Below are 72,089 nucleotides of genomic sequence, written 5' to 3' on the forward strand. Positions count from 1 at the left end.
TGAGCCCACAAGCTCTCATCAATTGAAGGCAAATGCTGTAAGGACCCAAATGTAAGTGAACACCAGACAACACTTCCCACACGGGGGAAAGAGGCTGTATCACTCCATTTTCATACTGCTATGAAGAAACACTCGAGACTGAGTCATTTATAAAGAAAAAGATGTTTAATGGAATCCCATTCTGCATGGCCGGGGAGGCCTCACAATCATGGCGGAAGGTGAAGGAGGAGCAAAGTCACGTCTTACATGGCAGCAGGCAAGAGAGCATGGGCAGGGGAACTGCCCTTCATAAAACCATCAGATCTTGTGAGATTATTCACTATCATGAGAACAGCGTGGGCAAGCCCCACTCCCAGGATTCAATTACCTCCCCCTGGGTCCCTCCCACGACAAGTGGGGATTATGGGAGCTGCAAGTCAAGATGAGATTTGGTGAGGACACGGCCAAACCATATCAAAAGCCTTGGTTCGAAAGTGGAGACTCATGTAGGGCTCCCCAGAGTCCACACCTATGGTAAAAATTGGAAAACTGCACTTGAAATTGGTTGAGCATTTATGAAAATGCTGCTACGGATTTTAGTGGTCAGTTATGCCCCATTAGTCAATGTACTTTGTTAAGCTCTTGGTCAAGAAAAATTATGAGGAAAGGTCTTATGCATGAAGCTTGATATCCACTTCTCAAGCAATGGCTTCTCTGGTCCATAATCACTGTTTTTAAGACAAGTTTGAAGGATCCTATGGGGAGACAGAAACCACTTCAGTTATTGGAGCAGAGAGCATTCAGTATGAAGAAGTGTGAACTATCAACACAATTGTTAACTGGTAGAGAAAAAGAGAGCCCTGAGGTGCTGTGTAGGTAGCAATTGCAAGAAGCAGCTCTCACCCTCAGGGCAGCAGGACAAAGGGAAGTGTTGGAAATTATTGATGCTTAGTCACAGAGAGAAGAGACCGTGCAGGTCTGAAGTGGAGGTGCTCCCTGGTCTAGTCAGTATTTCCGAGCTCAGAGCAGGGGCTCTGGGAGGGGGTCCCTGTGACTACAGCTGGGATCGTGGGAACGAGTGTGTAATAAAGGTGGTTTTGGAAGGATAAGCTCCACACTGGAGCCAGTTCCTGCTCAGAGGAAGCAGTGCGACCAGCATGATGGTCACAGAAGCAGAGGCCACCAACAAGCCCCAGGAAGCAAACACGAAGGACCCAGAGCCTTCTTCCTCCTCCAGCTTGTGGGCCCATCTGGTGCCCTGCACTGCATGCGGCTTGCAGGTCCCAGCTTTGGCATCCTAGATCCCAAGACGGAAGGGAGATTGCGGAAGTGACAGCAAGTTAACAGAATCCCCAAACACACGAATGTGTTTTCCTTTGATTAAATCATAAGGGTCAGCCACTTTCACACTTTGAAACCTATGACTACATATTGACAAAATGACTGATGATATATGTGCTGTATTAGCATTCCTTGATGTGTGTGTGTTTTTGTTTGTTTGTTTTGTTTTGTTTTTGTTTTGAGACAGAGTTTTGCTCTCGTTGCCCAGGCTGGAGTGCAATGGCACAATCTCTGCTCACTGCAACCTCCACCTCCTGAGTTCAAGTGATTCTCCTGCCTCAGCCTCCCAAGTAGCTGGGATTACATGCATCACCACGCCTGGCTAATTTTTTATATTTAGTAGAGATGGGGTTTCGCTGTGTTTGTCAGGCTGGTCTCGAACCCCTGACCTCAGGTGATCCAGCCACCTCAGCCTCCCAAAGTGCTGGGATTACAGGTATGAGCCACTATAACTGGCCATGTTAAATTAAACAAATGTAATACTCTTTTCATGTTAATTGCAGTTTAACTGTGTTTTAATTCATGGGTGCAGCTTTGGTCTATGGACTAGAAAGGTTTATAAGGAGGTTAGCATTGATGATGCAAAAATGGGTGCAGAGGAATTTTCCATCATTCATGGTAAGCATTTGATTTTATAAGATGCTTGTCATGCGAAGACATTCCCGATATTCCTTAATACAAATTGCTGAAATTGTGAAATGCGGTAGTCATTTGCATGCAAATCAGGTACAGGAAACCAGAGACTATTGTGATGTGGGAAAATTTCAGATAAGTGGGGTTCAGGAAGGAGTAGAGGAGGAGAAACCGAGGGCAAGAGGATGCTGGCGGGGTCATCATGTTCCAGGGCTGGGCGGCCTGGGGTGCAGAGCAAATTGAGGGAGTGCTGGAGACGCTGATTGATGAGCAGGAGTAATGCTGTTCAGGCAGCTGCTTGGAGCAGAAAACGTGGGGTTCACAGTGCTCACCTGCAGGGAATGAGTAATAGAGAAACAGCAAAGGCAAATCATCCTTTACCGAAAACAACAACGAAACAAAGCAGAGAGTTCAAGGTGGTAACCGGAGGATACAGCAGAGCCAACGATCTCTTCTACCTCCAAAAATAAAACATCAGACCCAACCACCTCTTCCACCTCTAAAATAAAACAGGATCCAGACTACAGGAAAGAAGGAGGAAGACAAAGTGAAACAGAAGAGGTTAAAATTGTAGGAAAAGGGCAAAATGGAAACAAGCAAACAAACACTGTGTCGGTGTAGAAAAGCAGGGAGCGATGTGTAGGCAACACGTGGAGGAATTATGTTTAAAGAAGTGTAAAAAAAATGGAAACTTATAGTAGTAAGTGGATGTATAAAAGAAATCACAGGGAAACAAAAATCCCTTTAATACCATCATCATTTAAAATCCGTCACATGGGCCAGTCACAGTGGCTCATGCCTGTAATCCCAGAATTTGGGAGGCCAAGGCGGGTGGATCACTTGAGGTCAGGAGTTTGAGACCAGCCTGGCCAACATGGTGAAACCCCGTCTCTACTAAAAAATACAAAAATTAGCCAGGCATGGTGCTGCGCAACTGTAATCCCAGCTACTTGGGAGACTGAGGCGGGAGAATCATAAACCCGGGAGTTGGAGGCTGCAGGAAGCTGCGATCGCACCATTGTACTCCAGCTCGGGGGACAGACCAAGCCTCTGTCTCAAAAAAATAAAATAAATCCATCACATGGATACGAGGTTTCCATGTCAAGTCTCTGGAGACTCCTAGACTTAGAAAAATGATATTGATAATTTCATCATGAGAACCGAATGTAATTTGTGCAGCATTTTAAAAGAAAGATTTCTTAGCATCTAGCTGCTCTCAAAGTTAGTGTGGCCTAATTTTATTATCTTTATCAAACTAACATTTGTTTGCAATCTTTCTTAATTATTTCGCATTTAGCTTTTTAGGGGTAACCCTTTTTTCCCCCATGCAGACACAGAGCGGCATTTGAGTGACGTTGATGTTTGTAGTTCTAGTAAAGGAGGCTCCCAGGCCTGCAGGCAGGTTCCGACGGCCTCATCAGCGCGGCTACTCTATTCCCTGGAAGGTCCTTGAGCTGGATGATCTGTAGTCAGAAATAAGTCACTTTTATAGGATTCGAATGCAGCTTGAAGTAATCCTGACTCCAAAATGCTTCCCTCTTTGCTTGTCTGTGACCAGCATTACATGGATGAGAAACGGGACTTACCGGCAAGGAGACTGCGTACATGCTGGAGTTATTCCTCCCTACTTCTCACTTAACTCATATCCACCCAGCAAAGCACTCTCCCTCAGACGCACAGTCAAAGCGGCAGCAAGCCCCATTTCCTAGACACTCAAGAGCTGTTCTCTGTGCTGCAGCTGGGGCTGGCTTCAGACCCCTTGGGCGGCTCTCAGGTAACCTACAGTGCAATGAGAGAGTCCATCTCCCCCTCCCCCTCCCCTGCAGAAGGCCACGTTGCCATCTTGACCGTTTTTCGCATCATCAATGCTAACCTCCTTACCAACCTTTCTAGCCCATAGACCAAAGCTGCACCCCTTCGTTAAAACACAGTTAAACTCCGACTAACCTAAAAAGAGGATTCCATTTGTTTAACATCAGGGAGCACTAATATAGCAAATATATCTGGTAGCCATACACCCAAAGTCTGGGGGCTCCTGGGATTTTCACCCCCACTGAACAAGAACAGAGCCCGATCTTTTCCAGGGGCTGACATTAAGCATTACTCTTTCATCATCATCATCATCATTATTATTATTATTATTATTATTTTGTAAAGGAGGTTGTGGGAGCTCTACTTCAGCTGCTCAGGAAGAAGGACGCAATGCTGACTTGACCTTCTGCAGCCGTGAGGGGGGATGGATGCTCTCCTCGTGCTGGAGGGTGCCTGGAAGCCCCGTCCCATGGATCTGAAGAGCCCTCCTCCCCTCCCCTCCCCTCCCCTCCCCTCCCCTCCCCTCCCCCCCCCGTCCCCCTCCCCTCCCCTCCGGAGCTGTTTAGGCAGCTTCAGAGAGAGAGAGAGGAGTAATCGTTTTCATTATCTTCTGCATATCAACTCTTTTTTATTTTCTGAAATGCTTACGAATTTTTTCCTTTCATATTTATCACCTTATACTTTGGTAGCAGTATTTTGGAAAACTGTTAACGCCTGTCATTGTTTGGAAATTTCAGAGAACTCTGACATTGCCTTCTTGTATTGGTAACAGCAGTGCGGCCCCAAGCTGCCTGGCTTTGGGAGACAGAGGAGCCACGCTTGTAAATGCTTTGAAAGTGAGAAACTTACAGAAACCTAGAAAAAGGATTTCTGACCTCAGTATCTGAATGGTTCCTGGAGTTCTTTGCAGATGAGGTAATGTTTTGGTTAACTCACAGGTCAGACCTACTGTCCTTAGGTAACTTGCCTGAGAGGTTTTTAACTGAAGGCCTGTGTTAGCACAAATAATATTTCCTGATGACAAGCGAGACCTTGATCTGGTCTTAAAGAACGCATTTTCTAACTTTCCCTGGGACTTTTTTGAATTGGCCGGCCACATATACCAGGGTTCTCAGAGGATTTTTTCCCCCTTTCTCTCTGTCTCTTTCTGGGTTTTTCCTATTACTAATTATACAGGCAAGAAGGTAATGATTTCTGGTGTTCTTTCCTTTAAACCTCTACTTGGAGATCAGCAGCCCAGAAGCATAGATAAATAGGTCAGTTATTACTGACGTCACAGGGAACTCCTGGCTCAGATTAACCACCCAGAGATGGAAGCCTGAGCATATGCAACGGGGTTATTAAACGTAAAGTGCGGTCAGTTCATTTAACAACAAATTCCAGCAACAGATGATAGATAAAAATAGATCCTGAAGGATCTATATAGATCTAAATAGATGATCCATGAATCACGTAGTTAGGGAATAAGAGGACTCCAGTGTTTACCAGCGAATATAATTGGGTAGGCAGATTCATATAATTGGGTAGGCAGATTCAGACCCTCCACTTATCAGTGGATCCCAGCCCTAATTCCAGGAGGCCTCACCTCACTATGGGGTCTTCTGTTTCCGTAACCTAACTGGTTAAGCCAGGAAAGCTGTGAAATACCTTAGTTACTTGGTGAAAAGCCATAATTACCAGATTATTATCACATTCTCAAAAAGCCTTGCTGTGGGCTGGGCAGGTGCGGTGGCTCACGCTTGTAATCCCAGCACTTTGGGAAGCCAAAGTGGGCTTGGGGCCAGGAGTTCAAGACCAGCCCAGCCAACATGTGGAAACCCCATCTCTACTAAAAATACAAAAAATTAGCCGAGCATGGTGGTGCATGCTTTGTAGTCCCAGCTACTTGGGAAGCTGAAGCACAAGAATGGCTTGAACCCGGGAGATGGAGGCTGCAGTGAGGTGAGATGGGGCCACCGCACCCCACCCTGGGCAACAGAGCGAGACTCTGTCTCAAAACAAAGGAAAAAAAAGAAAAAACTTTGCTGTGTTTCATGTTTTAAAAATTTTATTTTCCATAGTCTCCAATTCCCAGACATTTCCTGAGACTCCTCTTCATTCAAGAAAGGTGGCAAAAGTCATAAATGAGAACAAACCCATCCTTCTCACTCAGGGGAATTTCCTGGCAAAATGGAGCCTGGCACGTCAGTGTCTGGGGTTAATTACTATCACTGCTGTTCTGGGACTGAGTCACAGCTTCCTCCAAGGCTTAGGGTGCCCCAGACACAAGCTAGTTTTCTAAAACTTTTCAAGGCATTCCAGCCCTCCTTCATTCCAGCCCCTGGTGTTATTCACTCACCTAATTCATCACATGCGCATTGTGTACAAAGGCACTCCCGGACTCACTGAGGATACACATTGTTGTTAACCTCAAGGGACATTCTTCAAGGAATTAACCAAATTAGGAGATAGTTACCTGCAGGGGTCAGACAGGGAGCTGAGGGCAGCGCCCGCCCGCCCAGGGGACAAGGTCCTGAAGGCCTGGTTTGTAGCTTCTGTTCTGTGCTTATCATTGTGCCTGGCACATTAATCTCTTCATAAACTCGTGTCACTTAAATGAATGATTGAGTCAGAGCACAGGGCAGAGAGCTGTTTTGGAGGCCACTTATCTTCATGGCATAGTTACCCAGACATGAGACCAAAGGTGTTACCCAGACATGAGACCAAAGGTCTCATATATATATACATATATATATGTATGTGTATATATATATTTATTGTATTTTTCCCCAAAATTATTCCTTTATATTATTTTTACAATTATAAACATATATTTGCAATCTGAAATGCTGAGTTTCTTTTTCACACCAGGAGTAAATATCCAAATTTTCTTTTCTTTGTTTCTTTCTTTTTTTTTTTTTTTTTTTTTTTTCTGAGACAGGGTCCTCACTCTGTCACCCTACTGAGGTGCAGTGGTGAGATCACGGCTCACTGTAGCCTTGAACTCCCCAGGCTCAAGCGATCCTCCTACCTCAGCCTACCAAGTAGCTGGGACCACAGACACCCACCACCATGTGTGACTAATATTTATTTCATTTATTTGTTTTTGAGATGGAGTCTTGCTCTGTCACCCAGGCTGGAGTACAGTGGCAAGATCTCAGTTCACCACAACCTCTACCTCCTGGGTTCAAGCGATTCTCCTGCCTCAGCCTGCTGAGTAGCTGGGACTATAGGTGCACACCACCACGCCTGGCTAATTTTTTGTATTTTTAGTAGAGATGGGGCTTCACTATGTTGGCCAGGCTGGTCTCGAACTTCTGACCGCCTGATCCACCCACCACAGCCTACCAGAGTGCTGGGATTACAGGGGTGAGCCACCACACCCGGCCGACTAGCTTGCTTTATTTCTTTTTCTTGTAGAGATAGTGTTTTGCCATGTTGCCCAGGCTGGAACTCCTGGGCTCAAGTGGTTCTCCCACTTTGGCTTCCCAAAGCCTCACAAAGTCCTGGGATTATAGGTGTGAGCCACTGTGCCCAGAAAAAATTTCCTTTTTACTTCTGTACCCAGAGCTGACCTTACTTAAGCTGTAGAAGATAAAAAAACAAAATCACTACAGTATTAGTGGCCTCAATTGGAGCAGTTATTTCGAACTAATTGAAATCAGAAAAAAATTTTCTTTTTAATTCTGTACCCAGAGATGGCCTTACTGGAGCTGTGGAAGATTAAAGAAAATCACTACAGTATTAGTAGTCTCAATTGAAGTAGTTATTTTGAACTAATTGATATGTATGTATTTAATTTGTAATTTAGAAAAATACTAATAATTCTGTCTCTTAATATACATTGGGAGTAGACTCTTAATGAATTGTTAGTAACACCCTTCACCCCCATCCCCTACACCCCTGTCTTATGTACAAGTTAAATTAAAGGGGTTGATAAATTCACTTTTCTGTCATTTTATTCAGCTCTAAATGCTCTGGTTATTTCAGAGCTCCCGGCTTAAGGAATTAGGATTCTCATCAAATACATAAACAAATGAGTATTTCTTTCCAAGATCAAAGCCAACCTTTGTTTTGACGACTGCTTTATATAAAAAAAAATGGTGGTGTTGATTTTTGTACACATTGTCCCTTTTGTTTATTGTCTAACATCATAAAAATATTGCTGCAAAAACAGCAGACATGGGTGGAACTCTGTTGTCTTCACATTTCTCCAGGAAGTTTTTTTCTGAATGTGCTGTGCACTGTCCCAGGCTCAGCTGATACAATTAGAAAGAACTGCCCCCACCCACTCTCCCTGCACCCATCCATCCCTCAGCCACTCTCCCTGCACCCATCCATCCCTCACCCACTCTCCCTGCACCCATCCATCCCTCAGCCACTCTCCCTGCACCCATCCATCCCTCACCCACTCTCCCTGCACCCATCCATCCCTCAGCCACTCTCCCTGCACCCATCCATCCCTCACCCACTCTCCCTGCACCCATCCATCCCTCAATCCTTCTTTATCACAGACTCTGACCAGAGAGGAATGTTTTGCTTTCATCCTGATGCACGCTGTCCTCAGGAATGTTTAGCAAGAGGAGGGGGAAAAAAAAGTTTCATTCAAGGCCAGATGATCTCAGAGGTCATTTCCCACAAATGACCAGACCTTGACTTTAGCTTTCTCTTTCCTTATGCTGGTCTTCTTTGATAGCCTCTGAATGTCCTCACGAGCTAATGAACCATTTTAGTGAATTTTGACATCAATAAGACAACCTCTCAACTTCTAAGCCCTCCTCTCTCGGCCTGTTGTCCTCTTGCCTCAGGATGAGGCTACTGACAAATGGAACTGATTGCACCTGTGTTTTCTGGACACAGTATCAATCCACATGGTGCTTTTTGCGGGGGGTTGGGTGGGGTTCATAATATGAGCCAAGGTTCAAAAATGGAGGATTTTACATACACGTCTAGATTTCTATCTTTTCTTGAAAACCCTGGAAATCTAGGAAGACTAGATCAAAATTTACTTGATTGGAACAACTGGCCAGAGTTGAGTTCTCACTACACTTTGCCACAGTCTCCAGCACTTCCTACAGCCCTGCACTGAGGCAGATTACCACTTGCCAGTCACTGGGACGCTTCTGCACCTGTGTTTATCACTCCCAAGCGTCACTTCTCAGAACATAACCTTCTTGGCCCATGTCAGCATTTGAGTTTGCAACCTCGACTCAACATCATATTTTCTTCATAAAATGGTAGCTTTGTCAGAGACATTTGAACTAGAGCAACTCCATCTTAAACAGGGGCTGGATAAAATAAGGCTGAGACCTACTGGGTTGCACTCCAGGAGGTTATGCATTCTAAGTCACAGGATAAGGTAGGAGGTCAGCACAAGATACAGGTCACAATAAACCTGATAAAGCCTGATAAAACAGGTTGCAGTAAAGAAGCTGGCCCAAACCCACCAAAACCATAATGGCGGTGAGCGTGACCTCTGGTCATCCTCACGGCTCATTGTATGCTAATTATAATGTATTAGCATACTAAAAGACACTCCCATCAGCACCATGACAGTTTACAAATGCCATGGCAATGTCAGAAAGTTACTGTGCATGGTCTAAAAAGGGGAGGAGCCCTCAGTTCCGGAAATTGCCCACCCCTTCCCTGGAAAATGCATGAATAATCCACCTCTTGTTTAGCATATGAGCAAGAAACAGCAAGTATCCTTAGACAAGCAGCCCATGCCGCTGCTCCGCCTACGGAGTAGCCATTCTTTTATTCCTTGATTTTCTTAATAAACTTGCTTTCACTTTACTCTGTAGACTTGTCCTGAATTCTTTCTTGTGCAAGATCCAAGAACCCTCTCTTGGGGTCTGGATCAGGACCCCTTTCATGTAACAGCTTTGAGGGTTTTTGTAGAGATAATCCAACTAAATTGCATTACCTTTTCTTAACCTGTGCCACAGTAAGATAAGATTCTTTGCCCTGTCCTTTACCAGTAGCCACCTGGTATCATTGGCGTCACCTTTAACACCTAACAGGGGACCTTACCCATAAACATCATTCCGTCTACATTTTATAAAGCATTCTTCAAATGCATGAACTTATTTAGATCTCAGAACTTATTTAGACAATTCAGAAAGGCAAGTTTATCATCTCTAGTTTATAGATGGGAAACTCAAGTTTAACGACAGTAAGTTGCCCAAAGTCACACAGTGAGCGAGAGATTTGAGAGGAGGAGATCTGAACCCAGAAGACCTGGGACTGAGTGCCCCAAACTCGATCCCAGGTCTTCTGGCTTCAAACCTCACCCTCTTTCTACAATAAGATGTTGATTCCTTGATAAATTCTGGTCCAAACAGTTTAAGATCTGTATGTATTATTGTCAAGAAAAATAGGCACTGGCCGGGTTTTGTGGCTCAAGCCTGTAATCCAGCACATTGGGAGGCCAAGGTAGGTGGATCACATGAGGCCAAGAGTTCAAGAGCAGCCTGGCCAACATGGTGAAACCCTGTCTCTACTAAAAATATAAAATGTAGCCGGACACGGTGGTGCATGTCTATAATCCCAGCTACTTGGGAGGCTGAGGCATGAAAATCGCTTGAACCCGTGAGACAGAGGTTAGGTTGCAGTGAGCTGAGATTGAGATTGCACCACTGCTCTTCAGCCTAGGCAACAGAGCGAGACCTTGTCTCAAAAAAAAAAAAAAAAAAAAGAAAGAAAAAGAAAGAAAAAGAAAAGAAGACTAGGTACCTAACCAGCCTTCTAGAAGTATCCAGCTAGATGTTTTTAAAGACAAAGATTATGAGTATTTAATAACAAGGCGAAAAGAAAAATGACTATAGAGAGTGGCTTCTGGGTTTAGAGGGTCTTTGCAATCATTCATCAGAGAACCGACAGCATTCATTCCACTGTTACCATATATACTTCTGACTTCGTGCATATTTTCACGGTAACAGAGTGGTATGAATGCTGTCACTTCCTTGATAAATCATCACATGGCAAGTCATGATTTGATGGTGGGAGATAAGGAGTGTGCTGACTTTTTGATGTTCATGTTGGTATTACAATAGAAATTTTCCTTTCCATATAGATTTCTGGATAGCTCTATATTTGGTTGCTAACTGGTGGTGAAAGCAAACTGATGATAGTGTTACTACCTTTCTTTAGCCAGTTTAAAATGATGACAACAAGCTAGACTTGGGAGGGCTTAACCTGCATGTGTATTTAGCTGAGACCTGTTTTGGTTACCCACATCTTTATATCTGTGTGAAGGTATGAGGTTTCCAAGCAAAAGGTGGCTGCAGTTAATTTGCTGTTAACTGCCTGTCACTTTCTGTGCCTCAGTGGCCTGTCAAGGTCCTAAGGAGAAGGAGGGCTGCTTTTCCGGAGTGGAGGGCTCTGATTTCCAGCCCTCCAGCAGCCCGCCCTCCACCACTCCCCGCATGGGAGCAGATCTGATGTGCATCCACCCCGCCGTCTCGGGCATGGCTTCAGCTGTTTCTGTGTCAACGATTTCCTCCCAGGGTCTCTGCTGCACGGCATTACTTCTCAATTACATGTGGTCGAGACATTTTCCCTTCTTTTTGACATTTCTGAAATGCCATTTGATACGTTAACTGACGCTGTTCTTTTGGCTGGAGCAATTTATAAAAGGTGTGTTTCTTTCCACTTCTGCTTTCTCCCAGGACTACCGCTTACACACTGGAGAGCTTTCTCTGGTCATGTGAGACTGCTCTCTGTGACACTGTGAAAAAGCAATGGTGATACTCTCAAGGTTGTTCTGTAGAATAGGATGTATAAATATATTGATGAGTTTCAAATATTTTAAAAAAGCATATTTTGTAAAATCATGTACCATAAAGGAGAAAAAAGCAATTCATGTGATGTCCCGAAACCACCAAATGCATGACCTAATTCATTTCTGGACAATGGTTTTGAATAGAATCATGAGGAAGGAATAGCTTGATCAGTGCTTTCATATGTCCTCCCGGAAACTGAATTTATATCAACCCATTCTCTTGCAGGAGAGAGCAAGTCGTCTCTGAACTTTCTTTTTGATTTACAGCTCAATACGAAAAAAAAAAAACTTTTTGCAGGAATCCTTTCTTGGCTTGAAGACACTTGGGTATATTCAATCTGATCATGAGTCTCTGTCCACAGGGAAACGTGTTCTTATGACCCATATTCCAGCCCTTACCCCCCTGTTTTCTGTGGGAACATCACAGCCCCTAAAAATGTCAAATTGTGTAAGGAACTGCAGTAAGAAATTTGAAAATGAAGGGAAGAGTTAGTTGAAAGCCACATCCACAAGTATTTACATCGAGGTTCAATGTTAAGAAATTCCCTCACTGGGACTTTTTATAATTGCAGTGAATTAGATAAAAATAGATTTCAGTTTAAAAAATGGACTGTTGACTTTCTTCATCAGTGAAACTACATTTAACATGATGGACTAGAAAAGAAAATCCTAAAAGGGGAAATATAAATTGGCTGATTTGTTGTTGTAACCTGACATTCTAAAGACAGAGAAAAATGAAGTCAACTTGCCTGTAGACAGCTGGAGGTGTGGTTTTCAGCTGTTGTTTAACCTTCTCATGGTTTATCACTGTATGTGGACTGTTTACCCTTTTCTCTCTTTCTGCTTTTCTCTTAGGCATTTATCTGATTTCTTGCTTTCCTATCAGCCCCTCCCTGCCTTTTCTGTCACTTAGCCCTTCCCCTCAAAGCCCTCAGTATTGATGTGGGATTGAGGAGACCGGATCAGAGATAGTATCAGAGAGGGTGGAATCTGTTTCTGGTGGAGGAAAGGTTGCATCAGCCACTCCCCTCTGCTCCCGTAGGCCATTCCTAGCGAAGCCTGTCTGTCTCACTGTGAATCCAAAACAGAGGTGCTCAGAGGAAATTTACTCCTTCAGTAATATATACACTAAAAGATTCAGCCATATGCCAGGTAGAGCAAGTTAAAAAAAAAAATGTTGACTGGTCTAGCCTCTGCAGTTGTGATATGTACAGATATTATTGACGGATTCATATATAAACCTCTGAGTTCCCCTGTAGAAAAAGCTGCTTTGGGCTGGGTGCGGTGGCTCATGCCTGTAGTCCCAGCGCTTTGGGAGGCCAAGGCAGGTGGATCACTTGAGGCCAGGAGTTTGAGGTCAGCCTGACCAACATGGTGAAACCCCATCTCTACTGAAGAAATAAAAATTAGCCAGGCATGGTGACATGTACCTATAGTCCCAGCTATGTGGGAGGCTGAGGCAGGAGAATCGCTGGAACCCGGGAGGTGGAGGTTGCAGTGAGTCGAGATCACGCCATTGCACTCCAGCCTGGGCAACAAGAGTGAAACTCCGTCTCAAAAAAGAAAAAGAAAAAGAAAAAAAATGTTGGCGTGTGCAGTCTAGGAAGGAACATGCTATTCCACCTCCTGTTTGCCTCACTCCTTGCTTATCTCAGCTCTGCTACCACTTTTCTGTCATTATTATTGTTACCGTTAATTTTGGGAGGTAGTACGATAGCTCTCCAGCCAACCTGTCTTGCTCCTATCCTGGCTGCATCCTTTCCTGGCAATGTGATGTTGGGTGAATCACCTGGTAAATCTGTTATTTCATAAATGCTTATTATTAGCACTGGTTCCTCCTCTAAGTTCTCTATTAGTCTCCCTTTCCTGCCCCTGCTTATCATTCTTGTGCTACATTCGTCTTATCTTCCTGCTGGTGGCTAAGGCATCTTATCCTTTGACTAACTGTCCTGGGGTGGGCCCCCCCACAAGCTGACTGTGTGGCCAGAGCTTTGCTTATTCCCTTAAGGGCACTGACATCCACGCGCTGCTGTCCTCTTTTGAGTTTCCTGTCACCCTGGCTGGAGCGTGGCTCCTCAGGGAATAGAGCATCTCCCACGTTTGTCTCCATTGCCAGTATCTAGGGCCTAATGCAGAGTATTACAAGGAAGGAAAAAAATGGATGAATCAATGAATGAGTAAATTATACATTTGCTTTAAGCCACAAATAATGCACATTTGGAAAGTGTTTGAGGCAAAATGTTTCTGAAGCTGCCTATGTGTCTCATAAATTATCTTTTTCTGATGACTAATATGGCAGTTTACTTGACTGGCCATAGATATTATATTATTTTATTTTACTATTTTTTTCCTTTTTTTCCTTTATTGAGACGGAGTCTCGCTCTGTCGCCCAGGTTGCAGTGCAGTGGCACGATCTCAGCTCACTGCAACCTCCACCTCCTGGGTTTGAGCGATTCTCCTGCCTCAGCCTCCTGAGTAGCTGGGACTACAGGCACCCACCACCATGCCCAGCTAAGTTTTTGTGTTTTTAGTAGAGATGGAGTTTTGCCATGTTGGCCTGGCTGGTGTCGAACTACTGACCTCAGGTGATCCACCTGCCTCAACCTCTCAAAGTGCTGGGATTATAGAGGTGAGCCACCATGCCTGGCTGACTGGCCATAGATTTTTAAAAAGAAGTTGCAGAGGTCTAGAGTCCCAATGGGAAGATTGGTGGCGTTTTTCTAACCTTCTTCATCTCGAGATAGCAGAATCTGATGATTGCAATTTATATGTTCCTGTGTTTTGTGGAAGGCAACCTATGCATTTAATCAGAAGTGGATTTTCCATGGAACTGAAGCAGCTGTGGGGCCTCCCTCAAGAGTTCACATGGTCATACGATGTATGTATTTCTCAAAAGTGATGTAACCACACTGGTTAAGGTCGCAGTTTCTTTTCACTTTGACTTATCCACACTGCAGCTGGTGGTGGAAGCTACAGGGAACTTTTGGGGCCTCAGAGGAAGTTAAGTTGGGATTATGCCGTTTTAGTAGCAATTGAGAAAGTCATTTTGGAATGTTTCAATAAAGTGAGAAATTCCACACTTCTAAATTTGTGAGTTTAGATGATACCATTTTTAGGCATCCTTAAAGTTACATGCAGGCCAGGTGTGGAGGCTTATGCCTATAATATCAGAACTTCGGCGGGAGGCCAAGGTGGGAGGATTGCTTTAGCCCAGGAGTTCGAGACCACCCTGGGCAATGTAGGGAGACTCCATCTCTACAAATTAATTAAAAAATTAGCTGGGTGTGGTGGCATACGCCTGTGGTCCCAGCTGCTAGGGAGACAGACAGGAGGATCGCTTAAGTGCAGGAGGGTGAGGCTGCAATGAGCTGTGATCATGCCACTGCATTCCAGCCTGGGCAACAGAGTAAGACTCAGTCTCAAAAATAAAATAAAATAAAATAAAAGTTATTTACAAAAGAACTGAGAGAAAAATCAGATAAAAATCAATAAAACATGAAACAGAAGCAATAGGAATAATGACATCTGTAGAAGTTATTCTCATGCTGAGAAGTAAATTGTACAAGAATGTTTAGGATCATAAAGTAGCAATTTACTGAAAAAAAAGATAAGTTTCAAATAGGAAGATTAAACAGTAATTTACAACTAGTTATTCCACACAAATAATGAGATGCCCTGACATTTTTAAAGTTAATGTGTGAAAGAAGTTGATGGCGGTTTTCCCAAATTCGACCAGGAACCTCAAAAATTTATCTGATATTATCAACAAGGAGTTGCAAAACTGAAAGTCACTTCTCTAAGCTATGAAAAACTAGTTTTGGATGACAGCTACTGTGGGAAAAACGGAATAATCTCTCTGCTATCTCTAGAAAAGGATGTTACAGAATCATTGATACAAAGAAGCACTCAAAGAACAGGTCACTAAAAAATATAAAATAAAAAACACGTCACTCAAAAAACAGGAAAGTTGTGTTTGAAATATGCCAGGCAGTGACTTAATCAAGTATTATGTAATTCTTCTGGAATGTGTGATGCTTATGGTATTTGTCATCTTATAACATTCATAATTTATTGTGATTTCTCTTTTCCCAAAAATGAGGACTTTAATATTTGTATTTTGGATTCTTGTTAATAAAATGAGATCCTTAAGGTACGTAAGCATCAGGCTCCACAAACCCTAGATCTCCTCCTGGAATCAGTTTACATGCTCTCTCGTTCAGATTTTTTTTTTTTTTTTTTTTGATGGAGTCTTTCTCAGTCACCTAGGCTGGAGTGCAGCGGCACCATTTCGGCTCGCTGTCACCTCTGCCCCCAGGATTCAAGTGATTCTCCTGCCTCAGTGTTCTGAGTAGCTAGGGCTACAAGAGCACACCACCGTGCCCAGCTAATTTTTTGTACTTTTAGTAGAGATGGGGTTTTGTCATATTGGCCAGGCTGGTCTCAAGTTTCTCACCTCATGATCTGCCCACCTTGGCCTCCCAAAGTGCTGGGATTACAGGCATGAGCCACCGCACTCAGCTTCTATTTCAGATTTCTGATGGCTGTACTCTCATTGCACTATTATCCATGAACTGAGAGACTTTATATCACCCCTCCAGTCTCTAGTTAGTCAACTGTTAATTATTTTTGTAAGCCTGTGTGAAAAACTTCCATTTCTTTTTTAAAGAAGATTTCCATTTGTATTAATGTTGACTAAACTTCTTTTGGAAGACTGCAGTGATCAAGGCAGAGAAACGCTGAGGTAACATATGAAAATTGGGTTGGCACATATTTAAAATAATGCATCTAAATTATGGGAACTCGAATATTGACTCATCTGGGTAGCAAATAACACTGTCAAAGAATTCAAGTCACAGAATAGGCTACCATTCCAACTATCTGCCTACTTTGCAGGAAGGAGTCCTAGATTAGAAGGACTTTGAAGATTTTTGTAAACAGCAATTTGCATTGGCAAGGGATATAAATTTGGGTGGAAGTGTCCAGCTTTAAAATTATTTTATAGGCAATTATCTCTCCTGGTAGGGTTAGAGTACAGACTCCTAAAGAATGTGGTGGCTGTTGTTATGAAAGTTTAGTTCTAATTTTTGAAGGAAACGAACCAATACTCTCTGTATGACCAATACTGCTTTAGCAGTGAAAGTAGTTTGTTTCCAAAGAGGAGAATATTTGTTCAGGCACTTGCTTAATGCATAGTTAAGTAATATAAATATTGTTTCTATTCAGAAGGACAACTTGAGCTAGACTTGCCTACAACTTTTTCCCCCATCATTCCCAAATTTCTGTGGTGTGCCCCGTATTGCTCTTTCTTGTTCTTGAATTACTTTCTTTACTTGTCATCCAGAAAAAACTCTGTCTTCTGATTTTCCTTCTACCTACCTTTCTTTGCATTTTCAACATCTAAACATTAAACATTAGCACACTTGGGGCCTTTTCACTCCTCAGAGTTCTAAATACCATATAATGATAATCTCTCACTTTTTGTCTCTATCCAAGTCTTATGCAGTGAACTCCAGATTTGTACATACAGTTACCGTCTCATCCTTTCCACCATATGGATGTTTTAACTTCACATGTCAAAAGCCAAACTCCTGACTTAATCTTTCCCGACCTGCTCCTCTGGCAGGTGTATCCACCTGTGTCAGTCATCTCCATCACCCCAGTGGCTCAGGCAAACATCTTGGATGCATTCTTGACTCTCCAACTTATTTAGATTCCATATCTTATTTAAGTGCAAACCCAACTGATTTCACTCTCAACATCCCATCATTTTCCCTGCTACTACTACCCTTGTCTAAGATGTGACCACCTTTCCCTGCATAATTGCAACAGCCTCTTGCCCTTCAGCCTTCAACCATTGCGTTGTGAATTAGCTACCTGTTACCATGTAACAAATTGCTCCAACCTTAGTGATTTCCAGAGTAATATAAATGCTGAGAACAACAAACATTTATTATCTCACAGTTTCTGTGGGTCAGGAGTCTAAGTTCACATTAGCTGAGTACCTGTAGCTCAGGGTCCCTCAGGAGGTCACAGCGAGGTTGTCCTCCAGGGCTGCAGTCTCATCTGAAGGTGCGACTGGGAGAATTTGCTTCAAAGCTCACTCACATGGTTGTTGCTGGACTCTGGGCCTCACAGGTTGATGGACTGAGGGTCTCTGTTTCTCACTGGCTGTTGGTCAGAGGCCTTCCTAGTTCCACGACAGCTGTCTGCCCTCAGAATGAGTAAGCAAGAGAGTGGGAAACTGCACCCAAGTTGGAAGTCACAGTCTTCATGTACCCTAATCCCAGAAGTGGCCTTCCAGCACTTCTGCAGTATTATATGTGTTAAGAAGAAGTCCATAAGTCTAGTGCACACTTAAGGAAAGGGTATTACACCTGGGCATGAGCACCAAGACACGGGGGCTCTGGGGGTCGTCTTGGAGGCTAAGGTGTGTTCTCCACAGTTCAGCCATTATATCACAGTAAAGTGGGAAGGTTGCTTCTAGCTCCAAATCCTTCAAGGATGTCCCATTTTGCTCAGAGCTTGTATTGCCTAGGAGCCCTGCACCATCTGTCCCCACCCTGTGCACCCTCATTACCTCTCTGATTTGATCTCCTATTACACACCCCTTTTTAAATATTTTATATATATATACACACACATATATATGTATATGTATGCTTATTCTATAAGCTTTTTCTTTTTTTTTTTGAAACGGTCTCCTTCTGTCGCCCAGGCTGGAGTGTAGTGGTGTGATCTTCTTGGCTTACTGCAACCTCCACCTCCTGGGTTCAAGTGATTCTTCTGCCTCAGCCTCCCAAGTAGCTGGGATTATGGGTGCTCGCCACCATGCATGGCTAATTTTTGCATTTTTAGTAGAGATGGGGTTTCAGCATGTTGGCTGGGCTGATCTTGAACTCCTGACCTCAAGTAATCCACCCACCTCAGCCTCCCAAAGTGCTGGGATAACAGGCTTGAGCCATCCTCCCGGCCCTCTTTAAATATTTCTTCCTCAGGGTCTTTGCCTCTACCTGGAATGTTCTCCCCTTGAAGACCCCTCCAGGTCTTTGTAGGCATCCCCTTCCCCTGTCTGGCCCTGCTATCCAGCTCTGTGCTTTATCTAGAGCCATGACACAGGAGGTGGCCTGAGACATGACATGGCTGCCTCATGCCCAGCTTGTTGAGTCCCATGTGACCTCCCTGCAGGTGGGGACATTTGTCTGCATTGTTTTCTGCTTGCTCAGGACCTGGCATGAAAGAGGCACTAGACACATCTTTGCTCTTCTCGCATTTTTTCATGATTAGGCATATTCTGTTTTGGCTGCTTGTAGAGATCTTCAATTAGGTTCAATTTGCTAAATATGTAAACCTATAAATTTTAGGATGCTTTTATCCAGAGCTGTTTCATTTCATCATCTTTCCAACCCTGGGAAGTAATGGTTTTTATTATTATTATGATTATTATTATTCCTTCTTTACCTTTGAGGAAGCTCAGGCCCAGACAGCTTCACAGTCAGGACCCAGCAAAGCCAAGCTGATGCTTGGATCTTTGATTGAAACTGTGCTCATTCACCTTTTTATACTGCCCTTTAGAAAGGGTCAGTGATGGCCAGGCGTGGCAGCTCATGCCTGCAATATAAGCACTTTGGGAGGCCGAGGCAGGAGGATTGCTTGAGCCTAGGAGTTTGAGACCAGTCTGGGCAACATGGCGAAACCCTGTCTTTACAAAACAATACAAAAAGTAGCCAGTCATCGTGGTGCACATGCCTGTGGTCCCAGCTACTCTGGAGGCTGAGGCAGGAGGATTGCTTGAGCCTGGGAGATTGAGACTGCAGTGAGCCATGACCACACTCTGCACTCCAGCCTGGGCAACAGTGAGATACCTTGTGAAAGAAAAGAAAAGAGGAGAAGAGAAGAGAAGAGAAGATAAAAGAAAGAAGAAAAAAAGAGAGATGATCAATGAGATGGTAGCACTTTGACACACTTTTTCTACGCACTTTTTTAACTGAAGATAATTATCTAGGAAACTAGGAAGAAACAGCAAAATTAAATAAAATAATTGTAAAATTGAATGAGAGTTAGCTCATGAAGAATCAAAAGCACTTAACCAAGGCACAGTGTAAAGATGGCTGAAGTAGGCCCGGCACGGTGGCTCACGCCTGTTATCCCAGCATTTTGGAAGGCTGAGGTGGGTGCATCATTTGAGGTCAGGAATTCAAGACCAGTCTGTCTGACATGATGAAACCCCATCCCTACTAAAAATATAAAAATTAGCTAGGTGTGGTGGTGGGCGCCTGTAGTCCCAGGTACTCAGGAGGCTGAGGTTGGAGAATTCCTGGAACCCGAGAAGGGGAGGCTGCAGTGAGTTGAGATCATGTTACTGAACTTCAGCCTCGGTGACAGAGTGAGACTCCGTCTCAAACAAACAAACTAAAATACCCACTGAACTAAAAGTCAGGATACGTGGTTTAAGGGCTAACTGTTCTTATATAAAATATACAACTTTGGAAATTATATTCACCCTTGCTGAGCCTTGGGTTTCTTATCTATAAAATGGGTTTTAAAATATCTACTTCAATGGCAGGGTATGGTGGCTCACGCCTGTAATCTCAGTACTTTGGGAGGTCCAGGTGGGATGACCGATTGAAGTGTTTGAAATCAGCCTGGGCAAAATTGCAAGACCTCATCTGTACTAAAAATAAAAACATGAGGGGAGTATGGAGGCACATGTCTGTAGTCAGCTATTCTAGAGGCTGAGGGAGGAGGATTGCTTGGGCCCAGGATTTGGAGTCTGTAGTGAGCTATGATAGCACCACTGCATTCCAGCCTGGGCCACAGATTGAGACCCTGACTCAAAAACAAACAAACAAAAACAAAAACCACGAAAAAAATGTGTTCTATGCTCGTTCTGTGGGTGATGGGATTTTTTGTGTCCCAAACCTCAGTATCGTGTAATGTAACCGTGTAACAAATCTGCACATATTCCCCTGTATCTAAAATAAAAGTTGAAGAAAAAACAAAAAAAATCTACTTTATAAAAGTGATTATGTGAGAACATACTGTGAAAAAAAAACATTTCAAATTATATCCCTATATGAGGGTAAGGCATCACTGCCATAACTTTGAAAAATAGTATGTTTTAACTAGAAACACTGAACCTCCAAACAATCTAAAATTTAAATGAATGTATTTTAAATCCATCTATGTGAAATGTATAAAATTTATAATAGTCACGTAATGACCAAGTTATATAGAGACTTATTAGATCAACCAATACGTATGGAGTTCTCATTATATTCTTAACAATATGTCAGTTTCTATGTTGAGAATCAAAGGAATATACACTCCCAGTCTGGGTGTAGTGGCTCACAGGTGTAACCCCAGCACTTTGGGAGGCCCACATGGGTGGATCACTTGAGCCCAGAAGTTTGGGACCAGCCTGGGCAACACAGTGAGACCCTATTTCTACAAAAAGTACAAAAAGTAGCCAGGCATGGCGGCACAGGCCTGTGGTATATAGGTGTATCTATGTAGCTGGGACTACATAGGAAGCTGAGGTGGGAAGATCTCTTGAATCTGGGAGGTTGAGGCTGCAGGGGGCCACGATTATGCCACTGCACTCCAGCCTGAGTGACAGATCAAGATCCTGTCTCAAAACAAAACAAAACAACAACTACCCTACCAGATCCTTTCCATAAGAAAATTAACAAATGACTACACATGCACTTATACATTCAAAATAGTTTAAGTAATGAAACATGATATGAGAAAGTATACATTTTCCCCTTGATTTATTAATGCTGTCAACATTGAATACATGTCCGTTATAATTAGTCTCAATTTCTAAAATGGGATCATTAGCTCTTGCGTGTGCTCTTACATTTGTGAGCCCAGCACCACACTTTCAGTTCGATGTACTGCTGGGACACAGGATTCAGGTGCATTGCTACCAAGTGGGATCTTGATTTAGACGTCATGACTTGGCAGTCAACTCCCTTTATCCCTTTAACAGGACAGGGTAAAAGTTCAGTCTGTTTCAACTCTATTAGATTTCCTCTTAATTAGTTTATTTTCACACACAAAAAATAGTTATGAAGGATAGTGCACAGTTTGCATAACTTTAAAAGTTATGTATCAGGTTTGGTGCAAAGGTACCAAAAATTGTGGTTGGTTTTAACCTCAATTACTTTTGCACCAACCCAATGAAATGTTTGCTCCCATGACCCAATGAAGAGTTAGGGCATCATCTTATTAGGACATCACTCAGAAGGCTGGCCACTGTCTGGGCATCATAATCCTGAAAGAAATGGTCATGTAACATCTATTGTTTTGGAATTAATTGACAGCAATGCATAAAGGTGTGTGGTTGATTTGTTCTATTGTTTTTCATTTGAGAACGTATTAAGCCATCCAAGGAATATGTTGAAACAGATTGGACTTTTTTTTTTTTTTTTTTTTTGATTTGGCAACCTATATTGTCAATCATTATAAGCACAAGTACATTCCAGAGACCATCAATACCTTCTGTGGGGTTCTCCACACACTTTCCAGGGGATGTTGGCTCAGGGATGGGCCATTAGGGGTCCTTCATCGAGAACAAAGGTGATCTCACAGAACCTTTTCTAAAAATTCTCTCACGGAAAGTCCCTTTTCTGTTTACGCCTCTTGATTCCTCTTTAGCCTTTTTTGTTTCACAGCAAAACAGAAGTAGAAAGAAATGCTCTCACGACGGCAGTGCCACGTCGCTTCACAGGCCTTTTGTGATGACAGCTCCCTGGCCACTAGTTAGCTTCTAAGTGTTTAGGTTGGTGCAAAAGTCATTGAAAGTAATTGTGGTTTTTGCCATTTAAAGTAATTGTTGCCATTTAAAGTAATGGCAAAAACCACAATTACTTTTGCACCAACTTAATATTTAAAAGGCAGAACACAAGTTTCTGGTAGTGTTAAATAATTAATAACACTTCACAGTAAATATTTTTTTCCTGTATTTCCTAGCACTGGATGAGTGTCCAGTCTCTGAGTCAGCTTTTACTGACAGTTCAAGCTTAGTAGAAAATAACTTCTAAAGAACATGGAAACCAAATAGCATATGATTCCTAAGCAGAAATGAAGGGATTTTAATAAAAGCAGTTGATGTTCAGAGATCACTGGGGCCCAGTGTGATCCAGAATGAAAGAGGAGTTGGAGTCGTGGATGTAAGGATGGGAGAGAAAGCAAGGATCTAGAGAGAATGGGAGACAGTGAAGGATGGCAGAACAAGTGCATGCCAGGGAGGGTGAGCATCCTGAGATACTCTGGGCAAGGGTGCTTTAGGGGCACAGTAGCTGCCAGGCTAGTACGGGGACTTGATGGGAAGCAGGAACACCAGTTGGGGGTCCCTACTGCAGTGTGCCACATAAGAGGTGATGGAAGCTTGTCCTCAGGTGGCACAGACGGGGCCATGAGAAGCTGTTAGATTCAAGATATATTGATATATTCTATATATCTTTCTATTGATGTGTATATATATACACACACATATCAATATCTATATATATATCTTATTCTGTTGATATATATACAGAACAATATCTATATATCTCATTCTATTGATATATATCAATAGAATATATCTATAATATCTAATATAGAATATCTCATTATATTGATACATATTGATATATTAATATACTGACATATATAGATATATTCTGATGACTGTTTTTGTTGTTGTTGTTTGCTTGAGGCATGGTATCACTCTGTGGCTTAGGCTGGAGTGCAGTGGCACAACCTTGGCTCACTGCAACCTCTGCCTTCCAGGCTCAAGTGGTTCTCCCACCTCAGCCTCCAGAGTAGCTGGGGTTACAGGCGTCCGCCACGGTGCCTGGCTAATTTTTGTAATTTTAGTAGAGATGGGGTTTTACCATGTTGGTCGGGCTGGTTTCGAACTCTTAGCCTCAGGTGATCTGCCTGCCTTGGTCTCCCAAAGTGTTAGGATTACAGGCGTGAACCACCACACCCTGCCTGTGATGACTGTTGGTAGGACATGCTAATGAAGGTAAGTGGAGGAGAAGAAAAAGAGATGACTTTATTTTCTGACCTGAGTAATGAGGTAAAAGGCTTAGCTATTTCCTGAGATGGGAAAGGCTGAAGATGTGGCAGCATTTGGGCAGGATATCAAAAGTTAAATGAGGACCAGGTGACGCTTTCACTCTACTAGATATCCAAGAAAAGGTGACTTGAGGGCATTTGGATATAAGTAGGTAAGACATGTTGAGTGTTGGCTGACGTAAGGCTTCATGTGACAATGGACCCAAACTCAGACCAAATTTTGGGGCTAGGAGTAATATATTCAGTCCTCACATTATGTACAGTCAGACAAGAATTATTAATTTCTTGCCATGTCCGAAACACTGTCTTAAGCACCATGGGAGTAAATTAGGCAGCCCTAGAAATCAGCCTGGAGGAAGACACAGATGGAAACAATTCTGATACCAGGTATGCTAAGATATGTTTATAACAATAAAGCCAGCTCTACTGGTATCGGGGGACAGAGAGAGTGAGGTCTTTTGATTTGAAAACACCCCTTGAGGTAAGATTAGGAATAAACCTAAAGGATTGCGTAGACTAAAGGATAAGGCTTTTTAAACAAACAAATTCCTTTAGCAACAGTGCACTTGAGGAGGTGCTTGTGGAACGACAGGCAGGCTGATCGGGCAAGGACGTCGCGTGCAGAAGGTTTGGAGTGGCAGAGAGGGCAGGAGAGGCAGACCAGAGGTCTGATAAGGACTTCGGCTTTAATTCTGAAATAATGAGGAACCCACGAAGCCTTATCACCGGGGGATTTCCATGCTCAGGTTGTTGTTTTAGGAAACTGAAGAGAAAAGATGGACCACCATGAGGAAGACGCTAGAAATATTGGCCTCATCTTTCCACCTGGACAGTTACTAGCAAACACTGTGGTTCAGAAACTGATTCTAAATTTCTATGTGGTTCTTGATGGCCCAGAAAGAGGAAAAATAGAAAATAACAGAGGAGTTTCTGACTGAGTTATTATACAACAAAGCCTAGGAGGTTGAGGGGATTGAAAGGAAGAAGTGGCTGACTCTGCCACGTTGGGGTTAGGGAGATAGGGAAGAAATCTCACCAAAGAGGAGACTGCAGTTATCTGAGTCAGGTGGTCTGGAAGGAGGATATTCTCAAGAGTCCAGGAGAACACAAGTCAAAGTTGTAATCATCCATCTCTCCTATATTGGGTTCATACCAGTAGATAAAGTATGATAATATCACAACAATTTAGGTCAGAGGTTCTCTGAAATGAACCATTCCCCAGAGGACTTAAAAAAAAAGGAATGGCTGGGAGTGGTTTCTCACGCCTGTAATCCCAGCACTTTGGGAGGCTGAGGTGGGTGGATCACGAAGTCAAGAGATCAAGACCATCCTGGCCAACATGGTGAAACCCCGTCTCTACTAAAACTACAAAAATTAGCTGGGTGTGGTGGCGGGCACCTGTAATCCTGGCTACTCAGGAGGCTGAGGCAGAAGAATTCCTTGAACCCGGGAGGTGGAGGTTGCAGTGAGTCGAGACCATGCCACTGCACTCCAGCCTGGCGACAGACCGAGACTCCATCTCACCAAAAAAAAAAAAAAAAAAAGGAAAAGAAAAAAAGAAACATAATTTTCTCAACATAATTTTCTCAATTTTTTAAGCTTATTGACAAAAATGTATTAGCCCTAACACTCACTTATCTTTGCAATGACTTTGTAGTTTTCTGCTCTCTTTTCTTTTTCTTTCTTTTATTATTTGAGCCCAAGCATTGAATACACAGTTACTTTTAGACACAAATAGATTCAATTTTGTAGTGACAGCTGTGTTTCTAAATTGCCAGTCTTCGTTTCTCTTCAGATTCTTTATCTGTAAAATTAGCAAAGTGGCAATCTTCTGTTATGGACCCTGTGGGGATTGAAGTGATTAGGTGACCACATACCTTTAAAATAGAAATTGTTTTGAGAACATTAGAGCCTCAGAGCCTTATAGCTTTGGCCAAAATGGCCACAATAGGGTAATTTCCTTATTACTAATCTTTAATGAACCTAATTCTCTTAGGCAAGATTAGGAGGGAAAAAAAAGGGGGAGAAAAGTGAGAACAGGCAACAGGCTGCAGTGATTTCTTCTCTGACTTAGTATTTACAAAAAGCCCATGAAGAAAATACCACTGGAATTTAGCGAAAGAACAGATGCTCACAGAGTGGTCAGGAATGCCTGCAAGTCACACAGCAAATTAGTGATGCGGGGACAGGGCGGGAGGGAAAGGGGGAGGTGGTGGAAGGCGGAGGAGGAAGGGGGACTCTGAAATCAATTCAAATCACGGTTAAAAACACCATCTTTACATAGTTTCCTAGAACCAAGCCAGTCCTATCATCAACATGAGGCATCCCTTAGATCCTTTTACAAAAATCGGTATTAGTTTAAATATCTCTCTCATATCTGAAGGTATATATGATTTACCTTGAAATTCAGATATCTAACAAGATTTCACCTATTGGGAGTTCCACAATGACTTCTGAACATGCGAGTTGCAGGTAAATTATTCTTCTGGGTTCAGGCTGACTTTCTCGCTATCTCTTAAAATCTGTGTTGCTACGAACAAACAATCATCTAAGGAATTTATGAGTCGTGAGCTATGATGTCGTTAAAACCGAATCACAGAGAAAGCATGGAAGAATCAGGCCCTGCGTGCAGTAGATGGAGTCTTAGGTACCCGAAGGGGACTCGCCTGCCAAGGCATAGTGTTTATATACGAAAACATTCCTATGGTAAGGGACGGAGTAAACATGAGAAAACGATCCAGCCGGGTGTTATTCTTGAAGCTCTTCACTTCCAGAGGGAGGGTTTAGACTCTCTATTTCTCCACAACTTTTGATCACCAAAATGTGTATTCAGCTTTCTCAATTTTGTTTGGAAAGAAATGAATGAACAACAGCGAAAGCAACATCGGAGGAAATACTTGCCAGTGTACCGAGCAATTCCCTTGGCTTGTTTTTAACCAAATACAGCAGAGGGGCAGAAACACCATGACCTCTACACACTCAACCTCTCCAGGAAATCTTGGAGCCAGTGACGCGGCACCAGCCTCACTGCACGTCTTCGTTCTTTTTGGTGTTTTCTAAACTATGAGTTCCTTTAAAAAAAAAAAACAACAAAACAACGTTTTCAAATTCTATGCATTGTTTTTGTCAATGAGGGTTCCCGAAGGAAGCAAAATTCATGCAGGGTGACTCAAATGAGAAGCTCTTGGTGGAGACAACTCAGAGTTAACTCTCAGCAGAGTGAGGCCGCAGCACACCTGAAAACATAGTTGCCATGTGCTGTCTGGATCTAAAAGACCCTTCATAATTGTACATTTTAAGTATTTTTAAAGTTTTTTTCTACAGATAGTTTATAGACATGAGAATAAAGGCGTAATGAAAAGTAAACTTTTCATTAGAGAAAAGGTTCCTGGTGGTCCTCAGAGATATATTTGTGGTGAGCAGATTTCTAAACAGCTGCCGATAACACCCGTCCCTGATATTCACACCACCCTTGGGTGCCCTGGCTTCTGGAGAAGGGGCTGGACTTAGTGGCTTGGTTCTCCCTGGCAGAACTCAGAAGAAGTGAGGGGGTCTCATTTCGATGATTAGGTTACAAAACGTGACTGCCGAGGTAGCAGGCTCCACTGCCCTCCAGAGTTGGTGCTTCATGAAGCAAGCTGCCATGTGGAGAAAGCCCCTGTGGAGAGGCAGGGACCTGAGGGCGGCCTCCAACCGACAGCCTGTGAGCAGCTGTGTCTGGCCAACAACCCTGTGGCTTGGAAGTGACCCCTTCCTGACTGAGCTATGTGGTGACCACAGTCCAGCTGCTGCTGGCTGCAGCCTGTGGAAGGTTCTGGCTGAGCTGTGCCAGATCCCAGACCCAAAGAAGCTGAGATCGTAAATGTATGCTGTTCTAAGCCACTATGTTCTGGGGTAGTTTGTTATACAGTGATGGATAATCAATCACTCAGTCTTACTGAGGCATGCTTCACATACAACAAAGTTCAAACATTTCATGTATATAATTTTTTTTCAAAGGTATAGGTATAGGTAGAATAATAAACGTTAAGAATCAACTCATAAAACACTTCCATCACCCCCCAAAATTTCCTCCTACTTTTTTTCTCGGCCCCTGGTAACTATCACTCAACGATTCTTGGGCTGAAGAAAATTAATCTAGAGTATCATCTCCTGAAAGTGCACTATCTGTGATTTCACTTACACTTCCATTCTGACTTCACTGGAGTCTAGAGAACTCATCTCCGTCTCTTTGCTTCCATCTTCTGATTAGTATGTGTGGATGGTTTTCCTCTGTCAGTTTTCTGATTTGTCATTAATAAAAAATAGAAAATAAAAAGTTCTGATTTCTCAACGCTGGTCAGTGAGAACTACAATATTTCACAAAGATGCTGCTGCCAGTCTTTTTCCGAACCTTCTCAGAAGATTGTGCAATCCTTTGGAAACTGGAAGAAGAAAACTGGAAACTATTACTTGTTTGGCATTTGCATCACCTCCTAGGCTTTCCATATCGCCTCGATCTCTTATTATTTTAATATTTTTTAGCATTATTAGGAATAATCACTGAGTAAGGATAAGTAATAATGATATAATCCCTCAGATTAAAAAATAATGAAACATTTTAAGACAGGGGAAAAGTAAGACCTCAAAGATTCCGTAATGTATCTTGATTTTATAACAGAATTCAATGGACTTATATGACAATTAGAAGATTAAATACATTTTAAAAATTGGTTATAAAAATGGTAATTTTTAATAACAGAATCCAATGGACTTATATGACAATGAAAAGATTAAATGTTTTATTGTGCTACAAAAACGGCCTTTTTTTTTTTTTTTTGAAACACGGTCTCACCCTGTTGCCCAGGTCGGAGTGCAATGGCACGATCATGGCTCACTGCAGTCCTGACCACTGGGTTTAAGCGATCCTTTCACCTCCACTTCTTGAGTAGCTGGGACCACTGGTGAGTGCCACCAGGCCTGGTTCGTGTTTAAAGTATTTATAGAGACAGGGTTTCACTCTGTGGCCCAAGTGGGTCTTGAACTCCTGGGCTCAAACGATGTGCCTGCCTTGGCCTCCCAAAGTGCTAGGATTATAGGCATGAGCCACTGCACCTGGCCAAAAAAAAAAAGTGTATTCTTTTTCTTTGCCTTTTGGAAGACCTTTAAGAATAAATAAAAATCATGAGATATCATTCAAACTACTTAAAAACTGTCCTAATACACTGGACCTGGCTCCAGGTCTCCTGCTGGTGGATGTGATAAGGACACAATGAGACCCCAGAGACCTGGAAGTGGGGAGCCACAGCACCCCGGGACTGAGGGCAACATAAAGACGAGCGTTAGTGAAGGAGCCCAGCCAGAGGCAGCACCCTGAAAAAGGCCACCGGGATCAAGGCACCCAGGAAGAACCCCGTTATCGCCGTGAGGTGGTGCCCAAGTAGGGAGCGCACAGAGGAGGAAAACCTGAAGTCGCTCCGACCTCCCAGACATCTCTGCTGTCTTCACTCAGCCAAACTCAATCAGCCGCCACCTTCCAGGGCTAAGCAGGCAGAGTATGGGGCTGCGCGTTGATGGTGGAGAATAACCTGCACGTGCTTCTGCCCATTTCCTTTAAATGTCATGTAGCTCAAGCGTTTCCATTTTAGCACATGTGGACACAGGTCATTCTTTTAAGCTGCTCTAAACAATGAACCATGGATGTCCCACATGGGGGAAGAGCTCATGCAGCAGCTGATATTCCCTTTGTGCCTGGAAGGATTTTAGCACGTGTTGCTGCCTGTGAAGCAGAAATCGCACCGGAAAATGTAATGGACCAAATAAGGGTAGAAGTTGAGACAAGGTGGGCTGTGTGGGCAGAGGCAGGCTGCCTAACCGGGCAGAGGACGCGAGGCTTAAAGAGTGATGTGGGCTTAGTCTCGCCGGCTCACGCCTGTAATCCCAGCATGTTGGGAGGCCAGGGCAGATGGATCATTTGAAGTCAGGAGTTCAAGACCAGCCTGGACAACATGGTGAAACCCCATCTCTATAAAAAATACAAATATCAGCCAGGCATGGTGGCACACGCCTGTAGTCCCAGCTACTTGGGAGGCTGGCACAGAAGAATCGCTTGTAGTCCCAGCTACTCAGGAGGGAGGTGGAGGCTCAGTGAGCAGAGACTGCTCCATTGCACTCCAGCCTGGGCGACAGAGTGAGACTCCATCTCAAAAAAAAGAAGGCCGGGCGCGGTGGCTCACGTCTGTAATCCCAGCACTTTGGGAGGCCGAGGCTGGTGGATCACGAGGTCAGGAGATGGAGACCATCCTGGCTAACACAGTGAAACTCCGTCTCTACTAAAAATACAAAAATTAGCCGGTCGTGCTGGCGGGCGCCTATAGTCCCAGCTGCAGCTTGGGTGACAGGTGGTGGTGGGCGCCTGTAGTCCCAGCTACTCGGGAGGCTGAGGCAGGACAATGGCGTGAACCTGAAAGGCGGAGCTTGCAGTGAGCTGAGATCCGGCCACTGCATTCCAGCCTGGGCGACAGAGCGAGACTCTATCTCAAAAAAAAAAAAAAAGAAAAAAGAAAAAAAAAATGAAATAAAATAAAAAATGAAAATTGTGACGTGATGTGGCCCAGGCTGTAGAAAACATCGTCTGCCTCTTCCGAAATCTTAATTTTTTTAACCAGGAGAAAGGCTCATTACCACAAGCTTCCTTTTTAGCACAAAATAGGTGTTTAATAAATGACCTTGTTGATGAAGAGGATTAATGAACCAAATCTGCATTTGTTTTGCTTAATTAGGTATATTTATTTAGGCATGTATTAATAGCAAAGCATTTTGGAGATCTGAGGCAATGATCTGGACAATTTTAAGACAGAAAGCCTGATATTTAACAAGCAGTTATTTTAGGTGTAAATAATCAATGATGTTAAGTAGATTCAATTAAATAATTGTTCAAATCTATTTTGCCTCCTTAGACAAAGGGTAGACATAAACTATACCACGTGGCATATTCTTTTTGTTCAAAATGGTAATCAGTCTGTCTTTGAAAGATCGACTTGACCTAAAATTTTAATTCAATGTGTCTTCATATAAAATTACTAATTTTTTAATCCACAGAATTATTTTCAGCAGCATTGATTGCAATAGTTTTGCAATTATGCTTTTCTTTAGATAATAACCCAATGACTTCTTCTGTCTTTGACTTTATGCATAATAGGAGAATTGTTATAAGAGAATTAAACCTGAGAGTACTTCCATTATTGGAAGAATTTTTCTCCTGTCAGTTTTTTGTCAACTACTTATAAAACTGTAGAAGAAAAATTATTCTTCAATATACAGTTTTCATTATGCATTAGATGCCTTTAATATTCCTTACTAAGTGCCATAATTTCACATATGCCGTGTGTCACCTGGTGTATGTAAACATGAAATTACTTGGAGATTATTGCATAGTTATATCAAAATGCCGAGCAGAAAAAAAAATGACATCCAATATTCACCCAGGGTTTAGACAAGACATTTTTGTTTGATGTGAAAGCGTTCATAATTTCATCACAGAAGAGCATTTCCAGTGGTGCTCACAGATTGCCTGTAAAAAATAATTCCTCCCTTGTAGACAGGCTTCTAGCTTACGCCCTCGGCTTGCCGCTGGTTTATCTGTGCAGGGAGAGACACCCAAAGGTGACAGTGAGCCCACTGTGTCTTTCAGAACCCAAAGTGAGTTACTGCAAACCTCAGGCCATTGAAGTGAATATTGGCTAGCTCAAAAGGCTGTGAAGATGACTACCGTATCTATCTGAATAAGTTTTTTCTTCTTTCTCAGTCTTGAAATCAGGCATGGTTATTTTTATTTTTGGTGCATGCAGACTTAACCTATGTGCCTATATTCACAATGAACTCTTGAATCGGATCCTCTGTGTTTTGCTGGGGGAGCATTCATTTCCCACTTGACCTGCTTTGTTGCTCAAAACTTTGGAGCTCATCATTGCTTTCCTGTCTGTTTATTCTTGGTGTGGGGTTGTCAAGGAGAAATGTTGGAGGGAGAGAAGGGAGCAGGCATCATAGATGGTATTACGGGCAGCTGGTCTCTCCTCTCTCAGCCAACTCTGAGAACTACTTGGGATTGAAGGAGATAAGCCACAGCAAGTCGTTACGCTCCTGAATGCACAACCTTCTTTCTTTGAGTAAGAGGACAGACCTGGGTAGGGATCTCTATGATCTTTTCTGTGTTGCCTGTGGACGTTCATCTTTCTGATTTGTTAGCTGAAGATGAGGATCTGGAGCAGGAGTTCGGAGTGCCATTGTTCCACGGGCAGAAGTTCGGCAGAGACTGTGAGTGGGGTCTGTCGGGGCGGGCAGAGGGCCCTCCTGGGCTGGCCTCTCTTGCCTGGGGCTTCACGGTGCTTGCCCTGAGTCCAGCGTTTTCACTGCACAGAGCTGCAGCTGGGAAGTGCTGTTTTTTTTCTAGGTGCTCTCAGCTGCTATTACCTCATCTATCTCTTTCCCTCTGGAAAATATTATTTGGGGCCTTTTTGTCTTAATAGAAGAAGAAGTCGATTCATTCACTCATATGTACTTTTTTTTTTTTTTTTTTTTTGAGACAGTCTCGCTCTGTTGCCCAGGCTGGAGTGCAGTGGCACGATCTTGGCTCACTACAACCTCCACCTCCCTCCCGGGTTCAAGTGATTCTCCTGCTTCAGACTCCTGAGTAGCTGGGATTACAGCCTGCACCATCATGTCTGGCTAATTTTTGTATTTTTAGTAGAGATGGATTTCACCAGGTTGGCCAGGCTGGTTTCCAACTCCTGACCTCAGGTGACACACAAGCCTTGGTCTCCCAAAGCGTTGGGGTTACAGGCGTGGGCCACCGCACCTGGCCAATATTCATTCATTCTTTCTCACCTCTTCCTCCGCTCTTTAAGGTTGAGCTTGCCTGGCCCAAGCCACAGAGTCCTGGGAAAGATGGAAGAGAGAGGAAGGGAGAGCACCGACGTCATGGACCGCCTTTCACATCACCGGCAGCAGCAGTAAAATCCCCAGAAAGCCTGGAGTGGGCGTGGGGGTCTCTTTAGATCAGCCCTGGAGGCAGCCTCCCATGTCCCTCCTAGACATTGGTTCACTTTCACAGAACCCACTTCTTTCCCGTGGTCTGTTCGGATGTCTGTTTCCTGCACCAGGCAGGTAGCACAGCACACTCAGGGGTTTCTCTGACTCACCTTGGTAGCCCCAGCCCTCAGCACGCTGCCTACCACTTAGTATTTAGAGGACGTATGCTCTTTGAAAAAAGTAGATAAATGGTAAAATATTATTTTTACCGTTGGAACAAACACAAATATATGCTTGATGAAATTCAAACAGTACAAATACAAGAAAAAAAAAGGCTTGTTAGGTGCAAATATTGGAAGAAAAGAACTTGGGGTCAGAAGTGACCCCAGACAGATGCGCTGGGAAAGAAGGGCTTTGCAGAGACCTCAGTGGCACACAGGACCTAGACCCAGAGATGGGGCCTTCTTGACAGGACGCCTCTGTCCGAGGGCATGGGTTATGCTCATGTCTCTGTAACGTATTTTAAAAAGGATGCAAAGAAACTCCAACTTTTCTGGAAAAAGTGGCAAAAAATAATGAAGAGTGGTTGACCAGAAGGCTTAGGGCACTGGGCTGTGTTGCTGAAGAGTAAGAACCACTTGCCCTGGTACAAACCAAACTGGCTTTGATCTTCTGCCCTTCTCTGTAAAGGACTGAGCAGGAGGAAATAAGAATTACATGAAGAGCTTCCTAGGGAGCTTCTGGAAGAAAATGTTAGTCCCCTGACCTGGGGAATTTCGCCAGCCAAGGGCAGAAAGTGGCTAAACAATAGGACGGTTGAGTATCCCTTATTCATAGTGCTTGGGACCAGAAGAGTTTTGGATTATGGATTTTTTGGAGCATTTCAGATTTTCACAGCTTCAGGTAGGGGGACGGGTTGATGACAACCCCGCTCTGTCCCGTGATTTGTGACAGACGTCTGTTTTCTTCCTTATTCTAATTGTATCATCTTGGATTTTGGAATATTTGCATTATACTTATCAGTTGAGCATCACAAATTCGAAAATCCAAAATCTGAAATGCTCCAAATAAGGATTTCCTTTCAGCATCATGCTGGTGTTCAACAAGTTTGAAATTTTGGAGCATTTCGGACGTCAGATTTTCAGACTTGGGGTGCTCAACCTGTACAGGTTATTGAGGCTCCTGAATTCTGTGATTGCTTTTTTTTTTCTAGAGCAAAGTTCCATAAAGAGCAGATGGAGAAGTGTTGATTAGCGATCAATTTCTTAGTTGATATTTATTGGACACTTAACTCTGTGTCAGGTATTGCTCTAAGGGCTTGTAAAAGCATCAACTCAATTTATCCAGGCCTCATACTGCCCACTCCAGCATGCACTGTTATATTATTAGCTCCTTTTATAGATGAGGAGCCCGAGGAATAGCAGTGTTGAATCACTTGCCCAACATTGTGTTTCTTGGGTACAATTGTAGGTATTAGACAGGGTTCTGAAACAGGGCAAGGATGCAGCTGAAATAAAGAAGGAAACAGATGCTCGTCACAAGTCACTGGATACAGCTGAGCTTCTGTCAACACAACTTAAGTGTGTGCATCTGGTACCTGTCAAGTTAGAGAAATTGGTTGTTGTGCAACACGACCCCATAATCAAAATATTGTATCAGAATGCCTACTGGTAGCAGATATACAAACTTCTCTTGTCTCTTGTTCAAGATGAATTGTCTCCTAGCTTATTTGATTCAGTTTGGAGATCATGTGGTTCCATGGACAGTCTCTGTTGGTGTTTCTTCTGGGGAAGTGCCTGCCTTGGTCCTGGACTTGATACCACTAAAGCTGATAATGAGAACTGAGTAGGGTTCTATTAGGTGAGAGCAAGGGTTCAGATGGGAGCATGCTAGGAAGCCCCCATCTCTTCCAACACTTGCCTCATCCAGCCTCAGCTGGAGTTGCAGATGCACCTGCTGGTGCCACTCGAGCATCACCAGGTGTGGCCTGCAAGGCCCTGTCAGGGTTGGCTCTCGTTCCTGTCTTGCCATCATCGTCACACAGCCATGCCCTGTGTTCATCTGGCAGTGGCAGGCTGGCTGCATTTCCAGGCTCAGCTATGTCTCCCTCTGCCTCATAGCCTCTGCGTGCATGTGCTCCCGCCTGGAATTTTCTTGCCCTGGTTATTCCTGTGGCTGGCTCCCTGCCATCCTCCGCTCTATTCAGGTGTCACCTTCCTAGAGGTGCCTTTCCTTACAGCCCCTGAGTGATGGCCTCTCCTCCCGAAGTCACACTTTACATTTGCTTTATTTTCTTCTTACCTTTTATTGCAATTTGAAATTGTCAAGTTCACTGATTTACTTGTTTATGGTTTGTCACCTTTCACTAAAATGTAGGCTCCATGAAGGCAGAGTCCTACCTCTCCTATTCACTGGTCTATCCTCAAGCCCAGGAATGGTATCTTATCAATAAATATTTAATGAATTGACAGATGAATTGATGATGAAGGTTCTAGTTAAAAAACAAAAAAGAAAAGTGGTATTTTGGTTAAAAAAAAAAAAAACAAAAAAAATAAAAAACCAGCAACTCTGATTTGTAGTGTTGGCCAGTTTCCATGGTGTAAATATTCTTATCATAGCCATTAGTAGTTTCAAATTTACACCACAGAAATCAGACAGCCCTACAGCATGCATTATTTTCTCTTTGTATTAACAGTTGGGGCCTATCAAACTAGCAGATTTAGGCAAAATGGTGATGTGAGTTTATCCAGGCTGGTGGGGAGTTAGAAGTTAAAGATCAATAGCCAGATATGATGGAACGTGCTTGTCATCCCAGCTACTTGGGAGGCTGAGGCACGAGAATCGCTTGAGCCTGGGGGTAGAGGTTGCAGTGAGCTGAGATGGTGCCACTGCACTCCAGCCTGGGTGACAGAGCAAGACTCCTTTCTAAAAAATAAATGAAATAAAATAAATAAATAGAACAAAAAATAAGTTAAAGATCAAGAATTGTCAAGAAAAACCAATGTAAAGCATTTCCTGTCAGGCTTTCTGTAAGCATTTCATGTAGATGACGTCTTCCAATCTTCCTAGGACTCTAGGAGTGAGGTATTATCATTCTCATCTTACAGGTGAGTTACTGAGATTCAGAGAGGCTAGTAACTTGCATATCTTCACATGGTTGGTTAGGAATGATACTGGGATCTCTTTGGAAGCCTTGATACTGGTCCAGTTGATGAAATACTCCCGGGTCTACCCATATTTATAACATTTTTATGAGACCTAGAGGCTACAGGAGGCCTTCCTCCAACCTCCCTGGTAAAGCTATGTGATTTCATTCTATGCTTTAATTCCAGGGTCCATGAAATTTCAGCTGAGAGGCAAAGTTCATCCTGTGAGGCCACAGAGCATGGCGGAATGGCGGGTAGGTTTGGAAATGCTGGGGTTGTGCTGTCTGGGTTTTAAGGCTCATTTCCCATTTACGAGTTGAGTGGTGTTAGGTGATTTCTCAATGGCTTGGCAGCCTCAGTTTTCTTATTAGTTATGTTAAGATCATATTGGCTTCCCCCTCCTAGGATTGGTGTGAGGATGACAGATGTGATTGCATATAAAGTGAATAGCAGTGCCTGTCCTAGACGAACTGTTCAATACATCTAAGCTATTATTTTTTTAGAGAACACGCTTTATAGCTTTATTGTGTTTTGGGGCTTTCATCCTAACTGTATTCTTTCTTCAAAACAAAAAAGTTGCCAAATAATTTTTTTTTTCATTTTTTTGTTTTGCATCAATAAACCTCAAGTGAACCTCTTTTCTTTTCATATAAACCAAGACCAATCTCGGACAAACACCACTGTGGTATACGCGTCACTATCCAAAAGGATTTAGACCATTTGGAAACTCTTTGGAAAGCTCTGTTGGAAATACTGAGATGCTGTGGGGCTGTCGCTTTAACCCCTGATTCTCAAGAGAATCCGTGTGGGGAGTGTCCCGTCTGTGGATTTGCAGTGGGTAGGGCCATTACGTGGTCAGCATATCTGTTCTTCCTACATTGCAAAACACAAGATGCTCCTGTTATCTCCGTCCTACCAGTGAGGAAGCAGAGGCTTGGTGAAGCAATTTGCTCAAGATTTCATGACTGCACAGTAAAGGAAGAGCTGTGATGTGAGATCACGTGAAGCCCATGCTTAGACCCAAGGCCCACAGTACAGAGCCTCTCTGTGAGATAAATGCTTGCTAGGTGCTTAAAGGCTGAGGGATTCATGTGTTTGCCAGATCTCTCTTTAGGTCCCATGTCCAATCCCGGAAATATGCATTACTCTCTAGTGATACCTTTTGTTGTTTGTTTTTAGTGGGTAAAGGAATTTTTTTTTTTTTTTTAAATAAACTTTAGGCCAGCCATGGTGGCTAGCACGTGTAATCCCAGCACTTTGGGAGGCCGAGGCAGGCAGATCACCTGAGGTCAGGAGTTGGAGACCAGCCTGGCCAATGTGGTGAAATCCTGTCTCTACTAAAAATACAAAAATTAGCTGGGTGTGGTAGCAGGTGCCTGTAATCCCAGCTACTCGGGAGGCTGAGGCAAGAGAATTTCTTGAACCTGTGAGGTAGAGGTTTCAGTGAGCCAAGATTGGGCCATTACACTCCAGCCTGGGGGACAAGAGCGAGACTTTGTGTAAAAGCAACAACAACAACAACAAAACTTTATTGTGTATATCTGAGGTTTACAACATGATATTATGGGATACATATAGGTAGTAAAATGATTACCATAGTGAAGCAGATTAACACATCTATCATCTTACATAGTCACTTTTTCTGTGTGATGAGAACAGCTAAAATCTACTTACCTAACAAAAACTAATACGATCCAATCTTATTAGCTTTGGTCTTCATGTTGTACATTAGATATCTAGACTCATTTTTCATCCTACATACCTGCTATTTTGTATTCTTTGACCTATATTTCACCACTTCCTCTCCCAACCCCACCCAGCCCATAGTCATCTCAGTTTTACTCTCTATCCTTCTGTGCTTTTTGTCCTTGTATTCCATATATAAGTGAGATTATGCAACATTTGTCTTTCCGTGTTTGACTTACTTCACTTAGCATAATGTCCTTCAGGTTCATTCATGTTGTGGCAAATGACAAGATATCCTTATTTTTTAAGAGTGAATAATATTCTTGTACATATATACTTACACCACCTTTTCTTTATCCATTTGTCCATTGATGGACACTTGGGTGGATTTCATATATTGGCCATTGTGAATAATGCTGTAATGAACAAGAGAGTGTAGATGTCTTTATGAAGTGATGAGTTCAACTGCTTTGGATGTATTCCCAGAAGAGGAACTGATGTTCGTTTGTTAATTCTATTCTTAAGTTTTTCAGGCACCTCCATACTGTTTTCCATAGTGGTTATACCAATCTGCATTCCCACCAAAAGTGTAATAGGGTTCTCTTTTCTCTACACCTTTGACAACATTTATTATCGCTTGTCTTTTTCATAATAGCCATCTCATAGTCATTTTAATTTGCATTTCCTTGACGATTAGTGATGTTTTGCACCCTTTCACATACCTTTTGGCCATTCTTAAGTCTTTTTTGAAGAAATGTTGATTCAGCTCCCTTGCCTGTTTCTGAATTGGGTTATTCATTTTTCTGCTATTGAATTATAAGAATTCTTTATAAATTTTGGATATTAGTCCTTTATCAAATATATAATTTGCAATTTTTTTCAGTGTGAAGGTGGTCCTTTCATTTTGATGAATGCTTTCTTTGCTCTGCAGAAGCTTTTCAGTTAAATGTAGTCCCATTTATTTATTTTTGCTTTTTCTTGTAGCCTGAACTTTTATGGGATATTTAAAAATCATTTCCAGGACCAACATTGAGAAGTTTTCCCTATGTTCTTTTCTGGAAGTTTTATGATTTCCAGTCATGTATTTAGCTATTTTATCATTTTGAATTTATTTTCTGTATGGTGTAAGATAAGGGTCCAATTTCATTCTTTTGCATTTAGAGATTCAGTTTTTCCAAGACTATTTATTGAAGACACCATCCTTTCCCCACTGTGTGTTTTTGGCGCCCTTGTCAAAAATTAGTTGACCACATATATTTGGAGTTATTTCTGGGTTCTCTCCTTTGTTTCACTCGGCTGTGTGTCTGTTTTTATGTCAGTGTCATACTGTTTTGATTATTATTGCCTTGCAACGTATTTTTTTATTTTTTTATTTTTTTTTTTGAGTTAGCATCTTGCTCTCTTGCCCAGGTTGGAGTGCAGTGGTGCACTGCAACCTCTACTTCCTGGGCTCAAGCACTCAAGCAATCTTCCACCTTAGCCTCCTAAGTAGCTGGGACCACAGGCACATACCACATCCAGCTAATTTTTGTATTTTGTTTTTGGTAGAGATGGCAGGCATTTCACCATGTTGCCCAGGTTGGTCTCGAACTCCTGGACTCAAGCGCTCTGTCTGCCTTGGCCTCCTAAAGTGCTGGGATTACAGGCATTAGCCACAGCGCCCAGTCTTGTCACAGAATTTTAAATCAGGAATTGTGATGCCTCCAGCTTTGTTGTTTAGTGATACTTTGTTAAGAAGATATATTGCTTTGTTTTCTTTGACAAGTTTTAAACACCAAAATTAAATTAAACTGCAATAACACATTTTCAAGAATTTGAGGAAAACTTGTTTTATTTTCATACATGATGGTCTTTGGAAAAGGACCAACTCAATGCCTAGCTTCAAATTTGAAGACGATAAGCAGGATGTTTGGTGAGCTATAAAAAAGGGCTTGGAACCAGCTGAGTTACAAGCATGTTTGTCTTCTAAGTAGCTTTGGTTAGCTCACAGAGGTGTAAACTCAGTCCTAACAATGGCTGTTGGTTGACCCTTTGAAATAGCACCATTTCTCCTGACCTCTGCACATTTGGCTTCATCTTCAAGGAGAGAAAATCCTGGAAATCCCAGCATTGTCTGGCTTCCTTTCTCACTAACCTATCCAGGCTTTTCAGAAATCCCTCTGCCTCGTTCTAAACAGGAAGTTTTGGCAGGCAGTTGTACAAATGGCCCTGTATTATGCAGGATGTCACCTATTGTTATTGGAACAAAGATATTCTGAAATACGGACAAAGGCTTCAATCCACCAGGGTCCTGGACCCTTCAGTAGCCTCTCATTGTATCTGGGAAGTGATTGAGTGAATTGGGTCACTCCAAGAATATACCTAAGCTTCAGAAACTCTGCTATTATTAGGATGCCAGAGTGGAGCTACACACAGCACATGCAGTTCACATTTATAGTATTCCTGTTTCCCAGTTTCTCTGTCTAAATGCAACACAGCCACTTTCCAAATAAATGGGGTTACCTACATCTGTATACATAAATGAAAAAAAATGACGGGGGATGATCCATATCTCTGTTCTACTGTTAAAGTGTTAGGGAAAAACAAAACATTTATGAATCAAAAGTGTTATTAAAGTTGCTCTTTTGAAAGACTATGCATAAATCATGCACTTCTCAAACTTTTAGGAACTACATCTGCAAGAGCATTTATATGTATATAATATCATGTTAAAAAGAAATACTGTCTTATAATAGACTAACAGGCATAGTCAGAAGCTGATTGAGGGCTTTAATTTAGCTGCAAGCAAATTTCACTGATGGCTTCTCATTACCAAGTGCAGGAATTTCAGAGTGCAGAATATAGAACAATACACTCTGTTTATAAAGTAAAGCTTACACCCACCGAAACAGAATTGCGTTTAGCGGTAGTTTATCTTAAAAGTAAAATTACTAAAATTGTTTTTCAAATGTCATTTGAGATTACGGCTAAAAGAAAATGTTGTCATCGTAAGTTCTCTTCCTCTTCTTTCTCAATGTTGTAGTCCACTGTTCACATCAACTATTTTACACAGAAACGTTTTTCTCCCTCAATCCACCTTTCCCATTTGACATTTGGATCATAGCTATAGTAGTGTGTGCTAAATTATTTGTTGGGGTGATTGGATTATGCCTTGATGGACAAAATGATTCAAGTAAATTCATAGAGGAAATCTACTTTACATATTTATTTATTTATTTAGAGACAGAGTCTTTCTCTGTCGCCTAGGCTGGAGTGCAGTGGTACAATCTCAACTCACTGCAACCTCTGCCTCCCGGGTTCAAGCGATTCTCCTGCCTCAGCCTCCTGAGTAGCTGGGACCATAGGCACCCACCACCACGCCTGGTTAACTTTTGTATTTTTAGTAGAGACGGGGTTTCGCTATGTTGGTCGGTCTGGTCTCGAACTCCTGACCTCAGGTGATCCACCTGCCTTGGCCTCCCAAAGTGCTGGGATTACTGGGGTGAGCCACCGATTCTGGCCTCTTTTTAATTTTATTTTTAAATAGCAGTGACAAATATTTACTTTCTTTTCCTCTCACCTAGATAAGAGCTTCTTTGTCTCCGTCACGTAACACACGCCCTGTGCTTCGGTGCCTGCACATCCCCGTTTCTTTGGCTGCCTTAGGAGACATGTTCCATCCTCGTCCATTAACCCCTCCCTGCTGAAAGGATGTTTCCCAGCAGCCTCCACTTTGATATGATCTTCTGGTGCTGCTGTAGACAAGGATACACTTGGAATAGGTTAGAAATGTTCCTTTCTGGCTGAGCTCGGTGACTCATGCCTGTAATCCCAGCACTTTGGGAGGCTGAGGTGGGTGGATCTCCTGAGGTCAGGAGCTTGAGACATGGTGAAACTCTGTCTCTACTGAAAATACAAAAATTAGTTAGGCATGGTGGCGTGTGCTTGTTGTCCCAGTTACTTGGGAGGCTGAGGCTGAGACTGAGGCTGGGGCACTTGTACCTGGGAGGTGGACATTGCAGTGAGCCAAGATCGTGCCAATGCACTCCAACCTGGGTAACTAGAGTGAAACTCCGTTTCAAAAAAAAAAAAAAAAAAAGAAAAGAAAAAAGGAAAAGAAATATTCCTTTCTCTGAACAACCTTCTCCCTCTCTGTATGTAGATGAAAACCCCCCTTGAACTAGGCACCTCATATTCTCTAAGTCATTGTGTCTGTGTGGATTGACGCCAGCTAGAACTGATGGCCAATACGGCAATTCCACTTTGTTAGTACAGAGATCTCACCTGCTATTTTTGTTTAAAGAGAAAACTACCCAGCGTATCAGCCTGAGTAAAAAAAAAAAATTAATGTGCTATAAAAATGCACACTGACTACTTGTCAAATCAATGTGTTTCTGGTATTTCAATTAAATTGCTAAGGATTTAATTAGAAGACCCTTACAAGAACTAAAAGTTATTTCAAAAATAAGATATTAATTTTCTGTGTTATGAAATTAAGAAGTGATAAACGGATGAGGCAGTTTGCATGATTGATATTGACCCTTTAGGAATATAGCCTGCAGTTTTTGTTTTTATATGATCCCTTCAATATGCTGTTTCAAAAAATCGTTGAGGAGTAGTCAGGAATCTTAGAAAGATAAGTAGCAAAAATGCGGCTTTTTTTTTTTTTTTTTTTTTTTTTCAGATGGAGTCTATTGCTCAGGCTGGAGTGCAGTGGCATGATCTTGGCTCACTGCAATCTCCACCTCCCGGGTTCAAGTGATTCTCCTGCCTCAGCCTTTTGAGTAGCTGAGACTACAGGTGCTCACAACCATGCCTGGTTAATTTTTTTTTTTGTATTTTTTTTTTTTTAAATAGAGATGGAGTTTTGTCACATTGACCAGACTGGTCTCAAACTCCTGACCTCAAGTGTTCCACCCACCTTGTCCTTGCAAAGTGCTGGGATTACAGGCGTGAGCCACCACACCCGGTCATCATGTTAGAATAATCCAAAGGGGCTCAGGTAAGGTAGAAGCTCCAGGAGTGGGCTGTCCTTAGGTACTGCCAAACCCAGGAGCTCGACAATATTACTGGAATTCTGTTTTTCAGTGTGTGTCTTGCAATTCTGCTTCACGTAATGCTGGCTTCATCTTCAGACATGCTTTCTCTGTGTGGTAGAAAAGGCGGCCCCTGCAAAATTCCTGGATCTCAAGAAGAGATGATTTCCTGCTTTCTTTTCCCCGCCCGTTTTAGGGCATATATCTGTCCACAGTGGGTGACCGGCTGACCTGTAGGTATGGAAGTGCACCTGCCAAGGTGAAGCACTAGTGCTTGGCTGCTGGAATAACAGGCTGATGTCTAAGGCTGAGGAATTCTGCCCCTTGCGTCATAGGGAAGAGGGAAGCCGCCATGCCCCACAGCTGGTTGTTTCTTTTTTTTTTTTTTTTTTTTTTTTTGAGGCGGAGTCTCGCTCTGTCGCCCAGGCTGGAGTGCAGTGGCCGGATCTCAGCTCACTGCAAGCTCCGCCTCCTGGGTTCACGCCATTCTCCTGTCTCAGCCTCCCGAGTAGCTGGGACTACAGGCGCTCGCCACCGCGCCCGGCTAGTTTTTTGTATTTTTTAGTAGAGACGGGGTTTCACCAGGTTAGCCAGGATGGTCTCGATCTCCTGACCTTGTGATCCACCCGTCTCGGCCTCCCAAAGTGCTGGGATTACAGGCTTGAGCCACCGCGCCCGGCCAGCTGGTTGTTTCTTGTAACAACCGTGGAAACTCAGTATTCATCTTAGTTCTGCTGTGTGTTTGTGGGACAGTCTTGGAATGGTTATTCTGAACTCTTCCACGGCATAGACTTGGGATGTCCAGACCTTGGCTGCCCTGCCCTGTACACTTCTATGTATTTATTAAGAATTTTCCAAGGAGTACTGCCACGTTGTGATCTTCTAGTCTCATCTAAGGCAGAAAGCAAGAAGCTGAGAGGGCGGGCTTGGATGCAGAACCCCCAACTTGATCATGTGCTGTGGGTTCTTAAGGGATGCATGGAGAGAGGCCACTCCCGAAATGGTGTCTTTTTGTTTCTTTCTTTGTTTTTTTTTTTTGTTTGTTTTTTTGAAGCACAGTCTCACTCTGTCACCCAGGGTGGAGTGCAGTGGCACGATCTCAGGTCACTGCAATCTCTGCCTCCCAGGTTTAAGTGATTCTCCTGCTTCAGTCTCCCGAGTAGTTGGGATTACAGGTGTGCGCCATCACGCTCAGCTAATTTTTTTGTATTTTTAGTAGAGATGGGGTTTCACCACGTTGCCCAGGCTGGTCTCAAACCCCTGACCTCTGACAACCTGCCCACCTCAACCTCTCAAAATGTTGGATTTACAGGTTTGAGCCACCGTGCCCAGCTGATTTCTTTCTTTCTTTTTTTCTTTATTTTCAGGTGGAGTCTTGCTCTTGTTACCCAAGCTGGATTGCAGCAGTGCCATCTCGGCTTACTGCAACCTCTGCCTCCTGGGTTCAAGCTATTCTCCTGTCTCGGCCTCCTGAGTAGCTGGGATTACAGGTGCCCGCCACCATGCCAGGTTAATTTTTGTACTTTTAGTAGAGATGGGGTTTCTTCTGTTAAGAGCTTTGGGCTCAAACCCACATGTGCTCCCTTGATAAGATGGGTGGGGCTCACGTCAACATTTCCAACCCTTTTATCCTACCTGCTTGGCACCTCCTCCTAGACCCCTATTCTATTCTTGGTCTTGCAGGTATTAATGACCTCACATTGATAAGAATTCCTCAAGGAAGGAAAGGGAAAGGCCCTGCTCAAATGGCTTGTTCTTCCCCCCGGCCCAAGCTTCTGTCTCTAATATCATGGAATCACCAAATACGGTCTCTACATAGTTGTTCTTGACTATCCCATGTCACAATAGAGCAGGATGACTCAATTTTGTCTAGAGTTTGGACTGAGCCACTAATAGAATCCAACACAGGCAAGGCAAAGGTTGTGGTAATTAACGTGGAGTGTGGTGACCACAGAAAGAATTGATGGAAGCATGTGAGGAAATGTGTCATCCGGAAACGCAACAGCTCAGCTCCTGGGGCCCAGTGTGGACTTGCCTTCAGGAGGTGATGATGCTGCTTTTGACCTGTGGGTCAGAGTAAAAATTGCGTAAAATCAGTTCCCAGTGTACAAACTGATGGAAGGGTTAATTTGTAAATACCTTTATGTTTCTATGGGGAAAAAGCTTCCCAAGTTCCATGTAGGTTCTTGGGCCACTGTTTATGATAGAATTATAATACTACATATTCAAAATGTCAAATGTCAGACAAAAATATTATAAATATACAGTATTTTCTTCTTCTTCTTCTTCTTCTTCTTCTTCTTCTTCTTCTTCTTCTTCTTCTTCTTCCTCCTCCTCTTCCTCTTCCTCTTCCTCTTCCCCTTCTTCCTATTCTTTTTTGGAGTCTTGCTCTGTCACCCAGGCTGGAATGCAGTGGTATGATCTTGGTTCACTGCACCTCCACCTCTCAGGTTTGAGTGATCCTCCCACCTCAGGCTCCTGAGTAGCTGGGATTACAAATGTGTGCCACCACACCTGGATAGTTTTGTATTTTTATTAGAGACAGGGTTTCACCATGTTCACCAGGCTGGTCTCGAACTCCTGACCTCAAGATATCCACCTGCCTCGGTCTCCCAAGGTGCTGGGATTACAGACGTGAGCCACTGCACCCAGCATGTAAAGTATTTTCTCTAAGGTATAATTTAAATGCCAAATAAAGGCATGCTATGTGTTTCATTTAATGTCCAATTAAATGGAGTCAAATCTCACCCTCATGTCAGACTATCCTTCAGCCTATATACTGGGACAAAGGTTTTCATGACTGTAATCACCACAAGAGCTTTCCTGTGTTGTACTTGCAGATGGCCACAGCCTCTTGGTCTGGTAGAAAAGTCTACCCGAAGCCTCTGAGAGGCCCAACATAATCAGGGACCACAGGAAACAGTACAGCAGTAACAATGAGAAGGGGACGGAGTGCTGTGGGACTCAACAAGTGAAAGTGAAGAAACTTCAGGTGCTGGAATGTGGAATCCAGGTGGGCCACAGGCTTGAAGTCAGAGTTCCAGGGCTATGCCGACTAAGAACTGGAGAGGCTGGGATTCACCGGGACGCATGGGATGGAAGGGGTCATCGCCACACAGGAGGCAGGGACCCGGAAACAGGCAGCTGCAGTGCAGAAAGAGGAAAAGAGGTCTTTGAGGAAGCAAGGGAAAAATAATTCTGAATTAGTTTATACTGGTCCAGAGGTTTGTTTTAGTGCCAGCAATGGAGATATCAGTAAAAACTGAATCCTAGTTGTAATAGTATTTTTAATGGAATAAATGCATTTTATCTACTTGAATTAATTACTTATCTCCTTATTTTATCTTATTATATATTACAAATATAATATATGATTTTTATATATCTTTTTTTTTTTAAATTTTAGATGGAGTCTTGCTCTGTCACCCAGGCTGGAGTGCACTGGTGTGATCTCAGCTCACTGAAACCTCTGCCTGCTGAGTTCAAGTGATTCTCCTGCCTGAGTCTCCCGAGTAGCTGTGACTACAGGTGCATGCCACCATGCCTGGCTAATTTTTTTTTTTTTTTGTATTTTTAGTGGAGACAGGGTTTCACCATGTTAGCCAGGATGGTCTCGATCTCCTGACCTCGTGATCTGCCTGCCTTGGCTATATATATCTTATTATATATGTATATATGCTCTTCAGGCCGAGCTCTTCTCCTTCCTTTATAATTCTTTTTTTTTTTTTTTTTTTTTTTTTTTTTTTTGAGACAGAGTCTCGCTCTGTCGCCCAGGCTGGAGTGTAGTGGTGCAATCTTGGCTCACTGCAAGCTCTGCCTCCCAGGTTCATGCCATTCTCCTGCCTCAGCCTCCTGTGTAGCTGGGACTACAAGCGCCCACCACCGCACCCGGCCAATTTTTTGTATTTTTAGTGGAGACGGGGTTTCACCGTGTTAGCCAGGATGGTCTCGATTTCCTGACCTCGTGATCCGCCCGCCTCAGCCTCCCAAAGTGCTGGGATTACAGGCATGAGCCACCGCCTCGGCCCTTTATAATTCTTATATACGTGGGGTACATTCCAGAGAGCTTCATGAATGAAAACCATCTGAAATGTGTCACGGAATAATTATAAATGTGGATACATGGAGAAGAATGTGGTAGAGCAAGACACTTTGAATCATCCACAATTCTCTCCACAACTGTCTTTTTTCCCAGGCTCTTTCAAATCTCAGATTATACCACTAAGAGACTGTTACTGTCGGTGTTGTTCTTTGCTGTAGACAAAGAGCTGTTGGCCACCCGCGGTTCTGTGCACTTTGCATGAATTCTTTAATTTTAATGCCATCATCACGAGGAGGTGGATATGACCCCTACTGTGAGGAGAGGAGACATTGGGGCTGTATTACATCACTCCTTTTATCCCAAAACTTCGTGATTTTGGTAATGAGATAGGATGGCTTACCTTCCTTTTAACAAAGAAGGAGATCTCCAGAATTAATATGTCTAAGGCACCATTGGCAAATTTAGGTTGAAAGATATTTGAAATAGCAATACATTGCCAAAATTGCCTGAAACATCACATCATCTTTTTCAAAGAAATAACAGGTTCCTAAAACCGTTACCCTCCCAACCTCGCCCCACTCCCACTGCATTATATTCTAAATTATTCCCATGGGTGGACCTTCATTTTGAGAATGGACGTGATGCAATATGCTACATTCTAGGAACTGGCAGCGGAAGAAAATTCTCAGAGTTTTCAGTGCTGGGATCATAGATAAGGTGGCCAGTAGACACGGGTTTCCCAACACGATTCATTCCTCATGAAAACCCTGAGTGCATGTCAACAAGTTCTTTTTCTAGACGTAGGCGTCTCCGTCTTTGCTTTTTAAAATTCTTATAGGTGAGAAGAAAATTCACCCAGCAAAGTTGCAGCTGGGCCCTCGGACAGCAGTCAGCAAAGATGCCTCCGTGACCGGGTGGTGTGTCTGAACTCCTGTTTTCCTTCACGCATCTGTAAAGTGGTAGGTGACTGTAAAAATGATTACAAGCTTCGAAGCAGTTAGCACACTAACTGTAAAATTCCTGGGTGATGAAGATGCCAGCAACCAAAGCAGGTGATTTTTGTCTCCTGGGATTCCCTTCAGCAGCAGGGCTGGCTCAGTTATGCTGGGCACTTAGAGTATTTGGTGGCCTGCCCACTGCCTCCACCTGGTGAAGAATCTAGAGCATCCGGCACCACCATACAAGATCTGCAAAGAAACTCTCTACTTCATGCTACAGAATATTCAGCAAGTCAGTGGAAATAGTGATACCAACCTACAAAGTACAGGAAAGGTGTTAAAAGAATGTGTAAGATTGAAGTACATTCTCTACATTCATATATTTATCTATTAATCAAAGTCCAAAATAGGTCATCACTTAGTTACTTTAAAGCAACTTGTTTTTAGGGCCGGGTGTGGTGGCTCTCTCCTGAAATCCCAGCACTTCCGGACACCAAGGCAAAAGGATCACTTGAGGTTAGGAGTTCGATATCAGCCTGGCCAACATGGCAAAACCCCATCTCTACTAAAAATACAAAAATTAGCCAAGCGTAGTGGTGCTCGTTTGTAGTCCCAGCTACTCAGGAGGCTGAGGGAGGAGAATCATTTGAACCCAGGAGGTAGAAGCTGCAATGAGCCAAGATCGTGCCATTGCACTCCAGCCTGGGAGACAGAGCAAGACTCTGTCTCAAAACAAACACCCTCCCCCGCCACAAAACACCATTGATTTTAGTTGATTTTAAAATACAGAGGCATATACAAAAATGTGATTTTGATTGCACCAAGATAACTTGTACTGATTTTTTTCACGGTTAACAATAAGTTACTTTCACATAGAACATCTAGGTAGACTAGACAGCTATAAAATAAACTTTTCCCTTCATTACATTCTTCCCCTCAAATTGCTACTTTTTCTTATTTTTCCAGAAAAATAAACACATACCTCAGCATGTATGTGCACATTTAAACACACACACACACGCAAGCACACACACAAAATACTATTTTAAATCCAGCAATATCTGGTGATAACCGCCCATCTTCATAAAGCTTGCCCAGTACCTGGCAGTTCTACGTCCTGTGCAAGCATCATTAACTGTGCACATAACAGCATGTAAGGTGCATTTTGGTCTGGATTTACATTATCTACTTATTTGCATTTCAAAAGAAAAAGTTTTGTCTTGCTTTTGCCCTGATTCCTTTCTGTTTTCACTCAGTTTACAAGGAAAAGAATAAAAATATATAAATAAATATGTAACACTCATGCTCAGAGACTAAAGCAGTTATTAAGATAATTCTAAGAGAAACTCCCGAAATACACAGCAGCAAAATAAAGGACTAGTAAAGATATATTTATAACTTTTAATACTTAAATTGTCCCCATGAGAGACTGTCAACTTGACTGTAACTAGATTCCATATGTATTTTATATATTATTACACATATTGAAAAGATATATCACAATGACATTTAAAATTGATGAATGCAATTTACCCGTCTATTGACTTCGCAGTCACTCCACGTGGTGCTCTGGACGACACAAAGATAACACACTGGAGTTCTGAAGGATGCTACTCTAAATGGAGAAAAGAGTACCTGCAGAAAAATGGCAATCAGGCATTATAAACACAGCAAATGCCTTGCTAGCCGTCAAAATAAAGGGCTTTTTATAGTCTGTAGATTCCCAAGTAACTATAGAAATCTTGCCTCCTTTCAAGTGACAGATTGTTTGATAGAAAGTCAACTTGTTGGGTGGAATGAGCTGGGACCAGGAGAATGAGAAAGGGAGGGGTGAGAAAGAGTCAAAGGCTCATTTTAAAAACTATGTCTGTGCATGTATTCCCGCCAGACCATTTGCCTTTCCTTAGGTTGCAGCACACTGGTGTCAACTGTGCCCTGCTACGTTAAAAGAAATGAGACTTTGATTTGATTTGATCTATCTGGGAAGAGCTACATAAACTATGAATCATGATTAGTTAATTCATGTTGAAATAGTTTTGCAAACATGTTTCTTTCTTGGGGTAGGAAAGACATATCTGCTTAGTCCTGAAGAGAATGAACTCTTCCCCTACTTCATGTCATATTTTCTCAACTAACTTTTATTGAACACAGTTATGCACTAAATATCATCCAAGGTGCCATAAGGAACCAAATGAGGCCTGTTTTTGTGCGCAGGAGATTTACAAGCCTGCAGAAGGAAATGTGTAAACATGACCTATAGCCACAGTGCAGGAGGAAGCTGTTGTAGAAGGAAATTCCATGACTGAAATGAAGTCTTCGAGTACTTGGGATGGGAAGAGACTTTGGCAGCTTGGGGAGGGCATCTGTGAGTGCTGGGCTCGGCATCAAGCCTCGCTTTTCCTGACACCATGTGCTAGGAAGGCCTGCACAATCAGGGGGACCGAGGAATGGTGAGAATCATGTGAGGGCCAGAATCCAAGGGCAGCAACACGCTTGGAGGCTAAAAGGAGGCTAATGTCTCCATTCCAGGGGAGGCTCAGGAAAGACGTCCATGCCCCTGTGACATGTGGCAAGAGCCCTGGAGGCTGAGCAGGAAGGGGGTGGCATCAGAGCTCAGAAGAAACAGCCTGAAGAAACTGAGCCGTGAGTTACGAGCCTGATACACCTGCCAAGGAATGGCTGGTGGGAGAAGAAGCAGGAAGGTGCTGTAGCTTGAATATTTGTCCCTTCCAAAACTCATATTCACGTTCAATCCCCAGGGCCGCAATATTTAGAAGCGGGGCCTTTGAGGGATGAGGTCAAGAGGGCTCTGTTCTCATGAGTGGATTAACACCCTTCCTTCCTTCCTTCCTTCCTTCCTTCCTTCCTTCCTTCCTTCCTTCCTTCCTTCCTTCCTTCCTTCCTCCCTCCCTTCCTTTTCCCTCCTTCCTTCCTTCCTTCCTCCCTTCCTTTTCCCTCCTTCCTTCCTTCCTTCCTTCCTCCCTTCCTTTTCCCTCCTTCCTTCCTTCTTTCCTTCCTTCCTTCCTTTCTTCCTTCCTTCCTTTCTTCCTCCCTCCCTTCCTTCCTTGCTTCATTTTTCCCTTCCTTTTCCTTCCTTCCTTCCTTCCTTCCTTTCTTCCTTCCTTCCTTTCTTCCTTCCTTCCTTCCTTTCTTCCTTCCTTCCTTTTCTTCCTTCCTTCCTTTCTCTCTCTCTTTTCTTTCTTTCTCTCTCTTTCTTTCTCTTTCTTTCTTTCTTTCTTTCTTTCTTTCTTTCTTTCTCTCTCTTTCTTTCTTTCTTTCTTTCTCTCTCTTTCTCTCTGTCTCTCTCTTTCTCTCTTTCTCTCTCTCTCTTTCTCTCTTTCCTCTTTCTTTCTTTCTTTCTCTTTTCTTTTTGATGGGGTCTTGCTCTATCACCAAGGTTGGAGTACAGTGATGTGATCTTGGCTCACTGCAATCTCCACCTTCCAGTTTCAAGTCATTATCCTGCCTCAGCCTCCAGAATAGCCGGGACTACAGGCATGAACCACTACACTTAGCTAATTTTTGTGCTTTTAGTAGACAAGGGGTTTCACCATGTTGGCCAGACTGGTCTCGAACTCCTGACCTCAGGCAATCTGCCCACCTCGGCCTCCCAAAGTGCTGGGATTACAGGCATGAGCCACCGCACCTGGCCAGTGGATTAACACTTTCATGGGCTAATGAATTAATGGGCTTTCATGAGTGGGGAACTGGTGGCTGTGTAAGAAGAGGAAGAGAGACCAGAGCTAACACATTAACACTCTCAAGCTCCTCACCATGTGATGTACCGTGCCATCCTGGGACTCTGCAGAGAGGCCCCACCAAGAAGAAGGCCCTCAACAGGTGTGGCCCTTCAACCTTGGACTTCTCAGCCTCCATAACCATAAGAAATACATTTTATTTCTTCTCAATTCTAAGCAACACAAAACAGATGAGGAGAGTAGGTTTTCGGTTCACTTGTGGAGACCCCCAGCGGCATGCCTGGCCCTTTTCTACAAGCACTGAGTCATGCCCCTCCACTTACTCACTCCTGCTGGGCTGCCTGGCTCAGATGAGAGGGAAGATGAATGTCTGTCTTAGCTTTGCCAGGTGGCGATCCTTGGGCTCTTCGTGTGAGTGTTGTGAGTGTTTAGCTCACACAAAATCTTATCATGCATCCCAGGGAGCCGTGACTAGGCTTCTCCAGGAAACGTGGTGTTTACAGGTGTCCTGAGGCACCGTGCCAGACCTGTGGGGACAGGACTGTGGTGTGGGAGATGCCTGCTCCCCGGGGCTGCATGGACAATGGACTTTAATCAGACACCATTGCTTTCTGATGCTGTGATCTGGGACTTGGTGAGCCCCAGTTTCCTTACCTGTAAAATAGGGAAAACAGTAGTGATGCAGGGTGGGGAAGCCATTTCCACACTGCTGATAAAGACATAATCAAGACTGAGTAATTTATACAGAAAAAGAGGTTTAATAGACTCACAGTTTCACAGTTGAATAGACTCATAGTTTCCCAGTGGCTGGGGAGGCCTCACAATCATGGTGGAAAGCAAAAGGTACATTTTACATGGTGGCAGGCAAGAGAGAATGAGAGCCATGAGAAAGGCGGAACCCCTTATAAAACCATCAGATCTCATGAGACTTATTACTAAGACAAAAATATTATGGGGGAAACTGGCCCCATGATTTAATTATCTCCCGACAGGTCCTTCTCACAACACATGGGAATTATGGGAGCTACAATTCAAGATGACATTTGGGTGAAGACATGGCCAAACTGTATCAAGTCCCCAGTTGAGGGTTAGCCTGGGAAGGTTGTTGGTTTTGCTCTGGAGAGAATACCAGGTGAGCTGGTGGTGGAAGAAAGCAGCTTTACTGAGGTGCCACTGCTGCGTCTCCACAATGCCCCCACAGAGCAGGGCTACCCATTAGGTAGGGCACTGAGAGGAGCAACTCAGGACAGTTCTGCAGTCATAGTTTTACCCAGTCTCACTCTGTCTCTCAGCCTAGAGTGCAGTGGTGCGATCTCAGCTCACTGCAACCTCTGCCTCAGCCTCCTGAGTAGCTGGAATTACAGGCACATGCTGCCAAGCCCAGCTAATTTTTGTGTTTTTAGTAGAGATAGGGTTTTGCCATGTTGGTCAGGCTGGTCTCGAACTTCTGGCCTCAAGTGATCCACCTGCTTCGGGCTCCCAGATTGCTGGGATTACAGGCATGAGCCACCCTGCCCGGCCATTTTTACTCATCTTAATTACAAGCAAATTAAAAGGCAACTGTGAGGCCGGGCATGGTGGCTCACGCCTGCAATCCCAGCACTTTGGGAGGCCAAGGCAGGCGGATCACAAGGTCAGGAGATGGAGACCATCCTGGCTAACATGGTGAAATCCCGCCTCTACTAAAAGTACAAAAAAATTAGCCAGGCATGGTGGTGGGCACCTGTAGTTCCAGCTACTCGGGAGGCTGAGGCAGGAGACTGGTATGAACCCGGGAGGCAGAGCTTGCAGTGAGCCGAGATCATGCCACTGCACTCCAGCCTGGGCGACAGAGCGAGACTTCTTCTAAAAAATAAATACATACATAAATAAATAAAAAATAAAAGGCAACTATGCAGATATTTCTAGAAAAGGAATGGTAACTTTTGGGTTATCAAGTCGCTGCCATGGAATGGGGTGTTTAACTCCCAGGCATTGCCATAGCAATGGTAAACTGACATGGCACTGGTGGGAGTGTCTTATGGAGAGTTGCTTTCACCTCTTCCTTGTTATAGCAGGTCTTCAATCTCGTCCAGAGCCCGAGTCCCCAACCTCCGGAGCTGAGTCCCACCTTTCACCTTAATAGTGCCCACCTCAGGACTGCTGCTTCTCCAGTTCATGTATCATGTTTATAACCAGTGTGCATACATGTTCATTATCCTTTTCACCACCTCCATCATCTTTTTCACAGATAACTACAGGCTTGGGTTTGAGTCTTGACATCGCCCTCCACCAGCTGTTCTTGGGTGGGCTGCCTCATGATCTGAGCTGGAGTTCTCCAACCTATTCAGGGAACATAATACCTTGTAGACTACTGGGAGGGTTAACATGGACATGTATGAAACACCTAGTCAGATGGCCAGTACACGGTGCACAGCAGATACTCAATAATTCAAGTGCGACACTTTGCCAAGAAATAAGACTGAAGCATTCTACATTTAACAGATTGGACCCCTTGGAAACTGTGCCACCCAAAGCCAGCTTTCTCCTCCTTTATTTTGTGATATGGAAAACTGTGTCATGTCCTGAGAGTTATTCCTGCATCCCCAGCTGGACTTGATCCTGCCCACAACTCTCTCATCCTGTGCGGCATTGCTGCAGGGTGTCTCAAGGCTGAGATTCCACATGTGTGTCTTCACCCTCTGTTCACAGGCCGCACACCCAGTAAGGGAAAGTGAGGCAGACAGGCTGTGAACCTGGGGATGCCACCAAAACCAAGTCACAGACCAAGTCACCCTTCAGACAGGCAGTAAAGAGTTGGCTCCACTGTGTGCCTTTCCTGCTGTGGGGCGCAAATCCCATGACCTTTGGAAATACCCAACTTTGCAAATTCAACCGTAATAGATAATTTCCCTCTAAAATGCAATAAAGTATGACTGAAAATGTGACTGGCCTCCTCGCATCATTAATGCTACTATGCAAAAGGAATTAGGAAATTTACAAAGCTCTGAAAATACAGTCCAACCAGAGCACTTGCCAGGGGTGTTCACAATTCACTATTGCTTGTTTGTGTGCACATCTTGCCATGTGACCACCTAAGCCATACGCTGGAATCACGGCCCATCTTAGGAGCTCATTGTTCAGCTCTTCTGGATGCTCTTCATTCTGTCTAAACTGGAATATTACTATAAGTTTATAGTAGAAAAATGTGATTATTTTATAATCATGAGCTCAATCGTCTAATCGTTCTTCAGTGGATTCATGGCCCCGGGAGCGGCACAGGGACGGGGTGCAGGAGAAGCACTGCCGGCTGTCACACCTCCCAGGCAGGTGGGCTTCACGGTTCTCCAGGAACCTCTTCTCTCCCAGACTTTCGGGAAAAAGCACCTTCTGGGCTCCTGTAGGGCCCTGCACTTTCACTCTGGGGGCACTGACAAATACAAACAGAATTCAGGTGAGTGATACAAAGGAAACAGATAAAGCGTTTGGTGGGGAGAGAGGTGTGGAGGTTCCTTTGGTTTGAAAGATCGAGGCTCAATCTCACGTCTCTAAAGAGGAGAGATTTTACCTGAGAAGTAAACACTGGGAGCGCCACGCATGGGAGGTCTATGGCAAGGGCTGGGGGCAGGGGAAGCTGGGGCCAGAGGGGGCCAGAGGATGTCTGGTGTGTTTCAGGGAGGTTGAAGGGGTGAGGCCAGGATGGGTGGGGCCTGGGCAGAGGGGAGGGGTGAGGGAGGCCAGAACTGGGCAGGGCCCAGGCTCTGCTTGGGTGTTCATGGGTTCTTTTGTCTGCAGAGCGTTAGGAAGCCAAGTAGGGCCTTCAGTAGGCATAAGGTGATGAGGTTCACGCTGTTGGATCCCACGCATGCCCTGGGGAAGGGATGGTTGGGAAGTCTGAGAGGAAGCAGGAGAGCTTTAGGAGCACATGGATGCCATCCAGAATGGAGATGACTGTGGCTTGGAAGGAAAAGAAATCACGCAGCTCGGAGTCAGGATACATTTGGAGGTCCGGTCCACCGAGTTTGCTGGTGGGGAAGACATGCACCAGAAAAGAAAGAGGACATCCAGGACAGTTTTTTCTGCCCGCTCCCCGTCCAGCCAATCCATACATTGTCCGGAAGTATGAAGCAGTAGCTTCATTTTATGGTCAGGATTCTTGGGACTCAGATGGGTTAAGTAACTGGTCAAAGTCTTGCACAAATCCTGAGAGTACAGAGGTAGAAAATGAATCCAGGTCTTCGATTCTGAAACATAAGCTGTTTCGCTGTGTCACTTCTCCTCTTCATTTTCATGCCGGTTCCAAGAATTAACACTGCAGTTAGCTTTCTGTTTCATTTCCTGAGATACTATGTAACAACGAAGAAACCTTAAGAAAGGAACAGGAATGTCTCACATGGATGCAGGGCCAGCCTGATTCTCTGTCAAAGCCACTAGTTCCTACACTCTGGGTTCCAATACAAAGAATGCACATTTATGCAGCAGGAATGGGCCAAGGACCACACGTTGCACACCTCTGGGGAGCAGAGTAGAAAGCTGCGCCAGGCCTATCTGGTCTGTCTGAATGGCACGGGTTGCAGATCCCATTCGGCTTGGAGATTCTGATGAACTTTCTTTTCTTTGGATTGGATTTAACATGTAATACTTTTCCCCAGTTGTAAGTTGAAGACTAAAAGATGGGAAGTTTTTTACCAGCTACACTTCTTCCCCCACTTACTTCCCCTGGAGTTGCCATCACTAATCATCCGACTGCCCCATCAACTCCCCGAAACCCAAGGCCTATTGGTGGTAGAATATTGAGCTGAAGGGCAGACTGCTGTAGAAGTCATCAGTTCTCTCTGATCACAGTGCCCAGACAGTCCCTCTTCACCAGGCACCTGCTCCCTGTAGATACGACATTTCAGATCTACCATGTGGTAATTCCAGACAACTCACTTGTTTATGCTGATCGGTGCAAATTTTATTTTACCCTCCAAACAGTTTTCTTCCCCAGTCTGTTAAAAGAAAACAAAACCAGAACACCTGTCTCTCTCTCCAGTTACAGACAGGAACACTTAACCATATCATGGCATCAGTATTTGACCGAAGCCCTGGAGAGCCTCAGGCACCATGTTAGGAACTGAATACAAAAATAAGACATAAACCACTCCCTCAAGGAATCTATGGGACTGGTGAGATTAGCTAACTGTGCACCTGGAGGGAATATACTTAGAAATAACCGCGAATTTTGCAGAAATGCTAAGGGGTTCCCAGTCTTGTTTCTATGAGGCCTGTTAATTGCTGAGTTGTTTTGTCTCTGGTCTATGGAACCCCGATAGTGTGCCCTAGGTCTTTAATTTCTTCATCTCTACAGAATAATCTCAATGGAGTCATTGCATGTGTTTATTCATACTTCTCAATGTGGAAGTGAACTCTCTAGGGTATAAAAATGTATCCAGGAAGCACCTGACAAGCTGGAATCCTCAATGACCTGGCATTGCTATAGGTGCTATAGGAACATCTTTTTTTTTTTTTTTTTGAAACAGGGTCTTGCTCTGTCATCCAGGCTGGGGCGATCTTGGCTCACTTCAACCTCTGCCTCCTGGGATCAAGTGATTCTCCCGTCACAGCCTCCTGAGTAGCTGGGATTACAGGCAGGAGCCACCATGCCCAGCTAATTTTTGTATTTTTAGTAGAGACCGGGTTTCGCCCTGTTGCCCAGGCTATTCTCGAACTCCTGGCTTCATGTAATCTGCCCGCCTCAGCCTCCCAAAGTGCTGGAATTACAGGTGTGAGCCACCACGCCCGGCTGGAACAATCTTGATATTAGGGTGAACAAGTGATTTCATAGCTTTCCCGAAGGAGGAAACACCAGGAGCGTCCACCTGAGAATCAACACCGTGGATCATTCTGGGGAGTTAATAGTTTTGAGATGTGTCCCAAGATAACTGTTAGCTGGAATCACCACGTGGATGGAACCATGCTGATCCTAAGAGCCAGGTAAGGACCAAAGGGTGTCATTCGGGTGAAACCCCCAGGTGGAAGATTCTCCCACTTCCGATGATAGAATTCTATTCCTCTGCCTATAGTTTGGGGAAACAACACTTTACAAATAGAGGACAAGATCCATTTTGCCAAGAACAACCATATGGATTTAGCTGCTGCTAACAAGCGTTAGGAAGGAACATCAATAAAAAGCAAGCCTATGGAACGACTCCTTCCCCAAACGGTGCTCGCTACAGAACGCAGGCCCCAGCAGGCCTGGTCCATCCTCCACATTCTTTCCTCTCTGACTTATTTTTACTTTCTGTTTGAATTGGCTTGGTTTTATTTTGCCCTAAACTGTCTCTGCAGTCATCCCCCGACAGAGTTTCGAGAGTGAAAGTCCGATCCGCCCACGCTTCACAGAACTCAACGCGGAGCCTTCTCAGGAGTCACTTGACGTCAAGGCTGACTTTTAAATTTGCCAAAAAGGCATTCTTTGGGGAGCGGTCGGCACCATCACTTTCCCTCTTTACAGAGCTGCTACTGGCTGCTGGAATACAAAACCCACAAACTGCGTTTCTAACTTAATTCGACACATAGATGAGGGCAAAGGGGATTCAGGTATTGATGTGATTGTTTCTAACCAACATGTTTTAATATATCATTTATATTTTATTTTTTTTCTTCCCCTAATTTTTAAACTTTTTGTTTGTTTGTTTTACAGGCCAAGCCTACTGCTGTTAGAAAACATATTTAGAAATCACTTGGATCTTCCCTGCCTGAACAACGTATATTTAGTTACCTTGTGTGTTTAGATGAAGAGTGCTTCAGATCTCAAAAAAAAAAACTATTTTATTTGAAAGCTTGTTTTCTGCTTATTTACACTGTTAATTTAGAATCCAGGGGAATCTCTAAATTTGCCTCTAGAAACCACATAATCACCTAATAATACCTTTCCTGACTCTACTTTCTGACACAAGTGACTTTTGAAACCCTTCCATCTTCCCTTTCTATTTCATGTACTGCACTCCACTCTTTTTTCCTTACTTTTTTTTTACAGTCCGTCATGGAGTATTTGTTTATCAAATGTTACTTTTCTTGGATCCAATCTATTTTTGAAGAGTGCAAAAGCAAACAACTGTTTGAAGATGTCAAGCTTCATTTTATTTATGCATGAATAACACAAATAACTTGAAAATGACCTAGTCTGTTTTTCTCAGATTTAGATAGAAAAACTGCTTCCGGCCAATGTTTATGCCAATTTGTTCATGCCAAGTTTCCAGTTTCGGTGCCAACTGGTTTTTACAGCCAAGTTGTAAACCTTCGGTAAACATGGCTTATAATGAAAAGTGCAACACAGCCTGAACCCTGGCACCAGGGGACGAATGTAAATTTATTCTAAGAACAAAATTCTAACAGGAACAGGAGGGGAGCTAGGCTGGCTACAAAGTGTTCCCACCATAATATGGAAAGTATACAGATGATGATAGATTTGATTACTAAGAGCCCATTAGGCCCACTTAGGCACTTTATGTATTTCCTTTGCTCTGGATGCTGAGTCGTTTCATGCTCAATTTGAAGTGACTGGCTCATTGTCTCAGAGTGGTTCTAGAACTTTGCCTTCAGGTGTGGCTGGGGAGGGAGCCCTGGCATTTCAAGACAGGTGGAGGTGATATGGTTGGGCTCTGTGTCCCCACCCAAATCTCATGTTGAAATGTAATCCCCATGCTGGAGGTGGGCCTGGTGGGAGGTGATGGGGCCATGGGGTGGCTTCTTACGGTCTAATACCACCCGCTGGGTGCTGTCGTCCCTGTCGTGAGTTCTTATGGGGGTGGCTTCTCGTGGTTTAACACCATCCCCCTTGGTGCTGCCATCCCTGTTGTGAGTTCTTGTGAGATCTGGTTGTTTAAAAATGTGTGGTACCTCCCCCGTTGCTCTCTCTTCCTCCTGCTCCAACCATGTAAGATGTGTCAGCCTCTCCTTCGCCTTCTGCCGTGATTGTAAGTTTCCTGAGGCCTCCCTAGAAGCAGAAGCTGCTATGCTTCCTACACAGCCTGTGGAACCGTGAGCCAATAAAACCTTTTTCTTTGTAAGTTACCCAGTCCCAGGTATTTTTTTATATCAATATGAGAATGAACTAATACAGTGGGTATGTTCATCTGCATGCATCAAGGTACAGAAAAAGGAATCAAATGTTTTATTTTAACATCAGTTCAAAAATGTCCATCCATGTCAACCTCTTCTCTCCTAATACATTGCATCCAGTATGTCCTTTGCAAAAGCTAAAAAAATTATATCCCTCCCATTTATCACCCTCCACAGCTTCCCATTTTCTTCAAGTAAGCCCCACACTTCTTCCTGGACCCTCAATATCTCCCCTGTACCTCCGAGAAGGCAGGGGTGAAGCTTTCTATCTATAAACTCATCTCTCTCTCTCTCTTCACTCCCCAACTGAGCTCTCAAGGGACACTGACATCCTTTCTGTTTCTGGAGCACCCCAAGCTAATACTGTCTCAGAGTTTCTAGCGCCCCCTCTGCAGGAAAACCCTTTCTTATCTCCCACTTGACTGGCTCCTTCTCTCTGCACACATCTAACTCAGACTCTGAGAAACATAACCCCAAATATTCCATCAAAAACAGCTCTCACCCACCCCCTCCATCCCCATCTATCATGTTGTTGGTTTTTCTTCATAATGTATTTGAAATTGTTTGCTTGCTTATTAATTTACTTACTGATTAGAATGCAAATGAGATTCAAATGTCAATTTACAAGTGCCTGGATGCTTTTTTACCATTTTTCAGCCATATTCCTAGGACTGAGGTACACAGAGATTAATACAAACTTGTTAAATGAAATCAATGCTTATTAAACCTATGTCTCCTGTTTACAGGGCAGAATGCCCAGTGTCACAGGTGCAGCGATGGATGAGCCCCAGTCCAAGAGCTCACGGAATGGCTGCGTGGGCTACACACCTGTGTGTGCAGTCGCAGAGAGCTTGTGTTGGGGTCGCCACAAACACTCCAGGGCCACGGGGATCTAGGCCCGGACTCCTGGGGGAACTTCTCTGCAGGCACTAAAGGGTGGGTGGGTGTCCAGCAGGGAGACAGGGAAGAGGGTGACCCACGCCATACTCATGGTGCTTGTGGCCAACGTAGTCATGGTTATGTACACACGGGACCTGCCATCCCGGGCAGCTTTCATGGTATTGCTGTGGTGAGAGTGAGGCCCTGCTTCAGTGTCTTGTTGTGTCCAGGTAGAACTTACTTTTGAGAAGGGAGCCAGAAGTTTCCTTTTGCATAAAAAGTGAGACAGTCCAGACTGGTAGTGAGCTGGGAGAATGTTACGGACTTTGAGGGACCTTCATCATCAGAAGGAAAACTTTAAAAAGTACTCACTTCTTATCAGTAGGATGAAGTCCAGGGCTTCCTGTGTGATGGATTTCCTTGGATAGTCCTGACTAAGTCAGAGCCAAAGGATTTAGAGGTATCCAGGTATCAAAAGAAAGCCAATTTCAGTTCAGGCCTTGCTGAGCCTCCTTGCTGTCCTGAATCTAGGAGCCCCAGTTCCACACCACTGGTCATGATCTGAATGTTTGTGTTCCCCCAAAATGCACAGGTCAAAATCCTCACCTCCAAGGTGATGGTATCAGGAGGTCAGGCCTTGGGAGGCGATGAGGTCATGAGGGTGGGGCCCTCACAAATGGAATTGGTGCCCTTGTAAGAGAGACCCATGAGAGCTCCCTCACCCCTTCCTCCCTGTGAGGACACCATGGGAAGGCAGGGCTGTCTATGATGCAGAAAGCAGGTCCTCGCCAGACACCTTGATCTCCAACTTCCAGGCTCCACAGTGGCAAGAAATAAATGTGTGTTGTTTAAGCTGAGATGCGCAGTCTATAGTATTTTGTTCCAGCAGCCCACATGGCTAAGACACCGGCCTACCAGTCCTTGATATCAGAGCATCACAGCACAGGCTATGGCCCATACAGGCTCACTTACTGAGGCAGTCTTAAGAAAGAACTAATGTGGTAGGTAGAAGCAAGCCCCTTTCATCATGGACAGATATCTGCACCCTGTTATGTGTTTGCAGGTTCGGAGTCTGTGTGCCATAGTGACAGACTCTGGAAGACACATACCTGGAAATGATTTAGGGAAGAACCAAGGGGAACTGGGGACTGGGCAGAACTGGGAACTGGTGAACTAACCAGGAGAAATGATGTGTGAGGTCCCCTAAATCAAGAGCTTCCCCCACTGCAGGGCTGCAGGTGCACAGGGCTCTGCACTCCCAACAGGGGCCCCTTTTCCCATCTGTCTAACCAGGAGGTCTGTGAGGCAGCTTTGTTTTTCTGTTTTTGTTTTTATTTGTGGAGATGGGGTCTCACTAGGCTGTCTCCTGGGTTCAAGCGATCCTCCAGCCTTTCAAAGTGTTGCGATGACAGGTGTGAGCTCTTTTGATCCCTCTCTCTCGGCATCTCTGAATTTGGTTAGGGGTGTATCTCAACTGTACAGAGAATTTCATAGAGCCCTAATATCTTGTCCATTGACACCAAGTGTCCATGTACAGAACAAAATATTCTGTCAAACCTCCACTCAGGATGATCTACAAACAAAATTTGATAGTTTCATCACTGTTCTCCAACCTTTCAACAAAACACAAAACCTGTTTCTTAAATATATAACTGTGGAAAATATTAGAGAACACTCTGTTCTGCTTTTCTGCTGACACAAAAATCATCCTGGTTGGCTGGTGCAGTGGCTCACGTCTATAATCCCAGCACTTTGGGAGGACGAGGCAGGAGGATCACCTGAGATTGGGAGTTCAAGACCAGCCTGACCAACAAGGGGAAACCCCATTTCTACTAAAAATAAAAAAATTAACCAGATGTGGTGGTGCATGCCTGTAGTTCCAGCTACTCAGGAGGCTGAGGCAGGCGAATCACTTTAGTCCAGAAGGTGGAGGCTACAGTGAGCTGAGATTGCACCATTGCACTCCAGCCTGGGTGACAGAGCGAGACTGCATCTGAAAAAAAAAAAAATTGTTCTTGTTGTGATATATGTATGCATATATATACACACACACACACACACACATATATGTATATATATATACACACACACACACCATGAAATATTATTCAGCTTTAAAAAGGAAGAGGATCTTGCCCATTTGTGACAGTGTGGATGAACCTGGAGGACATTATGTTAGGTGAAATAAGCCAGGTGCAGAGAGACAAACACCGCATGATCTCATTTACATGTGGAGTCTAGAAATGCTGATTCACAAAAGCAGAGAACAGAACAGAGGTTGCCAGGGTCCAGCGGATGGTTGGATGGGGAGCTGTTGATCAAAGGGCATCAACTTTCTATTATAAGAGGAATGAATTCTAGAGAACCAAGGTTCGGCGTGGTGACTATAGTTTACAATAAGGTCTCGTATACTTGGGATTTGCTGAGAAAGTAGATTTTAAGTGTTGTCACGACACATACGCACATACACAAATGGAAGGTGGTGGACATGTTAATTAGCTTGATAGTGGTAATCATTTTACAATGTATATGTATCTCAAAACATCACATTCTACACCTTGAATATATACTATTTTTATTTGTCAATTAACCCTCAGTTAAGCTGAAAAACATTGAAAAATAAAATAAATAAAAACAACTTCTTGGAATCCCAGAGGAAGAGGAAGAACGCTAGGATGTCCCACGACAGCACGACTCTGAGAAAACATGGCTAAAAGATGCTGCTCTTCCTCCGCCAAGGAGACTTTCGTCGTTCATTTGTTCAACCAGGGAGAAGTTCTCTGTTTCTCAAAGAGCGATTCTCCTCCCTCAGTCCCAGGTCTCTAAGACATCAGGGGAGCTAATGTGCGCTTCCAAGAACAAGGAGACAACGAAGGGAGCTGAGAGTCCACAGCAGCAGCAAAACAGATGCTGCTTCACACACCCTTTGCTAAGAGTCCTGGAGTCTGAAGTCTCTGTGGCTGATTTAAAAGCAAGTTCCCGAGGAAGGAGCCAGAAAGTTCTCTGAAACCAGTAGTGGAAGCTACTCTCTAATAAAGCAAAATGTTACTATGCTTCTGGAAAGATCCCATACATCAAATACACATTGAATAAAAAGGACAATTTGATTAACTGAGGCTGACTTCTTTTCTCAAATTGACTTTGAAAAGGAATTCAGAACAATAAAAAGGCCGCACCCTGACTTGAAAGCTTTAACTGCTCAAGAGAGAATTCATAAGGCATTTGCAAGGGGCTGCTGTGATCAACATGTTTGTAAAAATAGGATGAAGGACAGCCTGTAAATTTCAAACGACAAATGAGAAGAAAAGCACACAAAGGAGAAAATGATCAATTCAAGGCCCAAATGCCCACGTCGTGTAAAACGTAAAGCATTGAACACACATGCGTTTGGCCTGTGTTGAACGTGTGTGACATGGCCGCATGCAGTGGCTCACACCTGTAATCCCCGCACTGTGGGAGCCTGAGGTGGGCAGATCACTTGAGCTCAGGAGTTCGAGACCAGCCTGGTCAACATGGTGAAACCACGTCTCTCCTAAAAATACAAAAATTAAGCTGGTGTGGTGGCGTGTACCTGTAACCCTAGCTACTCAGGAGGTTGAGGGATGAGAATTGCTTGAACCTGAAAGGTGTAGGTTGCAGTGAGCTGAGACCTTGCCACCACACTCCAGCCTGGGAGACAGAGCAAGACACTGTGGAAAGAAAGAAGGAAGGAAGGAAGGAAGGAAGGAAGGAAGGAAGGAAGGAAGGAAGGAAGGAAGGAAGGAAGGAAGGAAGGAAAGAAAGAATAAAAGAAAGAAAGAAAAAGAAAGAAAGAAAGAAGGAAAAGAAAGAAAGTAAGAGAAAGGAAGGAGAGGGGAGGGGAGGGGAGAAGAGAGGAGAGAGGAGAGGAAGATACGTGACAGGCCTCCTCTGCCCTTGTTTCTAGAGCTGCCTGCTGCTGCCTCTTCACGCTTTGCCCGAGGCCAGAGAATCCCATGGACGATGCTATTTCGTGGCATCACTTTTTGAACCACTGCAAGTTTCCTTGTGTAGCCCCCCAAACACAGGAATGGCTGCAGTTTAACTGGCTTCAAGACCAAGACACAGTTGATGCACTTTACAATGTACTAATCTATTTTTCACCCATGAACAAAAACTGAGGCCTACTAGGTTCCCCAGAGCTGCTCAAGATGCCAGAGTCGTGGCGGGGGGGTGAGGGGAAGGGCATGAAGGTGCCCATAGTGCTTATAATCTAGGAAAGCGGGACAGGGACAGGCAGACAGGAAAACAGCGGAAAAGGCAGAGAACAAGGTTGTGAAAAGTGCTCTGTAGCTGGAGCGAGAGAGATATCGGTGACTCTGAGTAAGGCATGATATTAGCAATACAGGGAGGTGCTCTGACTTGGTGTGATCTCAAACTTGATAGGATTGCTCAAAGATTAAGTATTCAGACTAAAAGAAAGAGGGAGGGACTAGGATAAATTAAATTATCAGCTGGTTTACTGAGAATACTCAGAGAAGAAGACATTCAGAGACACACCAAGACAGGGAGATGACAAGTACATGGTAAGATCCGAGCACGCAGAATTTGGGGAAACAAGACTCTAGACAGCCTCTAGAGAGAGCCATGTTGAAGGCCCTGTGACCAGCACAGAGAAAGGAATGGTGCTCTAGGTCCCTGCCTCTAGAAGACAAGTCCAGGAAGAGAACCAGGAAACTGCGGAGTAGCCAGCCACATGCGAGAAAAATCTGAAGGAGATGAAAGTGTTTCAGGAGAAAGGTATTGAGTAACCAAGGGGCTTAATTCTGCTAGGTCAAGCAGATTCAGAATTGAGATGCCACTGCTGGCTCTGGAATCGTGGTGTCCCTGGGGCTTGGCTGGTGAGAGCAGTTTCCCTGGGACATGGCCAGAGCAGACTTTTGGAGTGGGTGGGGAGCTGGAGAGGACAAGGAGAGGTGATTCTCCAAGGGGCGAGCGCACAAAGATTAGCAGAGCCGTGGGACTATGGAGAGAGGTGTGTGTGCAGTGAAAGCGGGTCTTCCTCTGTTTTGTTTAAATGACAGAGGTTACTAAACCATATCGGTTTGCAGATGGTGATGCTAGAGAAGAGAGACACTCATCCCGCGGAAGGGGAAGGAAAATTGTCAGTCGCATTCTTGAGAAGACAAGGAGGGCTTGGCTGGGCTGAAAACACAAGGGAAGGATTGGACCTTTGCCGAGGGCAGGACAGCTTCACAGTGATAAGAGGAAGGCATGAGTGTGGGTAGCCATGCAGTGTGCGGGTAGTCACTGTGTTGGAAAAACCAGGATGTTCCTAAACAAATCTTTCCATTTTCTTAATGGAGTATGAGGAAGGATTGTTAGCAGAGAGTGTGTACTTCTGTTGGGGAGGCCTGTGGAGTGAGGCAGAGATAGTAAAGGTACAGGGAGCGGCAGGTGGGAGTGTGGGTGCACCTGAGATCAGGGCCTGAACAAAGTGAAGCTGTCATCACAGCAGCAAGAAGGGGCAGGCTACCTTCCCTTCCTGATTCCACTGCTGAGTTAGAGGCAGGGTTGGAAGCCTAATCCTAACCCAAATTCTAACAGAACCCCTTAACCCTAATCCTAACCCTAACCCTAACCCTAACCCTTAACACTAACCCAAGACCCTACCCCAACTCTAACAAATCTGACAGTAACCATAAGACTAACCTAACCATAACTCTAACCCTAACTCTAAACCCTGACCCTGACCATAACCCCTAAGCCTTACTATCACCCTAACCCTAACCCTAACCCCAACTCCAACCCCTAAGCCTTAACCCTAACCCCTAACCCTAACCTCTAACCCTAACCCCTAACCCTAACCCCTAACCCTAACCCCAAACCCTAACCCCAAATCCAACCCCTAAGCCTTAACCCTAACCCCTAACCCTAACCTCTAACCCTAACCCCTAACCCTAACCCCTAACCCTAACCCCTAACCCTAACCCCAACTCCAACCCCTAAGTCTTAACCCTAACCCCTAACCCTAAACCCTAACCCTAACCTCAACCCTAACCCCAACACTAACATTTTGACCAGGGTTGGGATTTGCCAGGGGAGTTCAGCCAGAGAGAGTTGGGCAAGGATCAGGTTCTTCTCTGAGTAACAAAGTAACATTTCAGCTAGGATCAGGTTCTTCTCTGAGTAACAAAGACCAAAACTAAAGGGTCTTGAATACAATTGAAGGGTTTTTGTTATTATTCTTTTTTCTTTTTAGAAACAGAGTCTCACTCTGTCACCCAGGCTGGACTGCAATGGTGCGATCTTGGCTCACTGCAACCTCTGCCTCCTGGGTTCAAGCAATTCTCCTGCCTCAGCCTCCTGAGCAGTTGGGATTATAGATGTGCATCACCACACCCAGCTTTGTGTGTGTGTGTGTGTGTGTGTGTGTGTTTTTAGTAGAGACAGGGTTTTGCCATCAAGGCTGATCTCAAACCCCTAACCTCAGGTGATCCACCCTCCCCAGCTTCCAAAAGTGTTGGGATTACAGGTGTGAGCCACTGCACCCAGCCTGTTGTTGTTTCTTTCACATTAAAATCAGGAAGTGGGTGACCAAGACACAGTAGGGCAGCCCAGGTATATGTGGTCCTGAGACACCCAGACTCTGCCATCCCTAGCCTTTACCCTCATAGCCCAAAGAGGTGCCCAGAGCACCAGTCATCACATCCACGTTCCAGGCAGCAGGATAAGAAGGGACACAACAATGAAGTGGAAAAGACACATTTTAAGGGATACTTCTGGAAACAGTCCATGATACTTTCCTTCATGGTTAGCTTCAATATAGAGAATCTATTCTGCACGGTCATTTGTCAAGATAAACCTGGGAGCTCTGTTTCTATGGAACATCAGTAGGAAGGGTGGGGAGGGGCAACCACGCATCTTCTTAGGGAAGATAACAATGGGTGAGGAGAAAGAGTGAGGCTGATGGATTGAGGCGTCGGTGAGTTCAAAGATTTGCTCCAGCTGGAGTACAAGATTCCAGGAAGAAGAGATTGTGGTGGACAGGCCTGGGGCCTGCAAAGTTGACGTTCTGGTAGCAGCATATTGAGTCACAGAAGGGAAGTTATTAGAGGTAAAGATGCCCATGGGCCCTGGCGGGACTCACGGAGAGCCCGGAAAGAAGCGAGTGTAGGAGGAACATTTTCTCAAAGCAGACTCTGGTGTTTAGAATGGAAGGAATTTTGGATTCCCCTCTGTCATCATCCAGCTAAAAACGTTGAAGACTTTTTTTTTTTTTTTTTGAGATAGAGTCTTGCTCTTGTTGCCCAGGCTGGAGTGCAGTGGTGCAATCTCGGCTCACCACAACCTCCACTTCCCTGGTTCAAGCAATTCTCCTGCCTCAGCCTCCTGAGTAGCTGGGATTACAGACGCCCACCACCACACCCAGCTAATTTTGTATTTTTAGTAGAGGTGGTGTTTGTCTGTGTTGGTCAGGCTGGTCTTGAACTCCCGACCTCAGGCGATCTGCCTGCCTCGGTCTTCTAAAGGGCTGGGATTACAGGCATAAGCCACTGCGCCCGGCCCATTGAAGACATTTTAATCGTGCATTCATTCACTGAGCAGACATTTATTGAGTTCTAAATATTCTGCTAAGCCTTAAAAATCCGTTAATGTGAGAGCCTTCACCTCTGGTTAACAGACATTGCCCGTTAAACAGATGCTATCAGTCTTATGCCCCAGCCAGTAGTCAAAGCTGTTGTTAACAACAGTTGCCATCACAACTGATTTTAAAGTTAGACAGTCCACCCATTTCTGTAGATACCAAAGACACACTGTTATAAATGCATTTAGATGCTCGTGTATGGACAGTCACTTTTGCTAACTGATTGAGTCACCCAGAAGCCCTTGTGTGCTACTGTCACAGCCTTGACTGGTAATTTGTGTGAATACCTGACTCTGAGTCACAGGATGGAGCGGATGGGTATGTGGTTTTCATCTGACAATTGATTTCTGTGGTGTTTCACTCACTGCAGGGCTTTTCAACTGGTGCATAACTTAGGTGAAAGTTTCTGGGCAGCTCTGGACTGCAAAAGGACCTCCCTTCAAGAGCAGATGTCTATGACCACGTGCTTCTCCAATTAACACGAAACTTCAGGGAAACTCGGAGAAAGGTTCCTTCTGTGTTTATTGATGAGAATGATGTTAAGCCTCTACAACCATTGTAGTTCCTATCTCCAGAGAGGTAAAGGAATGCTAACAAAACAAGTCACCGAAGAAGGGAGACACGGCCAGTGACAGTCAGGCTGCTCAGCTTCCACAGTGGCTGCAAACCAGTTTGAGCAGATTTCAGTTTGGCCCTGTCTGGGTAGGCTCTACCTCGTGAACACCAACCTTACTGTTTGGCAGGCTCCTTTTTCAAAGGCGTGTCATAGTGGTAAAATCATTTAGTTGCAAAGTGAAGTTTTAAAATGGAATACAGTAGAATTTAATAGATTAAGACATTGTGGAATGTATTATAATTGAGTAGTAGGGCTAAAACAGAAACTATCGGAGACTATGTCTTGCAACGTGAGTAAGAGGAGTTTGATGAAATTAGGTGGGAAGTCAAAATTCTAGCCAGGTGAGGACCAGGGTGGGGTTTCAAGGGAGCAGTCGCTGTCGATACAAATTTCTTATTCCTGTTTTATATGGATACTTGGAGATTTTTCCCCCTCTCTTCCTTTCTTCTTTTATCTTTTCTTCCTTCATTTCTTTCATTTTTAAACTTTCATTCTTTTTTCTGTTCTTTCTTTTTATCCATCCCTCTCTCTCCTCCTTCCTCCTTGCTTCTTTTTCTCTTTTCTTCTTTCTTTCCCTCCTTGCTCCCTCTCTTTCCCTCCCTCCCTCCCTTCCTCCCTTCCTCCCTTCCTCCCTTCCTCCCTTCCTCCCTTCCTCTCTCTCTCCCTCTCTCCCTCTCTCCCTCCCTCTCTCCCTCCCTTCCTCCCTTCCTGACCGAGTCTCGCTCTGTCGCCCAGGCTGGAGTGCAGTGGCCGGATCTCGGCTCACTGCAAGCTCCGCCTCCTGGGTTCACGCCATTCTCCTGCCTCAGCCTCCCGAGTAGCTGGGACTACAGGCGCCCGCCACCATGCCTGGCTAATTTTTTGTATTTTTAGTAGAGTAGCTGGGACTACAGGAACCTGGCTAATTTTTTGTATTTTTAGTAGAGTGTTACCCGGGATGGTCTTGATCTCCTGACCTCGTGATCCGCTCGCCTCAGCCTCCCAAAGTGCTGGGATTACAGCCGTGAGCCACTGCGCCCGGCAAGATGTTAACTCTGTTGGCCTCCCCGTCTGGGAATTGAATCCCAGTCTCTCACGTGACAGGCGGAGATACCACTGTACTAAGGAGGACAAACCATTTCTTTCCTCTTTCTTTTCTTTCTTTTCTTTCCTTTCTTTCTTTTCTTTCTTTCTTTCTTTCTTTCTTTCTTTCTTTCTTTCTTTCTTTCTTTCTTTCTTTCTTTCTTTCTTTCTTTCTTTCTTTCTTTCTTTCTTTCTTTTCTTTCTCTTTCTTTCTTTTTCTTTCCTTCTTTCTCTCTGTCTCTTTCTCTCTTTTCTCTCTCTTTCTCTTTCTTTCTTACTTTCCTTCTTTCTCTCTGTCTTTATTTCTTTCTCTCTCTTTTCTTTTCTCTCTTTCTCTTTCTTTCTTTCCTTTCTTTCTTTCTTTCTTTCTTTCTTTCTTTCTTTCTTTCTTTCTTTCCTCTTTCTTTTCTTTTTCCTTCCTTCCTTCCTTCCTTCCTTCCTTCCTTCCTTCTTTCCTTCCTTCCTTCCTTCCTTCCTTCCTTCCTTCCTTCCTTCCTTCCTTCCTTCCTTCCTTCCTTTCTCTCTCTCTTTCTTTCTTTTCTTTCTTCCTTCTCTTTCTCTCTCTCTCTTCCTGCACCTCTCTCTTTCTCTTTTAATGAGTCATAGAAAAAAAAAATCTTTTTAATCTTTTTTTTTCCTTTTGTGCTGTGATTTTTAACACCCAACTCTAAAGAAGCTCTGTAATCTTTAGGAAGTAGGGATACAGCTTCCAGTAAACTTTCTTTCATTTAGTTACAAAGAATACAATGATAAACCTCAAAGTTTCTGGTTTCTCCCTGTTAGACTCTACTACCTTTGCAGACCACGAAGCCTTTGTTTTAAAAGTCATTTTACAGCTATATCTCCTCTTCCAAAAATAAAATAAAAATTTATTTTCACACGTCTAATAATAAGTGTTTGAATCTAATTCACTGACCTACAAAGCAAACTAGAATAAGAACTGAATTTGAAATTCAAAGAAAAGAAGCAACGGGGTATCAGAGAAAAGGATAGAGATACATTAGAACAAAAGCAGACAGTTCTGATCCTTATGGAGTTTACAGTCAAGATGGAAAAACACATGAAGCAAAGAACTGGAAAGATAAATGTGCTGGTACTGAGGGTGGGGGAGGCTGTACATAAACGGGGCAGGGAATGCGCGGGAACCCTCTGACTTTTCCGCTCAAGGTTGCGCCAACCTAAAACTTCTCTAAAGCATAAAATCAGCGAGGCGTGGTGGCTAATACCTATAATCTCAGCACTTTGGGAGGTCAAGGCAGGCGGATTACTCGAGCCCAGAAGTTCGAGATCAGCCTAAGCAACATGGTGAAACCCTGTCTCTACAAAAAATACAAAAATTAGCCAGGCGTGGTGCATGCACCTGCAGCCCCAGTTACTAGGAAGTGTGAGGCAGGATGATCGCTTGAGTGGTGGAGGTGGAAGTTGCAATGAGCTATGATCACATCACTTTACTCCAGCCTGGGGACAGAGCCAGACACTGTCTTAAAACAAAATAAAATAGATAAAGTAGAAAGAATAAAATCTATTAAAATGAAAACAAACAAAAAATAGCAACAGTAAAAAAAAAATGTAAAACTATAATCATGAAAGAAACATAGAGAGGAGCCAGAAGGGGGTGTATTTTGGTGACCTGACCTAATTTTTTTCTGTGGAAGCTCAGATCTAAGTGAAGAGTTCGTACTGGCCAGGCAAACGGCAAATGGGTGAAGATCGAAAACCTACCTCTCGGGTACTATGCTAATTATGTGGGTGACACAATTATGTGTACACTAAACCCCCTCGATACACAATGAACCCATATAACAAACTTGCACAGGTACTCCTTGAACCTAAAATAAAAGTTGGAAAGAAAAAGAAAATTACTTTTTCTGGACACAGGCAAGGACATGCCCAGAGCCCGGCGGTAGGAGAGGGTAGGGCTCGCAGCATTCAAGGATGACCAGGAGGCTGGTCTGGTGGGCTGTAGAGAGGGTGGAAGGGAGGCTGGGGGAGATGGCACTAAATTGGGGCTAACAGCGCTAGGCAATCATCAAAGATTTTTAAGAAGGTAAATGCTCTAATAACATAGACTTTTTAAAAACAGTTTGCCCTACTGTGTTTTATTTACAGAGGTATAATTTGCAGTGAAATGCACAAATCAGTGAAATTTTACGTATGCAACCTTTATCACTCACCACCCAAACCAGAGTGGTGTCTTCCCAACACCCCAGGGCCTCTGGTCCTTTTCCAGCTTTGCCTGAAGACACAAACTACTGATGGCTGCATCCACACGACCGATTTCAAACATAGCATGCTGCATGAAAAAAGCCAGATACGCGTGTGGAAAGTGGACGGCTCCATCACCCTGCTGTTCAGGTTTTCTTTTTGAGAGTTTTTTTGGCTTTATTATGGAATAGAGGCTAGAGAAAGGCAAAAGGTTTGACCATAGCAGGAGGGAAGATCTTCCTTATCCTGGAGGAGGAAGTAGGGTCTCCATAATGTGTGTGTGGTGCTCAGGGCTCCCTGCAGCCTGAAGCCAGAGTGTGTCCTCACCCTGCCCTGGGCCAGTCCCGTGACCTGGCGGGAGCAACTGAAACGCTCTGGGCCTCGGCTTCCTCATCTGTGAAATGGGGATGCTAATAGTGCTACCTTCTGTGGTTGGTGTGTGGCAAAGGATACGTGAGGCAATCTGTGTAAAATGCTTGGAGGGTGCAAGTGTGGTTACCATGGAG

The 72,089-nt window shown here is 43.9% G+C and overlaps 1 long non-coding RNA gene across 1 annotated transcript; it reads left to right on the forward strand.

The window, feature by feature from the left end:
* Positions 1-31,454: 31,454 nt before the first annotated feature.
* Positions 31,455-58,329, forward strand: LOC140712478 (uncharacterized). The gene is made up of 3 exons (XR_012094083.1): positions 31,455-31,891; positions 54,905-55,229; positions 56,632-58,329. It is a non-coding gene; the product is annotated as an uncharacterized lncRNA (long non-coding RNA).
* The last annotated feature ends 13,760 nt before the right edge of the window (positions 58,330-72,089 follow it).

The sequence above is a fragment of the Chlorocebus sabaeus genome, chromosome 9 (genome assembly GCF_047675955.1).
Source record: "Chlorocebus sabaeus isolate Y175 chromosome 9, mChlSab1.0.hap1, whole genome shotgun sequence".
Lineage (NCBI taxonomy): Eukaryota > Metazoa > Chordata > Mammalia > Primates > Cercopithecidae > Chlorocebus > Chlorocebus sabaeus.